The sequence below is a fragment of the Ranitomeya variabilis genome, chromosome 5 (genome assembly GCF_051348905.1).
Source record: "Ranitomeya variabilis isolate aRanVar5 chromosome 5, aRanVar5.hap1, whole genome shotgun sequence".
In the NCBI taxonomy this organism is placed as follows: Eukaryota; Metazoa; Chordata; class Amphibia; order Anura; family Dendrobatidae; genus Ranitomeya; species Ranitomeya variabilis.
The window spans coordinates 25,909,326-25,981,414 of record NC_135236.1 but is presented as its reverse complement, the minus strand read 5'-3'; the positions used below and the strand labels follow the sequence as shown (position 1 = coordinate 25,981,414).

Sequence of the window (72,089 nt, the reverse complement as noted above, 5' to 3'; positions counted from 1 at the left end):
GAGCCATCTTTTTTACCCACGAAAAAAAAACCTGCTCCTAAAGGGGATGAGGATGGACGGATATGTCCCTTTTCCAAGGACTCCTTAATATACTCCCGCATAGCAGCATGCTCAGGCACAGATAGATTGAACAAACGACCCTTGGGAAACTTGCTGCCCGGAATCAAGTCTATAGCACAATCGCAATCCCTGTGAGGGGGGAGAGAACTAAGTTTAGGCTCCTCAAACACATCACAATAATCAGACAAAAATGCCGGAATTTCAGAGGGAGTAGATGAAGCAATGGAAACCAAAGGTACTTCCCCATGAGCCCCCTGACATCCCCAACTTAACACAGACATTGTTTTCCAGTGAAGGACTGGATTATGAGTTTGCAACCATGGCAATCCAAGCACTAAGACATCATGCAAGTTATGCAACACAAGGAAGCGAATCACCTCCCGATGGTCAGGAGTCATACACATAGTCACTTGTGTCCAGTATTGTGGTTTATTCCTAGCCAATGGTGTGGAGTCGATACCCTTCAGAGGGATAGGAACTTCCAAAGGCTCTAGGCTAAACCCACAGCGTCTGGCAAAGGACAAATCCATAAGACTCAAGGAAGCGCCAGAATCCACATAGGCATCCACAGTAATAGTTGATAATGAACAGATCAAAGTTACAGACAAAATAAACTTAGACTGTAAGGTGCCAATTGCAAAAGAATTATCAACCTTTTTTGTGCGTTTAGAGCATGCTGATATAACATGAGCAGAATCACCACAGTAGAAGCACAACCCATTTTTACGCCTATAATTCTGCCGTTCACTTCTGGACAGAATTCTATCACATTGCATAATCTCCGGTGTCTGCTCAGAAGACACCGCCAAATGGTGCACAGGTTTGCGCTCCCGTAAACGCCGATCAATCTGAATAGCCATAGTCATGGATTCATTCAGACCTGTGGGCGTAGGAAACCCCACCATGACATCTTTAACGGCGTCAGAGAGACCTTCTCTGAAATTCGCCGCCAGGGCGCACTCATTCCACTGAGTAAGCACCGACCATTTTCGAAATTTTTGACAATATATTTCAGCTTCATCATGCCCTTGAGAGAGGGCTATCAAGGCCTTTGCAGCCTGAATCTCCAAATTAGGTTCCTCATAGAGCAACCCCAGTGCCAGAAAAAACGCATCCACATTGAGCAGCGCAGGATCCCCTGGTGCCAATGCAAATGCCCAATTCTGGGGGTCACCCCGCAACAAGGAAATAACAATTCTAACCTGCTGAGCGGGGTCTCCAGCGGAGCGAGATCTCAGAGAAAGATACAATTTACAATTGTGCTTAAAATTCAGAAAACGAGATCTATCTCCAGAAAAGAACTCAGGTATAGGGATCTTGGGTTCAGACATAGGAGCATGTATAACATAGTCTTGGATATTTTGAACCTTAGAGGCAAGAGTATTAAGATTTGAAGCTAAACTCTGGATATCCATTTTTCAACAGCAGAGATCTGAGCCATTCAGGGGTTAAGAGGAGAAAAAAAAAAAAAAACAGCAGATGGCAATTATGGCTAGACAGAACTTCTGAGTAAAAAAAAAAAAAAAAAAAAAAAAAAGTGTCAGAAACTTCTCTTTTTTTCTCTCCTTCTTTAGCCAATACCTTTAATACATTATGGCCGGCAATACTGTCATGATTCCCAATGGCAGGGACACGGGTAAAAACGGACTAGCTCTAGGAAGATGGTATCTCAGGTAACCGCGATGCTGAACCTAACACGCAAATAAAAATAGCCAGGGGGTGTGCCTATGATTTATCCCTAGACACCTCGCGCCAGCCGGAGATCTAGCTGCCCCTAGAAGAGGAATACACAGACCTGGCTTGCCTCCAGAGAAACCCCAAAAGTTAAAGTAGCCCCCCACATATAATAACGGTTAGGCAAGAGGAAAACACAAACGCAGTATGAATATAGATTCAGCAAAGTGAGGCCCTCTGACTAGATAGATGAAAATACAAAAGAGGACTTCGCGGTTACCTCAAAACCCTAAGGAGCCATCCTGAAACTACCTTGACTCCATTATCAACTCATGACACCGGAGTAGTAATTTCAGATCACTAGAGCTTCCAGCAGCACGAGAAATACAAATGCATGCTGGACAAAACAAACACAAAAAATGCCAAAAAATTCAACTTAGCTGAATTGCAGACTTGGAGCAGGTAGCAAGCAACAGAGGTGCTCTGGTAACATTGATTGCCGGCGCTAGAGTGACTGAGAAGCCAGACTAAATAGGAAACTCCCAATTTCCTGATGAAAACAGGTGCACTGGAAACACAAGACAAAAGTCAACCAGTACCACCAGTAGCCACCAGAGGGAGCCCAAAAACAGAACTCACAACAGGCTTCACCCCTCGTGGCTAAGATCTCTCTGATTGGCTGTTGAGCAATTCGTAATATTTCACCTATAAAAAGAGGTGAAATATTGCAATCCAGCCATGGCCGATGCTGCAATATCATCGGCCATGGCTGGAAATCCTGATGTGCCCCCCCACAGCCACCAATCGCCTCCCCAGTCCTCCGTTCTGTCCCGTAGTCCCCTCCATCCGCCTGTCCGCTCCCCCCATCCTCCTGCCCGCTCCCCCGTGCTCCGATCCACTCCTCCGTGCTCTGATCCACCCCCCGTGCTCCGAACCCCCCCCGTCATACTTACCGAGCCTCCCGGAGTCCGTCCGTCTTCTCCATGGGCTCCGCCATCTTCCAAAATGGCGGGCGCATGCGCATTGCGTCCGCCGAATCTGCCAGCTGGCAGATTCGTTCCAGGTACATTTTGATCACTGTGATAAAACTTATCACAGTGATCAAAATAAAAAATAGTAAATGAACCTCCCCTTCATCACCGCCATAGGTAGGGACAATAATAAAATAAAGAAAATATTTTTTTTTCTGCACTAGGGTTAGGGTTAGCATTAGGGTTAGGGTTAGGGCTAGGGTTAGGGTTAGTGCTAGGGTTAGGGCTAGGGTTAGGGTTAGAACTAGGGTTAGGGTTAGAATTAGGCTATGTGCACACGGTGCAGAGTTGGCTGCGGATCCACAGCGGATTATCCGCTGCGGATTCGTAGCAGTTTTCCATCAGGTTTACAGTACCATGTAAACCTATGGATAACCAAATCCGCTGTGCCCATGGTGCGGAAAATACCGCGCGGAAACGCTGTGTTGTATTTTCCGCAGCATATCAATTCTTTGTGCGGATTCCACAGCGTTTTACACCTGTTCTTCAATAGGAATCCGCAGCTGAAATCCGCACAAAAAACACTGGAAATCTGCGGTAAATCCGCAGGTAAAACGCAGTGCCTTTTACCTGCAGATTTTTCAAAAATGGTGCAGAAAAATCTCACACGAATCCGCAACATGGGCACATAGCCTTAGGGCTAGGGTTGGAATTAGAGTTTGGGTTGGAATTAGGGCTAGGATTGGAAATAGGGTTAAGATTAGGCCTGTGGTTAGGGTTATCGTTAGGGTTAGGGGTGTCTTGGGGTTAGGGTTGTGGTTAGGGTTGGGATTAGGTTTAGGGTTGGGATTAGGGTTATGGGTGTGTCGGAGTAAGGGTTGTGGTTAGGGGTGTGTTGGGGTTAGGGTTGTGATTAGGGTCATGGCTAGAGTTGGGATTAGGGTTAGGGGTGTGTTGGGGTGAGTGTTGGAGTTAGAATTGAGGGGATTCCACTTTTTAGGCACATCAGGGGTCTCCAAACGCAACATGGCGCCACTATTGATTCCAGCCAATCTTGCGTTCAAAAAGTCAAATGGTGCTCCCTCCCTTCCGAGCCTCGACTTGCGCCCAATCAGTGGGGTCCAATTTCTCCTGTTACCCTTGCAAAAATAAAAAATTGCTTGCTGAAACATAATTTTTGAGGAAAGAAAAATATTTTTTTATTTTCACGGCTCTGCGTTGTAAACTTTTGCGAAGCACTTGGGGGTTCAAAGTGCTCACCACATATCTAGATAAGTTCCTTGGAGGGTCTAGTTTCCAAAATGGGGTCACTTGTGGGGTGTTTCTACTGTTTAGGCACATCAGGGGCTCTGCAAACGCAATGTGACGCCCACGGACCATTCCATCAAAGTCTGCATTTCAAAAGTCACTACTTCCCTTCCGAGCCCCGACGTGTGCCCAAGCAGTGGTGAACCCCCACATATGGGGTATTATTGTACTCAGGACAAACCAGACAACAACTTTTGGGGTCCAATTTCTCCTGTTACTCTTGTGAAAATAAAAAATTGCGGGCTAAAATATAATTTTTGAGGAAAGAAATATGATTTTTTTATTTTCACAGCTCTGCGTTATAAACTTCTGTGAAGCACTTGGGGGTTTAAGGAGGTCACCACACATCTAGATTAGTTCCATGGGAGGTCTAGTTTCCACAATAGGGTCACATGTGGGGGAGCTACAATGTTTAGGCACACAGGGGCTCTCCAAACGTGACATGGTGTCCGCTAACGATTGGAGCTAATTTTTCATTCAAAAAGTCAAATGGCACTCCTTCCCTTCCGAGCCCTGCCGTGTGCCCAAACAGTGGTTTACCCCCACATGTGAGGTATCCTTGTACTCAGGAGAAATTGCCCAATAAATTTTCGGATCCATTTTATCCTGTTGCCCATGTGCAAATGAGCAAATTGAGGCTAAAAGAAATTTTTTGTGAAAAAAAAGTACTTTTTCATTTTGACGGATCAATTTGTGAAGCACCTGGGGGTTCAAAGTGCTCACTGTGCATCCAGATAAGTTCCTTGGGGGGTCTTGTTTCCAAAATGGGGTCACATGTGGAGGAACTCCAATGTTTAGGCACACAGGGGCTCTCCAAACGCGACATGGTGTCCGCTAGCGATTGGAGCTAATTTTTCAATTTTTCATTCAAAAGTAAAATGGCGCTCCTTCCCTTCCGAGCCCTGTTGTGCACCCAAACAGTGGTTCCCTCCCACACATGGGGTATCGGCATACTCAGGACAAATTTTACAATAACTTTTGGGGTCCAGTTTCTCTTTTTACCCTTGGGAAAATAAAAAAAATTGTTGCTAAAAATCATTTTTGTGACTAAAAAGTTAAATGTTCATTTTTTCCTTCCATGTTGCTTCTGCTGCTGTGAAGTACCGGAAGGGTTAATAAACTTCTTGAATGTGGTTTTGAGCACCTTGAGGGGTGCAGTTTTTAGAATGGTGTCACTTTTGGGTATTTTCAGCCATGTAGACCCCTCAAACTGACTTCAAATGTGAGGTGGTCCCTAAAAAAATGGTTTTGTAAATTTTGTTGTAAAAATGAGAAATTGCTGGTCAAATTTTAACCCTTAAAACTTCCTAACAAAAAAAATGTTGTTTCCAAAATTGTGCTGATGTAAAGTAGACATGTGGGTAATGTTATTTATTAACTATTTTGTGTCACATAGCTCTCTTGTTTAACAGAATAAAAATTCAAAATTTGAAAGTTGAAAAATTTTCAAAATGTTAGCCAAATTAGCATATTTTTTCAAAAATAAACGCAAAAATTATCGACCTAAATATACCACTAACATGAAGCACAATATGTCATGAAAAAACAGTCTCAGAATCGCTAGGATCCGTTGAAGCGTTCTTGAGTTATTACCTCATAAAGGGACACTGGTCAGAATTGCAAAAAACGGCCATGTCATTAAGGTCACAATAGGCTGGGTCATGAAGGGGTTAAAAAGAAAAACTGAAATATCACATGGTCATAAATATTCAGACCCTTTGCTCAGTATGGAGTAGAAGCACCCATTTGCTTCTACTCAATGCTCTTAATTTTGAAATTAAATTTGTTCCACCACTTGGCTGCAGAGGAACGCGCCGCTTTTCTTTGCAGAGTCTCTGGGTCATCGAGGCAACTCATCACCATGAAGTCATGAAGCGGCGCGGGACCTTGATATCAAATGCCGCACCGGAAGCTTCGAGACACTCACCGCAATGGAGGCAGCGTCATAATAATAATAATAATAATCTTTATTTATATAGCGCCAACATATTCCGCAGCGCTTTACAGTTTAACAGTTTCAAACACAACAGTCATAGGTAACAATGTTAACAATACAGCAATAAAGCAAAATAAGACGACCCTGCTCGTGAGAGCTTACAATCTACAATGAGGTGGGGAGATACAAAGTACAGGTGTGTATTTACAATGATGTATTTACAATGATGGTCCAGCCATCTTCAGGGGGTGGGGGGTAGGTGAGATAGTGAATGGGCTACACACACACACAAACATAAAATGACTTGACACCTGCTGCATTTGAGGTAATTATGGTTGATATGTAAAGACCCTCTGTCTAGGTCACATACACCTCTCAGTAAGAAGCCCATGCGAAAGGTGTGTCAGGGGTATCACATGTGTATTTGGCCTGAAAGCAGCAGTTCACTATATCAATTGTGTCTCCATTTTCCGATGTGCATCAGGTTAGTTGAGGGGATAAAAAAATAGCCAGTCAACAAGAACAAGAAACAAGTGTACTGCTATTACCACTGCTTTGGCTACTGGTTTTAAAGGAAATACTGTGGGGACAATTTTATCACAATATAATTTTACCCACCTGACAGTATGTAGAGTAAAGCATTAGTTACTCTCCTAGTGGGGTTTTGTGAGACACCACACTAGTAATGTTTCAAAAAGGAGGTTTTCCAACAGCTGCAGCACCTTGGACTGGCATATGCAACATGATAATCAGGCAATGGAAGACGTGGATAACCTGGATAACCTACACTCCTCATAGTGTGTCCACAGATCATTCCAGTATTTTCGCATTTCGAAGTTCTAAAACTGTTTCTTCTGCGTAACCACAAAAATACATTACTGTTAATTTCAATGGTTCTCCAGAAGAAGTTTCAGGAATTCAAAATGCGTGAAGAATAATCATCACTGTCACCTCTTACCGCATATTAGAATTATTTGTGGATACTGGATGTATCTACAGAGCTGTCATCATAACTGGTGGAGGTTTACATAGCGACCTTCAGATGTAGTTATAGATGTAATCTGCAAGCATCTATTCATTGAAAGCTGTGGCAAGCTGGGAAACTAAGCTCATCCTGTTAATATTACAATTTTAGCTCAGAATCGGGAAACATTTCTCTCATCTAAAAGTTTAGGTCAAGGGCGATGCAGTGAAATAGTGTTAGATTCTTCAAATAAAGTGCAGCCATAATATTCCAGCCATTTACCTTGACTACACTGCCCAGTTGTGTTACGTAGACACCCAATGGAAATTCGCTGATTGATTCAGATGCAGTTTAGCTTCTCTAGTCAATGGAAGAATGCACCTTGCCACATAATGACAATTTCAAAGAGCTGCCCACTTTCTCCACCATGTGCATTAAAAGGCATAGATTGCCTTCTATGAGAAATAATGGTGGTTAGGTTTCCTTAGTTGTGAATAAGCACATCAATCACCTAAAGTCAGTAGAATTCATTTAGTGCTATGGCATTGACTGCACTGTTATCAACTTGGACAGGTGAGAACTCAAATAACTCATAAGTTCATAACTGTATACTTCCACACATTTGTGTATGAATAAGTGACAATTCCGTTCAATTTTTCCATTCGAGCAGAAGATGCTACTTTATGTGCTGATGGGGAGCTTTAGTTCCAAATTTGTTTGGCAAACGTTACAGGTATACTTTTCCTGCAGAACTTACAAACTGCAATTTTTTTTATCATCCGCCAATGATTTTTTTTTCCATAAAGTAGATATCAATACACAGTCAGCACTTGAAAAATTTCTGCTGTTGCCAGAGCTTTCCCAAGGTCTGACAGCTTTTGAACCTACACAAGCAGCAGTTCTCATGATACGTTACACACAAATCTTCTCCTGGAAGGTTTTGATAGTTTGACTGTATGGCTCCACTCCTTTCGCAACCACCAACATCTTCTCTTTTGATGATATCATCACCACCTTGTCGCTAATCTGGCACATTTCTTATGCTTTGAAATGTAATTGCCTCCTTTTCTACCCCTTATGATTCTCACCTTTGTATTGGCCACTGTGACGACACAGCATTTAATCTTAATTATCCAGATCTCTATTTTCAGTAGGCCAAGAGACTTAAGGCCCCGTCTCACATAGCGAGGTCGCTAGTGAGATCGCTGCTGAGTCACAAGTTTTGTGACGCAACAGCGACCTCAGTAGCGATCTCGCTATGTGTGACACGTACCAGCGACCAGGCCCCTGCTGTGAGATCGCTGGTCGTGTCGGAATGGCCTGGACCTTTTTTTGGTCGTTGAGGTCCCGCTGACATCGCTGAATCGGTGTGTGTGACACCGATCCAGCGATGTCTTCACTGGTAACCAGGGTAAACATCGGGTTACTAAGCGCAGGGCCGCGCTTAGTAACCCGATGTTTACCCTGGTTACCAAAAAAACAAACAGTACATACTCACATTCCGGTGTCCGTCAGGTCCCTTGCCATCTGCTTCCTGCTCTGACTGACTGCCGGCCGTACAGTGAGAGCACAGCACAGCAGTGATGTCACCGCTGCGCTCTGCTCTCACTGTACGGCGGCACTCAGTCAGAGCGGGAAGCAGGCGGCAAGGGACCTGACGGACACTGAAAGGCGAGTATGTACTGTTTGTTTTTTTTGGTAACCAGGGTAAACATCGGGTTACTAAGCGCGGCCCTACGCTTAGTAACCCGATGTTTACCCTGGTTACCCGGGTGCTGCAGGGGGACTTCGGCATCGTTGAAGACAGTTTCAACGATGCCGAAGTCGTTCCCCTGATCATTGGTCGCTGGAGAGAGCTGTCTGTGTGACAGCTCCCCAGCGACCACACAACGACTTACTAACGATCACGGCCAGGTAGTATCGCTGGTCGTGATCGTTGGTAAATCGCTATGTGAGACGGGGCCTATAGACTATTATTCATGAGTATGAATGTTGACTCTAGAATTTATGTGTTTTTTTGGTAGGTCAAGAATCAAAGACTATTGTTTGAATGTTGACACTTGAGTTGTTGTTTGCTGCAGCTGATTGTCTTCTATCTTTGGGTGCTAGGGACAACAGATGTTTTCTAATAAACAAACTAGCTGAACTTCTACAACACTGGAGCCAGATTCAGTGGAGACAGCCACTATGAGAAGGGGCTGTTGTGTGAAGTCTTGGAGGCCAATAATGGTGCAAACCTGGTACCGCCATTCCTCTGACACTAAATACAACAACCACTGATGCATGTCAATTGCAAAACTCCTAACAGGAATATGTCCTACAATGGACATGAAGGATAACAGGGAAACTCCACTAATACATAGATCCTACAGAACAACTACGGAGTATAAATACCCATAAAGTCGTAAGTAAAATGTAACAACTTTTATTAAACATAATCAAATCACATAAATAGCAGACAAAGTACACATATAGTGCATGTACGGCAGACAATCAACACTGTAAGTAACACCAGGGGTATAGGGAGGCAAGGAATACTTGCTATTATGGGCCTATTAGTTAGTCAGTAGAACGTGATCATTACCATAAAGTGCATAGTGCTTCCTATGAACCGGCATATGCCTGGTCCATCTGAGTTACTACTCAACAGCCCAACATAGATATAAACAATAGTACTACAATATTGCCAATCTTACCCAGATATAATTGGTGTCAGTGTGAGTCCGGCGGCCCCGACGCGCGTTTCGCGTAGGCTTCCTCGGGGGGACGTAATTATGTGTCTGACCGGGGCTGTATTTAAGGTATCCCACCAGCTGCAGCAGCCATAGTGTAGTGTGATTGGTGCATGCGCATCGTCATATCCGGGACGCCGACATCATCCCCGGCGCTCCCGGCGCTGAAAGCAGGCAGAGGGAAAACCCTCAAGACTAGTGTTGAGCATTCCGATACTGCAAGTATCGGGTATCGGCCGATACTTGCTGTATCGGAATTCCGATACCAAGATCCGATATTTTTGTGATATCGAGTATCGGTATCGAAACAACATTAATGTAAAAATGTGTAAAAGAGAGAATTAAAATAAAAAATATTGCTATACTCACCTCTCCGACGCAGCCTGCACCTTACCGAGGGAAGCGGCAGCGTTCTTTGTTTAAAATTCGCGCTTTTCTTTCCTTTACGTGAGTCCCGGCTTGTGATAGGTTGCGTGCCGCCCATGTGACCGGGACACAACCAATCACAGCAAGCCGTGACGTAATTTCAGGTCCTTCAGGATTTTAAAATTACGTTCCGGCGTTGTGATTGGTTGCGTCGCAGTCACATGGGCGACGCAACCAATCACAGCAAGCCGTGACGTAATTTCAGGTCCTTAAGGATTTTAAAATTACGTCCCGGCTTTGTGATTGGTTGCGTCGCAGTCACATGGGAGACGCAACCAATCACAAGCCGTGACGTCACGGGAGGCTGGACACGCGCGCATTTTAAAATGGGCGCGTGTCCAGCCTCCCGTGACGTCCCGGCTTGTGATTGGTTGCGCCGCGATCAACCAATCACAAGCCGGGAGGCTGGACACGCGCGCATTTTAAAATTTTAAAATGCGCGCGTGTCCAGCCTCCCGGCTTGTGATTGGTTGACCGCGGCGCAACCAATCACAAGCCGGGACGTCACGGGAGGCTGGACACGCGCCCATTTTAAAATTTTAAATTGCGCGCGTGTCCAGCCTCCCGGCTTGTGATTGGTTGACTGCGGCGCACAAAATGAGTGAGGATGAACTAAACCAAACAAGGGGAAACTGCCAATGTTGTCAAAACATCAATTATTGCATAATAAGTTTGGTCGAATTTGCAGGATGTGTCTCACATTCCCATGTATCACCTCTCAGCTGATGTATTATACAAGCCTCCCGGCTTGTGATTGGTTGACCGCGGCGCAACCAATCACAAGCCGGGACGTCACGGGAGGCTGGACACGCGCCCATTTTAAAAAGTGCGCGTGTCCAGCCTCCCGTGACGTCACGGCTTGTGATTGGTTAATGGCGGCCATGTTGCCGGGACGCGGACCAATCACAGCAAGCCGTGACGTAATTTCGTCACGGCTTGCTGTGATTGGTCCGCGTCCCGGCAACATGGCCGCCCTGACCAATCACAAGCCGGGACTTCACGTAACCAAGTAAAAGCGCGAATTTTAAACAAACAACGCTGCCGGTTCCCTCGCTGAGGTCCAGGCTGCGTCGGACAGGTGAGTATAGCGATATTTTTTATTTTTATTCTTTATTTTACACATTAATATGGTTCCCAGGGTCTGAAGGAGAGTTTCCTCTCCTTCAGACCCTGGGAACCATCAGGGATACCGTCCGATACTTGAGTCCCATTGACTTGTATTGGTATCGGGTATCGGTATCGGATTGGATCCGATACTTTGCCGGTATCGGCCGATACTTTCAGATACCGATACTTTCAAGTATCGGATGGTATCGCTCAACACTACTCAAGACATCATTTCCTGCTGCGCCGATACTGAGCACCGGTGAATGATTGTCGGCCTACCCCATTGCGGCGCGCATGCGCACGTCCTCCTACGGCCATTTTATCTAAGGGCAACACTCAGGGCAGCTGAAATAAGTTAAGTATATCTTTGTGAAAGTGTCAGAACTAACTTAAACCAAAACCTGAACCATAATATAATAATGGGGGGAAGCAATAAATGGGAAGAAGAAGGATTATATCCCTCTTCAATCTCCCACCATATCAATATGATTACTATGTGAATAAAGTGCAAAGAGTGCATACCAATCCTCCAATAACCAAAAGTGCATTCCACTGGACTAAACCAGATATCATAATATATATATATATGTGAGACACTATGTCAATAAGAATGAAAATATAAAAATATTACAAAATTTTTTTTACTAAAATAATGCTAAAAGAGGACCATGACATCACCGACCCTATGCCATTTACACAAACTCTATCTCATTTAGCCATGATGTGTAACCAAGATATATATGTGGATCCACATCATTAGATATTTATATAGGCACAAAAGTATCGGTCATATCCTGGTCTACATATACAGCCTAAATAAAATAAACATTCACAAAGAAGTGTATCTATTAAAAAGATAGACATAACTACAGTACAGCTCTCAGCCCAATATTCTACTGTCATAAACACTCTCATTGTGTATATACTAGACATATGACAGGAATCGGTTGCTCATATAATTCTTTTCCGATGTTTCCATCCGTCAGGAGGCGCAGCTGTCCGGATCTCCAGATGTCCCACACAGGCCCAGACGAATATACAACGATGAAGATAAACACGTGCATTACAGGTACTATAAACAAATAAAAGACACACAAAAATTAAAATCCAGATACAGGAGATTTTAGGGACCCTGACCCATAGACCTATAAGAAAGGTATAAAACTTAGCTGCTCATTAAGCCCATATGGGGCCATGGTGCCTAGTACACTTATCCATCGGCATTCCAGTTGAGCAAGTTTTTTCTTCAAATCACCTCCTCTAATTCCTCCCCTCACATGATCTATCCCAAAGATTTTTAACTCTTTTGGATTATATCCGTGGTGCTGCTTAAAGTGTCTAGGTATAGACTTAAGGGGAACATCGTCATTTGTCTCCTTTGCCGCCATAATGTCCCTGATGTGCTCACGGGTCCTGACCCTCAATTCCCGTGAGGTCAGTCCGACATACGATAGGCCACAAGTGCATTTGGCCATGTAGATCACAAATGTGGTACTACATGAGATGTAATCTGTAATTTTGAATTCTTTGCCATCAACAGAGGCAAATGACAGTGTCCTCACATGGTTTCTACACGCCAAGCAGTCACCACATGGGAAAAAAACCCCATTTTCTCTTTCCCATACCAAAAATAGATGGAGTCTTTTGGACGTAATGACTTTTAACAAGGATATCTCTCAAGTTTTTCGCCCTCCTTGCCGTCATGAGTGGCTGCTCTGGGAGACATTTGGCCAACACGGGTTCTGTTCTTAAGATGGGCCAGTGTCTCCTCAGGATACTCCTCATTTTTCCCCACTGATGGTTATATGTGGATATATACCTGAGTGTTCCCCCATCCTTCTTCTTTATTTTGGGTACTTGTGATAGGAGGTCACACCTTTTCTGATTTTTGGCCCTCATATACCCTCTCTTTATGCTCCTGTTACTGTACCCACGTGATCTAAATCTCTCCCCAAGGTCCATGGACTGTTTAGCAAATGCTTCCTCAGTAGAGCATATCCTCCTCATCCTTAAAAACTGCCCTATAGGGATAGCTCCAATAGTGGAGCTATTATGGGAAGAGGAGGCGTGAAGCAATGCATTAACTGATGTTTCCTTTCTAAAAACGTCTGTTCCTATGGAGCCGTCATCCAAGATCTGTAACATGACATCGAGAAAGGACATATTAGCCCTACCAAAATTGTAGGTAAGCCTGATGTTGAGGCTGTTGCGGTTCAAATCCTGCATAAACTTGTGAAGATTTTCAACAGACCCTTGCCAAATAAACAGAATATCATCAATGTACCGATACCACCCCAGTACTTGGGGGGCGGAGTGTGCGTCTCCGAAAATCATTCTTTCCCAATAGCCCAAAAACAAATTAGCATACGAAGGCGCACACGCCGCCCCCATCGCGGTACCGCGACTCTGGAGGTAGTATCGGTCCTTAAAGGTAAAGCAATTATGTGTAAGGATGAACCGCAAGAGCCTCAGCACCAGGCCCACCACATCTAAATCGATGTTACTAGACTCCAAAAAGAAGGTCGCCGCCTCCATCCCATCATCATGATTGATTGAGGTGTAAAGTGTCTCGATGTCTGCTGTAACCAGTAACATGTCTGGCTCCAAGGAAAGACCATTCCTCTGACACTGTCTAAGCCTGGATGTGCTAATGCAGAAACCACTGTGTGCTCACTTCCACCATTCCACTTAAGTTGGTATAGAGATTTTCAGCTTCCAGTTAACTGGTTGATATGCAATGTGACAACAGCGTGGAATACAACTCTGCACATGTTGCAGCATCGAAACCTGGTGCAGTACGATATTTTGCATAGCCTGGCGCAACTGATTACGCATATGGTGCAATTCACATTTTCAGAAGGACCTCTGCACCCTTCTGCATGTTTTCAAAATGGCTACTAAGATGTTAGCTCTGATAATGCCATCATCAACATCACTATTACCATCATCTAAATGCTGGAACACACTTAAAGTAGTCTGCGGGAGGAGTTGGTGGTTGTCCCGGGGAAAGAGGAGGAAGCAGAGGAGGATGCGGAATGGTTAACAATATCTCTACATTTTGGTCTGTCGCCTCACAGGCGGTTACCATGGGAGGAGCAAATGGAGAAGGATGAGGAGAAGGAAAAATTGATGGAGCGAAACAGGAGATGAAGAGGACAATGATTCCTTCTCTGTTATCTGTGGTTGCAGGAGGCGATAGAGGAAGCAAGCTTTAGTGTTTTCACAAAAAAAAAAACAAAAGAGCATGAACCCCACCTCCAAAAATCATACATTGGTCTAATGCCGCTAGGCAAAAATATATACAGTATATAACTGAACATGAGGTTCTTAGTTTATCATTCTGATCAGACTGTATGAAGTCCACAGCCAATTCATGGTGAACCTCTTAGTGGGTCTCTATCACCCTAACGGTTCAGAGCCATGCTCCAACCACCACCACAGCGACAACACACCGGCAGTGCAGATGACTTGGTGCCTCACAGAGCCCATGTTGCAAGACTGAGTCCCCATGAATCCAGACCACACTGCCCCACCACCACAAAACTACAGCAACAATGTCCGCCACAGCGCCCACACCAAATAAAAGGAGCATCTAAACTTACCTTCCTCAAGCTCTCCAGTGAGAGCAAAAATAGGCTAGACCCTTTTCTGTGCAGTATCCTGCTAATTTAAAATCACCTGTGCCAAATGGGAGGACTGCTGGTCCAGGAAAGGGGAAAGAACATGCTATACACAAAAAAGAAAAGAGCAAGAACCGCACCTCCAAAAATTGATTGATCTAATACCTCTAGGTGAAAATATTTCTATAACTGAACATGAGGTTCTTAGTTTAACATTCTGATCAGACTGTATGAAGCCCGCTACCACTTAACGCCAGACTTCTTAGTGAGTCCCTATGACCCTTATGGAGCAAAGCTGTACGCCAACCACCGCCACAGCACAGCTTTAGTGATCTCCCGCCACCAACACACTATGGACTTGTACCTCATGAAAGAGACCGACCCATGAGCACCTTCTTGCAGCACTATATGCAACATGATTGTTGCCCTTTTTTTAGGATTCAAAATAGTGCTGACTACAGGGTTGCCAGTCTGCTCTATCCACGATTCAAAGTAATGTTGCCAGTTTCTTTATCCCTGGAAAGGGCCGCGCCCATGCTGCAGTATCAAAACATGCTTCAAAACAGTCTTGACAATGGTTTTCCCAAACACAGCAGTGATACACAGATTGTGCATCACAGTGGTAGGTTTCCAACCCCAGTAACGTTGAGTCGTCAACACAAAAACATTAGCAGCATCACAGCGCTGGAGTCTTGGGTTCCAACCCCACCAAGCACAGCATCTGCAAGGAGTTTGTATGTTCACAACATGTTTGTGAGGGTTTCCTCTGAGTACTCATTTTTCTTCCACGCTCCAAAGACATATAGAGAGGAAGTTTACATTGTGAGTTCCAATTGGGACAGTGACAGTAATGTCTTTCACTGTCTGTAAAGCCCTGTGGAATTATTGGCGTTATATTCGTGATTAAAAAAAATAATACATAGAAATTGATGCCACTTTTTTGTGGTATCTGCTCATAATTTTTGAAAATGTTTGGTCTCCAGGTTGAGTCTCATTCATTTGTGTTGCTTGAATTTGGCACAGCTCTTAGACAAACACACCTATATCTGTCACTCATCCACCAGTTATTGATCAAACTTTAAACAAGAAATACTGTTCCATGCCCTGCCCAATGCATACATGTGGAATGGTTTAAGTACCATTAAGTACCAGTAATATTGTGAAATGTGGACTGCTGGCTGGAGCACATTACCTGCCTAAAATAATTAAAAGATAAAATGTGGCCTGCTTCATGTAGCACACCAGTTACAGAAAGAATTTATTTTTTACTGTAGATAATCCTTGGATACAGCAGAATCTGAGCACAAAAGAATTTCAACATCAGATGTGAGCAAATTTTTGGAGCACGGTAGTAACAGAACAAATTTATATTTTATCATGTGTACCCCTATATGGAGAACAATATTAGCACCAAAGAATGAAAAGATTAAATGTAGTCTGCTTTAGGTAGCACGATAGTAAGAAAATCAATTTTTGTTTTTCTGATGTGTACCTCTGTATGGAGAACAATATCAGCACCCAAAAACTTCAAACTGACATCTAGCCTGCTTTATAACATTGCTAGCAGAAAAAAGTATTTTATTTGACTGTGGATGAGACCTGTATACAATAGAATATATACTCAAAACAATTTCAAACTCAGATTTAGCCTGCTGCATCACGTTTGGCACAGAAAAATAAATATTGTTTAATCTGCATGATTTCTGCACACAGCTGAATTTCACCGCCACTAAATGATAAGGTGAGATATGGTGTGCTGTATCATGCATTTGTAACTACAAAAAATGGCTTTTTTTTACTCTGCATGATATCTGTGCACAGCTGAATTTCACCGCCACTAAATGACAAGGTGGGATATGGTGTGCTGAATCATGTTAGTAACTTGCCCCAAAAATATTTTTAGCTCAAATCATAGAACAATGTCACGTTACTAAATGACAAGGTGAGATACAGCATGCTGTATCACATTTGAAAGACAAAAAAATGTCTTTGCAGACAGCTGAATTTCATTGCCACTAAATGACAAGGTGGGATATGGCATGCTGTACCACATTTAGCAAGTGAAAAACTAAGATTTAGAATGGTCTACTCGTGCATGGAGAACAATAGAAGCAGTGCACAACACTTGTATGACATGTGCCCGGCTGTCTTTGTGTGTGGACCTCAGTAATAGCACAAAAAAATCTACTGGAAGGTCAATTTCACAGCCACGCAGGACACTAACTATCTAAGCTATCTGACTTAAAAAAAACACTTAGCTATCTAGCTAAAATCAATCAGCACCAGGCCCAGCATCAGGAGCTGCCTCTCTGTGGTTTGCTAGTGACAAAATGGTGCTAAAACAAGATGTCCACTCTTTATATAGAGAGGGACATGTGATTTCAGCAGCCAATGGCACAAGCCATTGTGGCATGACATTGTGGATATTTCCTGTGCCCTGAATGGTGAGCCCCAATGTGCACACTTAAAGTTAGAAAAGAAGAAAAAATTACAAGCACGTTGCTCCTCTGAGCTCTCCTCACCCCCTTCCACTCATGAAACACGTGCCCCCCCGCTCACCATATATCGTATGAGTGGTTGGGTCTATTGTAATTGTCCCCTGGAAGGACAATTTGGAAGAAAACATTGCCGTGTCTAGTGTACCTCCTCCTATGACGCTGACGTTTTGTCCGATTGCTGGTGACATTTCCTGGCATAATGTCCCGACTGTTGGCAGACAGGACAAACCTTGAGTGCAAGAGCGGTCAGGAACTTAGACCCCGCTCATGACACCTCCATGGCCTCATATGTCTTGGACACCTGGACCTGAGATTCCCGAAGTTTAGTGAAGGTGGGAGCCAGCCGAAACCTCTGCCTACACTGGGCTCGCTCCAACCTTTGCTTGTTAAAACGAAGGTCGAAGCTGGTAGATATTGCTATTAGTGCCTCCAGTGTGGCGGGAATCTTAGCAGTATTCAAAGCGTCCTTCACATGGTCAGATAGTGGCTTCAAGAATACAGGGATGAGGACTTTATCCGGCCACCCCAGCTCAGATGCCAAAGTCCGGAAGTAGATGGCAAAATGGCTGACCATGGACAAACCCTATGTCAATGCCAATAGTTGGAGTGCCGTATCCTGGGTGACATGAAGTCCCAAAAAGACTTGTTTCAGAGTGCTCAAGAACCACAGAGCACTCTGCACCACATGATCATCGCGCTTCCACAGCAGTGTAGCCCACTCCAATGCCCTGTCCGACAGGAGGGATATAATAAATCCCACCTTAGCCCACTCCATGGGAAAACTTGCAGCCAGGAGCTCAAGATGTATAACACACTGGCTCACGAATCCATGACAGATTTTACTGTTACCAGCAAATTTGTATGACAATGAATGACGGGATAACGTCGGATCAGGGGTGGCAGTGGACAACTAGCTGCCGCCACACTAGCGGCCTGAACAGCAACTGCGGAAACTTCCATGGCCGAGGTTGTGCACACGAGAGCCCCCAACCTGCCCTCCAACTGCTGGATGTACAGCTGTAGTCGCTGTTCATCTGTTATTACTAGCCAGACCCTTGTGCTTGTATAATGTTAGGGTGGGTGGAACGCACCAAATAATAAGAAAGATATAAGGTGTGTTCGCAGCCCAGAGTCCACCATGCAGAGATGACACCTGCTGCTCGGTAATGATGGACAATATATGGTGGTATAATGTGAACACACACGGGTTAGCTTCACCCGGTATGAAAGGAGACAAACCCTGTTGTGTCAGAGGGCCACAATACCGCAGAGTGAACATGCGAGCCTTTTATAGATTCAGCGTTCTGGGACCTTCCTAAAGGTCTAATCAGAGCTGCTACAGGACCTGAGCATGAGACATCTGACCTCCAATGAGAGGTCATCCCAAGGGCATGCTTAGTAGACGAAAAGCAGGACTTATTACCTGGAATGTCTCCTCGCTGCTGATCAATGCTGGTTACAAGGCTGAACCTTGGTTGGCAGCTGTAACCAGATGCACAGTATCAGCTTGAGCCAGACTCTGGGACCGACATCTCTGCTGAGCAGACTGCACTGCAGCTGAGGAAGAATGGGAGACCACAGAGGACGTGATTTGAGATTCCCCCTGTGCAGCGGTGGGAACTTGACACCTAACACCATATTCATGCCAAAGTAATGTTTGACGATCATTTTCCGAACATATTCGCTCATCTCTAGTTTCCAAAATGGGGTCACTGGGGACTGTTTCCACTGTTTAGGCACATCAGGAACTCTCCAAACGGAACATGATGTCCTCTAATGACTCCAGGAAATTTTACATTCAAAAAGTTGATTGATGCTCCTTCCCTTCCGAGCCCTGCTGTGCTCCCAAACAGTATTTTTCTCCCCCATATGGGGTATTGGCGTACTCAGAAACAATTGCACTACAAACTGTATGGTGTAATTTTTCCTGTTATTCTTATAAAAAATGCAAAATTGAGGCTAAAATAACATATTTGTGGGGAAATTTTTTTTTATTTTCATGGCTTAATGCTATAAACTTCTGTGAAGCACCTAGGAGTTCAAGGTGCTCACCACATATCTGAACACATTCAAAGAGGGGTCTAGTTTCCAAAAGTGTCACTTTTGTGGGGGTTTCCACTGTTTAGGTACATTAAGGGGTCTCCAAACGTGACATGGCGTCCGCCAATTGTTCCAGCAAATTTTGCATTCAAAAAGTCAGTTGGAGCTCTTTCCCTGAGGACAGTATCATAGGTCTCTACCAGGGTAAACTCACTTCCAAATGGTATTGCTCAGACTTTAGGCGAAAGTCCACTGAAGTGAACTGGGATGACTCTGCGCTGAGATGCCAGTTCAAGAGGGGACAGTCGGATCATCTTAAGGAAGCTTTGACTCTCCATTCACCACCCAGCTCCTTTGAGGAGGCTATGACTCAGGCCATTCAGATGCATTGAAGGTTGCGGGAGAGAGGTGTAAAACAGTAAGAGATTCCGTTACATCATACTAACTCTGCTCATAAGCAATGATCTTTAGGACCTGCATTTCTGGTAGGAGATAAAGTGTGGTTGTCTACCAAGGGCATATAAATTAAGGTACCTTCTGCTAAGCTAGGTCTCAAGTTTATTGGTCCGTAAGAAATCATTGAAGTTGTCAATCCAGTTGCCTTTCGTTTACGCTTTCTTCCATCGCTTCGGATTCCCTATGTGTTTCATAAGTCACTCCTGAAGTCATTTGTACCTTCCGCTGTTGAATCTCCATCCCTCCCATCACCTGTCTCTGTGGATTGTTAGACTGAGTATGAAGTGGAACAGTTTGTGGATTCTCACATGGACTGCTGTTCACTTCAGTATTTGGATCATTGGAGGGGTTATGGCCCTGAGGATCGATCGTGGGTCCTGGCGCGAGCATTCCATGCTTATCATCTAGTTCGAGCATTTCATGCATGTTATCCAGGAAAACCTGGGGGTCTGGTGCCCCCCCCATAGAGAGGAGGGTACTCTCATGACCCAGTCTGGGTTTTGAGTCCTGTCTGACTTTTTCTCGGGCTGATCATGTCAAGGGTTAACTTTGACCTGCCTCATTCTGGCTTCAGGTTTGCTATTTAGCTCCGCTGTATCCTACAGGCGGTGTCAGCTATAGTTTCTGCCTACAGCATGTGAGGCTGACTCTGCATACCCTGATTTGTCCTGCTGATTTTGCTGACTGTACCCATGTCTGTTTATTTCCCTCTTCCCGTTCTGACTCCATGTTCCCCTTTCATGTTTGGATTCCCTAAGAACCTGACTTGGCTTAGACTCTGACCTGCTGTTTCATTTCTTTGGCATATCTGCTCCTCACCGGTATTGACCCATTTGGCTTGTTTCTGACTCTGTGTTTGGTTATTCCTTTTGTACTGCACTAAATACTAATATTGACCTGACTTGTTTTACTATTCCACTGCAACCTGGTGGTGGACTCATTGCTGTACTGCAGGTCTGCTCCTGCTGTGTGCAGTCCTCCCTCCACTCTATTGCCATCTAGTTGAGCTGCTTCTTCCTCCATAGCAGCAGCGTGACACACACATTGTTAAAGGTTGCCATGTTGAAAAAAATCCTAAAAATTCTGCACAATTTCAATATAGTCATCTTTAAATACAAACAAATATTTACCCATGAATGATGATCTTCAATCAGGAAGCCCATAAAACAAAGCCAGAATAAGGGACAATTGAAGGAAAGGGATGCTTCACAAACTACAATATGCAGTTGCAGAAGTGAATTGACTCTTCTTAAGCAAAGGAATCGGGATGGAAAATTTTATTATTGTTAATATATTTATTTTATCCAAATAAAAAATAAACTCAAAAGATTCAGCGAAAATTAATACCCCAAAGATAATTTGTATTTACGTGTATTTAAGCAACAGAGCTGTTAATAGTTCCAATTCCCAAAACAGTTACGTACACAAAGATCGCGAGAGGAAATATAAATCCTCCATAACCCAGATCCTGAGGTTCTAATCAGAGGCATCACCACGGGTTTCCTGATAGACAAGACATGTTATCCTGCTTGCAAAGCTAAGGTACATCATTTTTATGCTTTGCACCTTTAACCATAGCTCCTCCTGTGTCCGTAAGAGACTGTAATCAGAAGCTGTAATTCGATCCCTCACTGCAGATTTCTAGATAAATTTAAGCAGTTTATAAAAGTATTGAAAAAGCTAACTTCCCTAATAAGACATATCGCAAAGTTTGTTTTATCTATTCTCACACTATAGATTTTAAAATAAATATGTTGAGGCACAAGGGATAAATCATGTGTTCAATATTTCGCAGAGTCCTTCTCCTTCCTCTGTGCACCACTATTGGACTGATTTCTATTACTCTTAATACCTCATCACTATCTCATTTCTAGAACTTCCCAGGTTTCTTTTCTCATCCATGGAAGTCCTACCTCCATACCATATCTCACTTCCCTTGCCTTTAAATCCATAACCTAAATTTCTGGGTCCCCACTTAGCATGTTCCAATTATAACCCTAGTGTATTTTTACATGTAAGATGAACCTCCAGCATCAGGACCTGGTTGCACCTCTGGACTCTTCCTACTTCTTGAACATTGTAAGATCCCGTACATAGAACTCTCTACGTGTCATATGGTTCTTGCGCTATTACACTGTGAATTATAAGTTGATATATCCAGTTCTGAGTTTTCAGTCCACTGTATGTCTCTATGGTAGGATATTCTTCTTTATGTATCACCTAATACCACAATTTTTATATTTCATTTTATAGGAATATGTATCACATGACATTTCCAAAAAAAGTTAAATGCATTGATCTTTGTCCATTTTTAAGATAATGATGAATACAACTACAGTAAGTACACTTGTTCTTCTTGGATTTCAAGTCGATCACAACTTGAAAGTTTTGCTCTTCATCCTCTTCCTTTTTGTGTATATCATCACCATGATTGGGAATCTTCTCATCGTAGTACTGGTGTGGACCTATAGAAACCTCCAGTCCCCCATGTATATTTTTATGTCAAACCTCTCCTTTTCTGACATGATGTTCACTACGAATGTTGTCCCAAATATGCTATCCATCCTTCTAAATGAGAACCAAACAATTTCTATGGATGGATGCATTGCTCAGTTTTACTTCTTTGGAACGTTGGGAAGTACAGAATGTTTCCTTCTTACATTGATGTCCTACGACCGATACTTGGCCATTTGCAGCCCACTGATGTACACTCGCACTATGGATAGCAAACTCCAGCAATGGCTTCTTCTTACATGCTGGGCGGCCAGTTTTACAGTAACACTTCTTCCTATTGTTTTTATGCATCAATTAGACTTTTGTGGACCCTTTGTAATTGACCATTTTTACTGTGACCTTGCTCCCATTTTGGCACTTTCTTGTTCAGATACCTCAGCTGTTAAAATAGAAACCCTGGTATCTTTAATCTATGTGGTCTTCCTTCCATTCTACTTCATTATATACTCATATACTCGTATTATTGTCAACATACTTCGAATTTCTTCAATTCGAGGAAGGAAGAAGACTTTCTCTACTTGCAGTGCTCACCTGCTGGCCGTGTGCACCTACTTCTTGACCATTGTTAGTGTGTATAGTAATCCAACAAATCATTCATCAGATGTCAACAAAATAAGATCCTTGCTTTATATTGTGGTGACTCCATTGTCTAACCCAATGATTTACGCTCTTAGGAATAAAGAGATAAAATTTGCTTTTCACAAACTTCTGAAGAATCTGAGGAAAGAAAAATAGATATTTTTCTGGGCAAGTAAAATATATTCTACCACTAGATTCAAACAAAAATTTTTATGTTGATTTTCAAAGTTAAGTATAGGTGGGCTAACCCGAAAAGTAAAGTTTGGCGTCTGTACTGAACATCTACTGTTGGTATATAGTTAATTAATCAATTGCATATATCCTGCATGTCTCCTGTCATTTCACTTCCATGTCAGCAAGCATAGCTAATGGTATATAGTTCATTTGTCTTACTGTGCTTATCCCTTAAGGTCACAACACTTTCTCAGAGGTTTATTATCCATGTAGGCCTGCAAACTTGTTTATTTGTCAGTACATTGTCTCCTGCTGTCTTAATTTGAGTTGATTGACTCTGGCATAAGTTGGGACAAGCGGTGGATACCGCGTCTACACCCGGACACAGCACAGCCTCAATGCTGCTATCTTGGAGGCACTCTGGACATTAAGCTACACCAATAGGGCTCTATTGGCAAAGAGATTTTTTCTCCTCTCACCTCACAATTAGTAACTGATGAAGGTCCGCAGGACCGTAACGTTTTAGTGTTGATACTACACAATAAACCTTCAGCAGCCAAATCGAAGTTGAGTGCCGGGTTTTATATTTACTACCATCTTACCTATATCCTCTGTTCTGTTAATGCTAAAGTTAATAACTTCAATAATCAGAACCTCCCACTCCCGTCTCCAAGACTTCTCAAGTGCTGTGCCAATTTCTTGGAATGCACTACCCAGGATAATTTGATTAATTCCCAATACCCACAGTTTTAAGCATGCACTAAAAACACATTTCTTCAGACTGGCCTACCGCTTCAACACATTAATCTAACTATTCCTGTGCTGCCTGTTCATAATTTTTATCATAACCAGGTTCCTTTTATCATGTTCTCACAGGCTTTATGCATTTAATAGCCCTATTTGTCTGTACTGGTACATCTTCAGGCTGATAACCAGTTCATGCAGCATTACATGTACACTCAATTTCTTACATTATGGCTGATCCGAATAATGAAATCAATTGCTACCATCCACCTTTTGTGTATCCCCTATTTCCCCATAGATTGTAAGCTTGTGAACAGGGCCCTCATCCCTCTTGTTATCTGTTGATTTATGTGATTATTGTTATGCTGTAATGTCTTTTGTCTGTACAAGTCCCTTCTAAAATGTAAAGTGCTGCAGAATATGTTGGTGCCATAGAAATAAAATTATTATCATTATTATTATTACTGTTAAAGCACGGACATGGAACACAAACTTCACCAAGAAGTCCGTGTTACTGTTCAAGTTAGGCTCCCAAAGACCCGGTGCTTGTCGTGCTGTCATATGCATGACATTGCAGCAACAGTGCTTCTGATAGGAGATAAAATCATTACCCCCGGTCAAAGAGCCGCGGTTCTTACTCTGTCAAATGACAGCATGAGCCCTCAGCTGTGATTAGAGGTATAAAGTTTACTTCTGGTTACTGGCGATGGAATGAAAGGAAGAGCCTGCAGATGTGGTCGGAGGTAAAAAGCGACAGCAGGCGATGGCTAATGGGAGCATTCATCAGTCGGCACCTGCGCTCTAAATCAATATTTTTTGTTTAAATGGCATGGGTTCCACTGTATTTTGGGTATCCAGCAAGGTAAAACTGACAGCAGGGGGCTGCAACCCTCAGCTGTCAGTGTTAGCAAGGCTGATTATCAGTAATAGAGGGGTCCCTATACTGTTTTTTAATTATTTAAATAAATAATAAGAAAAACTGTGTGATTCCCCCTCATTTATGACAACAGCCCCTTGCTAAAGCAGACAGCTGGGGGATTGTACTCTCAGGCTGAATACGCCATGAATACTTGCCCTTCAGCCTAAAAATAATAGCCTGCAGCCACCCAGAAAAGGCACAGCTATTAAATGTGCCAATTCTGACACTTTGCCTGGCTCTTCCCACTTGCCCTGTAGCGGTGTCAAGTGGGGTCCATATTTGTGGGGGTGATGTCACCTTTGTATTGTCTGGTGACATCAAGCCCACGGCTTAGTAATGGAGAGGCATCTATAAGACACCTATACATTAGTAATCGTATAGTTGTATTGCAAATAAAGACACATGAAGAATTAAATCTTATTTGAAATAAAAACAAAACACACTTTTCCTTTTTTATTTAAAAGTAACAAACACAGCTATACTCACCTAAAGGTACCTTCACACTAAACGATATCGCTAGCGATCCGTGACGTTGCAGCGTCCTGGCTAGCGATATCGTTGAGTGTGACAGGCAGCAGCGATCAGGATCCTGCCGTGATATCGCTGGTCGTTTAGGAAAGTTCAGAACTTTATTTGGTCGTCAGATCGCCGTGTATCGTTGTGTTTGACAGCAAAAGCAACGATACCAGCGATGTTTTACAATGGTAACCAGGGTAAATATCGGGTTACTAAGCGCAGGGCCGCACTTAGTAACCCGATGTTTACCCTGGTTACCAGTGTAAAATGTAAAAAAAACAAACAGTACATATTCACATTTGCGTCCCCCGGCGTCCTCTTCCTGCACTGACAGAGTGCAGGCCGTAAAGTGAAAGCACAGCACAGCGGTGACGTCACCGCTCTGCTGTTAGGGCCGGCACTCACAGTCAGTGCAGGAAGCGGACGCCGGGGGACGCGAAGGTGAGTATGTACTGTTTGTTTTTTTACATTTTACACTGGTAACCAGGGTAAACATCGGGTTACTAAGCGCGGCCCTGCGCTTAGCAACCCGATGTTTACCCTGGTTACCCAGTGACTTCGGCATCGTTGGTCGCTGGAGAGCGGTCTGTGTGACAGCTCTCCAGTGACCAAACAGCGACCCTGCAGCGATCGGCATTGTTGTCTGTATTGCTGCAGTGTCGCTTAGTGTGAAGGTACCTTAACTCCTAATTCCACCAATGCTGTACTTCTCCTATAATAAAACAAAAATTAAAAACAACAATATCCATCATCTGTCCGACACTCTATCACATGCCATAATCAATGTCTGGGGATTACTTATTTTCAACCTGGATGGTGCCAAAATGCGACCGTCCAGGCTGAGAACCACTGTGGAATGAGCTGCTGGGAACTTGATTCTTGCTGTGTATTTATTTACAATGCAAATATAGAATTAGTAATGGATATGTGTCTTATAGACACCTCTCCATTACTAAGCCATGGGCTTCATGTCACCAGACAATACAAAGGTGACATCAACCCCACAAATATTAACCCCACTTGCCACTGCTACAGGGCAAGTGGGAAGAGCTGGACAAAGTGCCAGAATTGGTGCATCTAAAAATAGTACTGTGATAGAACACATGTATTGTTAGACGTTTATTGGACTATGTGAACTTGACCCACCACCACTTTCCGGTTGATGAGGCTTTGACACTCTTTAGAGTTCCTAAACTCAAAAATTTTCACTGAATTCAACAGACCTTTACTTAAATATTGTGTTGTAAATAAGGAAAGTTTCAAATTTCAAAGACACCTCCAATGAAAACTTCTGGAATTTTAAAAGATCACTTTATATTCATTAATTATTCATTTAAGAGCAGATTTGTAAACTTTATTATATTTATTAGTCGCCACCCAAATCCATGCCAGTTGCTTTGCAAACTCTGCAAACTGCACTATGCCCAGCTCACTAATGACTACCAGTCTTTCCAAAGTGCTCCTCTACTTGTCCTTGGTGTTCTTCACCTGTTTGGGCACAAATATTTTGTCTTTATCTATATTAAAGGGTCATCATGTGATCAGTTCTCATTCTCTCATTCTCTTGTCAAATATTCTCTAGTCCAGGCAATAGAATTGACCCTTCCTTTCCTGGGCATAAAGGTTCCTACAATTAATTGTGAATTGGAAAGCGACTGCTGTAAAGCTTGAATTCCCGTTATTGAGCTAATTCATTTTCTTTACATTGACTTTAACATGTCCCGATCTTATTCTTGTGTCTCACCATTTTGAATAAACTCTGCCTCTCTACTTCCTCTGGAATCAGACAGGAACCCAAAAGTCCTCTACTTCCAGATGGCTTTTGTTGCAATTAATCGAATGTCACTTCATAATCAGGCTCAAGTAATCAAAATCATTAAAAAATATGTAAATAATTGCCAGTGTAAAATAAAAGGGGCAAAAATCAATTTTTGAAAATTAGTGTAGAAAAAAAAATGTTGAAATAATAGTTTTTGGTAGATGTGTAAAATGTAGAATAAGTAGATAAATTGGTCTAAAGGTTCATGTACACTGCATTATTATTGTGACTAAATATTCCCAGGATGGCTTGTTTCCTAAAAATATTTCAGTATAACCTGATCAATGAGCAAAATGATCATTTGCTGGGTCAAATTTCTCTTTTGGGTTTCGCAAAAAAAATCATTGTTCTCTGCAGCACATCATCCAGTGTAAAGAGAATTCTTGCCGAGACCAAAGGCAGCCTGAACACCCTGAACAATCTATTCATTCATTGAGCATCTACAGTTTGGTCTGCCTATGAAAAAAGCTATTGAATGATTGTCATTTGATAAATATTGATTAATTGGCATTCGTTTATAGTGTAGAATTCAGCTGGTGAAAATGCACCTTAGGGTACTGTCACACAGTGCAATTTTCGTAGCTACGACGGCACGATCCGTGACGTCGCAGCGTCGTATGATTATCGCTCCAGCATCGTAGACTGCGGTCACACTTTGCAATCACGGCGCTGGAGCGATGCCGAAGTCCCCGGGTAACCAGGGTAAACATCGGGTAACTAAGCGCAGGGCCGCGCTTAGTAACCCGATGTTTACCCTGGTTACCAGCGTAAACGTTAAAAAAACAAACAGTACATACTTACATTCCGGTGTCTGTCCCCGGCGTCTCAGCTTCTCTGCACTGTGTAAGCACCATAGCCGGAAAGCAGAGCGGTGACGTCACCGCGTCACCGCTGTGCTCGCTTTCCGGCCGGCAGGCGCTCACACAGTGCAGAGAAGCTGAGACGCCGGAGGACAGACACCGGAATGTGAGTATGTACTGTTTGTTTTTTTAACGTTTACGCTTGTAACCAGGGTAAACATCGGGTTACTAAGCGCGGCCTTGCTCTTAGTTACCCAATGTTTACCCTGGTTACAAGCGAACACATCGCTGGATCGCTGTCACACACAACGATCCAGCGATGTCAGCGGGTGATCAAGCGACGAAAGAAAGTTCCAAACGATCTGCTACGACGTACGATTCTCAGCGTGATGTCTGATCGCAGTAGCGTGTCAGACACAGCGATATCGTAACGATATCGCTAGAACGTCACGAATCGTGCTGTCGTAGCGATCAAAATTGCACTGTGTGACGGTACCCTTAAGGTGGCCTCATCTCTTGGGTAAATAAATCTGACCAAGTGCAATTTTCACCCAACAAGAGAAACAATTGCCAAGTTGGTAATAATTTGATAGTTTACATATTTGCATTAAGAAAAGAATATTTTTATGGTTTATCTCAATTAATACAGATTTAATTTGAGTGACCTAGTCTTTGTTCACACTCATGGTTCAATTTATGACTTAAATGAAAACTCATGGGAGATCCAGTTGAGAATGGATACAACTGGTGGCCAATAATAAACCCCCTCGATAGTTTATCATTTTTGATGTAGCATCTTCCATTTTGAAGGGAAGAATATTGTTCCAATCACACAAGTGAGCAGAGACATCAATGTATGAATGTTAAAAACAATTAGTGATGGACAAGCATGCACGGCAGTGTGCTACACTGCTCAATACTCGTTCGAGAACTCGGGTACTTGGGAACCTTGCTCAGCCACTAAACATACAGGGATTGCCTGCCAATCATGGTAATACTGTAAACATGTTGGAAACATTCATTACTATAATGGACAGGATACATTGGCGTCATTGGGTCTATACAAGACCTGGTGATGCCATGTTCGGCACTTTGTACCTGGAAACAGTTTATGGAGAAGGGACTGGACTGTGTGTGTGGTGATACAGTACCTGCTGGTGCAGCATTAGACCAACAGTCCTTTTCAGGGCTAATTCAAGTAGATTCCATGCTATAATAATACAGCTCTTAGCCGCAATTAGTCTAGGGTTTGCTGCTGGAGTAGGGAGAGTGTATTAGAAGCAATTAGACAGGGGTCATTGCATTACAGTACTTTGTGCTGCTACGTTGAACCAACAGAACTTTTCAGGGCTAATTAAAATAGATTATATTTTATAATAATACCATTCTTAGATGCAATTAGTGTAGGGTTAGATGCTGGAAGAGGGCTAGCGTATTAGAGACATCTAGTCGGGGATTATATCCTTAACCTCTTAGTGACCACCAATAAGAGACTAGCATCCCCATATGGGTGACAATCCCGTAGCCATCAGCAGTACCCTATAGCTGACAACTTGCTGCATCAGCCACGATCAGTATTGCACTGACTATGGTCATTTAACCCCTGAGATGCTGCTGTAAGTAGTAACTACAGCATCTAGATGGTTAACAGAGTGTGGGAACATCCTCTTCAAACTCATTGGCTCCCTGAGATCTTGATTGTGTTGTCCTGATGTTTGCCAAGGCAGTTAAATGGCCAAATAACAGGCTTAAAGTCTGCCTGCTATAGCGGCATGTTCAAAAGTTATAAGAATTTAGGTGGTAAAAATAAACTTCTTCACTCCTGTTATGCCCCTTTGCATTAACTCCTGAAAAGAACCCGAGGGGTTAATGAACTAAAAGGAAAACAATTTAGGATACGTTGAGGGGTGCAGTTTTTTAAATGGTGTAATTTTGGGGGGGTTCCAATATATGGGACCCACAAAGTCACTTCAAAACTGAACAGGTCACTAAAGATATAAGTTTTGTAAATTTCCTTGGAAAAATGAAAAATGACTGCTACGTTTTTAAACCTTCTTAAATGAAAACAAAATAAAACTGCATTTTCAAATGGTGCTGATGTAAACCCGACATGGGAAAAATGTTATTTATTAATGTTTTTGTCTGGTATGACGATCTGGGTTAAAGGGATAATCATTCAAAGTTTAAAAATTGCAATTTTTAAAAAAATTTCACATTTTTGATATTTTTCTAAATAAACTCAAAACTAGTGTTGAGCGATACTGTCCGATACTTGAAAGTATCGGTATCGTAAAGTATCGGCCGATACCGGCAAAGTATCGGATCTGATCCGATACCGATACCCGATAAAAATACAAGTCAATGGGACTCAAGTATTGGAAGGTATCCCTGATGGTTCCCAGGGTCTGAAGGAGAGGAAACTCTCCTTCAGGCCCTGGGATCCATATTAATGTGTAAAATAAAGAATTAAAATAAAAAATATTGATATACTCACCTCTCCGACGCAGCCTGCACCTTACCAAGGGAACCGGCAGCCTTCTTTGCTTAAAATGCGCGCGTTTAGTGCCTTCCGTGACGTCACGGCTTCTGATTGGTCGCGTGCCGCCCATGTGACCGCGACGCGACCAATCACAAGCCGTGATGTAATTCTCAGGTCCTAAATGCCTAATTCTAGGCATTTAGGACCTGAGAATGACGTCACGGCTTGTGATTGGTCGCGTCGCGGTCACATGGGCGGCACGCGACCAATCGGAAGCCGTGATGTCACGGAAGGCACTAAACGCGCGCATTTTAAGCAAAGAAGACTGCTGGTTCCCTCGGTAAGGTGTAGGCTGCGTCGGAGAGGTGAGTATATCAATATTTTTTATTTTAATTCTTTATTTTACACATTATATCGATCCCGATACCGATTCCCGATACAACAAAAGTATCGGATCTCGGTATCGGAATTCCGATACCGCAAATATTGGCCGATACCCGATACTCGCGGTATCGGAATGCTCAACACTACTCAAAACATATCAACCTAAATTTACCATTATCATAGGAAGTGTATTGAAAAAATAATCTCAAAATAAATGGGCTATATTGAAGCATTCCAGATTTATCACTACCTAAAGTGAAACATGTCAGATTTTTTTTTAAAAAATGGCTCGGTCACTAAGGGGGTTAAGGTTCTTGCTGGTGCTACGTTAAAGCAAAAAACTTTTCAGGGTAAATTCCAATATGTTCTATTCTCTAGTAATGCTGCCCTTAGCTGCAATTATTTTAGCATTAGTTTCTGGAGCATGGATAGTGCAAAGAGGCATTTAGGCAGTGATTATTGCCTTACAGTTCTTGCTGCAGAAACCTAAAAACAAAACTTCTTTAGATTGCTGCATCTATTCCATTCTATTTATTATTAATAGTGCTGATAGCATTTCTGTTGAGTAGGTGAAGGTTGAGAGATAGTTTTGGATTTGAGGAAGAGTAAGACAAGAAAAGAAGAAACCAAGAACTGTATAACCTTTTTTTGGTGGTAAGGGGTGCATGTTAGGAATACACAAAAAACAACAACCCTTGGCTGGGAAAATGGCAGATGTGTGTGCTCTGGGGAACAGTTATCCACCTTCTCCCTCTGGCCACTCCATTGCCTCATTCTGCATGTTGTGATGCTTCTGTTCCCACCACCTCTGCACTGTTGTTCTCGCTCTGCATGGCACCTTGCCAGGTTGGGTCAATGACATCATTGTCCACCACCTCATTTTCCACTTCTGCACTCTGGTCCTCCTCTTGACTTGTTGATATAACAGCATCATTTGTTGGCAACTGTGTATCATCATCATCATCAACAACCTCTTGAGACACTAATTGAAGTGGCAAACCGTCATCTTCTTATGACTATGGATGCTCAAATATTTGGGCATCACTACACATGATCTCGTCATGTCACTTTTTGAAAAGTGCAGGACAAGAAGCCTGAATTAATAAATGGAAACGTTAAAGACTCGCTCCTTGGAGTGGCCAAGTATGGGATCACGTGTCTCCTGAAATCGTCATGGTTAGAGGAAAGAGGATCAGGTTGAGGATTATGTGGTCTAAATTCATGGCTAGTGAGACTGGACTGTGTGAAAGACAGGGTGGTGCTGGGAAGCATACTGGAAGAATTATCTAACATCAAACCGACCACCTGTTTATGGTGTTATTTTTAAAATAAAATATGTAGCCCTGAAAATAAATTTAAACAATTATTAGTGAATGCCGCCTGATGACCCTCTAGAAAGTATGAATTAGTGATGTCAGAAAGTCCTAAAAAATTTTTTTGCGCGAAGGCCGCATGATAACCCTGCTAATATGGTGTAAGAGAAAAAGGAGGAGGAGTACAAGTAAAATAATAAACCATGAGCTATATACCCATTTTTGGGAGGGAAGGAGTGCATGGGAATTCACGAGAAAAAAAGTAAACATTTGATTTGGCTTTTTTTACACTACTTTTATCCGCTGGGGTTGAGAAGTCTGGGCAAAACTAAGTTGATTTTGAGAACAGTCAGCCTGTCAGCATTTTCAGTTGACAGGCAGATGCGCCTATCAGTTATTATGCCCCCAGTGGCACTAAAAACCCACACAATCAACTTAAGCGTGGAGGTTGCAGTGAATGTGGCCTTTCTGTTTGGCTTTTCTGAAGCGATGGTAGCCCACCTGCATGTCTTTAGAATAGTGATGAGCGAGTATACTCATTGCTTGGGTTTTCCCGAGCATAGGGTGATCTCCGAGTATATTTTATTGCTCAGAGATATAGTTTTCATCTCCTCATTTGCATGATTTATGGCTGCCAGATACACTGAATACATATGAGGAATGCTTGTTTGTTAGGGAATTTACACATGTATTCAGCCTGTCCAGCAGTCGTAAATCATGCTGCTGAGGCGATGAAAATTAAATCTCCGAGCAATAACAAATACTCGGAGATCACCCGAGCAATGAGTATACTCACTCATCACTACTCCAGAAGCATGAGCTGGTCACTACAACGTACAAGTCTCTAAAACTTACTGGTCATTACAGCAGCAGTTTGCAATTTTCACTCAGCAATAGAGATGAGCGAACCATTCAAGGTTCTGTTCTGTTCAATGAACATCCAGATGTTCACTGAACAGTTCGCAGAACATATTCGAACCTGAGTGAATTCAATTGGAGGCAAAAACCAAACGCATAGAGACACCTTCATGGGGCCAAAAAAATGCTGCCAAAAAAAGCTTAAATTAGAGGCAAACACCATGAAAAGTGGCATAAATTGATGCGTATTACAAATAGTATAATTGCGCAGCATGGATGCATGGCATCGAACCTGAGAAAGGGCTTGGACCAGCAATTCTAGATTAAACATGAATTAGTAACAGGTGGATGAGTGACAAGTGTAGGTCTTGTGCTCTGAAATCTCTGACAAAATCAGGCAAGACATATGAAGAAAACTCAACTTGGAGTCCAAATATTAGGGCAGACACCAACAAAAGTGTCATTAATTGACCCACAGTAGAAATTTGATAATGGGCCTGGCATAGCAGCAGTCAGCCATGGGCCATGAATGAGGTATCAGGATCTGGGCCAGCATTTACAGCTTTGTATTTAAGGCTCCTTTCACACTTGCGTCATTTGGCCTCTGTCGCAATGCGTTGTTTTGGGAAAAAAATCCATCCTGCAATTGTGTCCGCAGGATGCATTTTTTTCCCATAGACTTGTATTGCCGACGGATCTCGACGTATAGCCATATGTTGCGTCCGTCATGTACTGGATGCGTCGTGTTTTGGCGGACCGTCGTCACGAAAAAACGTTCGATGGAACATTTTTTCGTACGTCGGATCCTGCATTTCCTACCGAGCATGCATAGCCGGAACTCCGCCCCTCCTCCTTGGGACCTTAGAAAGGGCAGCGGATGCGTTGAAAAACTACATCCGCTGCCCACGTTGTGCCAAATTTTCACAACGTCCGTCGGTACGTCGTGCCGACGCTTAGCGAATGCCGCGTACCGACGCAAGTGTGAAAGAAGCCTTAGTTTAAATTAAGATAAGGTGGATGAGGGAACAGTGTAGGCCTGCTGTACTGGGAGCCTTCATACCACATGCAACAGCTCAAACTGCTTTTCTGTTCAGCTAGACTCAAGTGGCACAAATATTAGCTTTATAGACTAGTATTGTTAGAATCATTTAAGGATAGTAGCACAGGTAGTTAGCTGAAAGTAATTGCATGCCTGCCAGCAGGGCCGGACTGGCCATTTGGCAATTCTGGCAAATGCCAGAAGGGCCGGTCTTGTTGTGGGCTGCCTTGTGTGCTACGTTGTTAACAGAATCAATGTTCTCAAGACACCCATACTGTTAACAGTTGTGCTGGAGCACAAAGCCGGTCACTCCGTCACTTACCTCAGCATGCCGTGGGTATAATTAGAAATATTGGTCTTGTAGTAAATCTTCCTTTCCTTCATCCAGGGTAATATTAGTAATATATCGCATCTGGTTCTTGGGGACGGGGACACCATGGGCCTGTGTGATTTCAAATGCCAGGACTGAATTTTATCCCCAGTCCGTACCTGCCTGCCAGACTGGGAGCCTTACTGTTACAGGCAACACACATGAAGGAGGCTTAACTTGGAGTCCAAACTTTTCAAAAAATAATTGCCAAGAACCACTAAAGTGGCATCAATTTCCCCAGAGTAGAAATAGTATAATGGGGCTCTGACAACCATTCCACTACAGTTAACCCACCAGATGGAGGCCCAGCAGCAGCAGCAACACCAGGCGCAAAAGCCACAACAAAGGTGTCATAGACTGCAATAACCCGAGATCAATGCAGCACTTTAAAAGTTACACCATCACCTAGTCTGCCAAGTATGCAATTTGGGGTGCAAAAGTCATTGGAGATCCATGACTTCTTTATCTTGGTTATTATTGTTACATAATATTATAGCACCATTTATTCCATGGAACTTTACATGTGAAAAGGGGTATACGTAATAAAAACAAGCACAATAATCTTAAAGTATACAAAGTCACGAAGGATACAAGAGGAGAGAGGACCCTGCCTGTGAGGGCTCACAGTCTACAAGGAATGGATGAGGATACAATGATGAGATCAGAGCTGGTCATGCAGCGGTATGGTGGAGCGATGATTATTACATGTTGTAGGCTTCTTTCCATGGTAGGCGGGAGTCTGATATGTTGTAGTAGAGAGCTCAAAAGTAAGGGGGATGCACTGAAGAAATTTTGCACATGATTGTAAGAAGAGGAGATAAGAGGGGAGTAAATCAGGAGATCTTGTGAGGATTGGAGGTTGCTTCCAGGTAAGTACCAGGAAATGAGGTGACAGATGAATGGAGTACACAGGTTGTGAATGGCTTTTTATGTCATGGTTAAGGATTTGACCTGGAGTTTCTGGGTAATGGGGAGACAGTGCAGGGATTAACAGTGAGGAGAATCCATGAATAGCAGGGAACAGGTGGATTACTAGGGCAGCAGAGTTTAGAATAGATTGGAGGGTATTAGAGGGGAGGCCACAGAGCAGGAGGTTGCAGTAGTCAAGGCGGGAGATGATAAGTGCATGGACTAGGGTTTTTGCAGATTCTTGGATGAGGAATGTACAGATCTGGGAAATATTTTTGAGTTGAAGTAGGCAGAAAGTGGAAAGGGCTTGGATATGTGGTTTAAAGGAAAGATCTGAGTCAAGGCTTACCCCAAGGCAGCAAGCTTGTGGGACTGGTGAGAATGAATGAGAAGCCATTTAGTTTAATGGATAGGTCCATTGGGGGATTGAGTGAGTTGGGTGAAAGATGATGACTTCTGGCAGAGAAGAAGGATGAAACAGCTGACAGACATTATGGGATTCTGGTTAGTATTGAGGTGATATCGAGTCCAGAGAGATAGATCTGAGTGTCATGAGCATAGAGGTGATACTGCAAGCTGTAAGATTCTATGAGCTGTCCCAGGCTGAAGGTGTAAATGGAGAAGAGCAAGGACCCTTGGACTGAACCTTGTGAGACTCCAACAGAGAGGAAGTGAGGTGAGGAGATAGTGTGCAAGTGGGAGACACTGAATGTCTGGTTTATTAGGTATGACAAGATCCAAGATAGGGCCAAGTCTGTGATATCAAGAGATGAGAGGGTCTATAGTAATAGTGAAAGGTCCACCATGTCAATGACAAAAGACAGGTCCAGGAGGAGGAGGATGGAGTAGTGTCGCTTGGCTTTGGTGGTTCTACTAACCATTGTTGACTTTAGTCAGGGAAGTTTCAGTGGAGTGATGAGGTCAGAAGTCAGACTGTAAGCAGTCAAAGAGGGAGCAGGAAGAGAGGTTGGAGGACATTTCAAAGTGGACATGTTGTTCCAGTAGTTTTGAGGCATCGGTGAGAAGTAATATAGGGCGACATCTAGACACAGAGGATGGGTCAAGAGACGGCTTTTTGAGGATGGTGTGATTGAGGCATGTTTGAAGCATGAGGGGAAAAGTGATAAAAGTTGTTAGTGATAGGTTGAAGAGATGGGATGAAGACTGTGGTGAGGTTTAGGATGAAATGGGATGGGATCGGGACAAGTGCACAGGTGGTGAGATGTGATCTTGAGAGTAGAGTGGAAAGTCGATCTTCTTTAAAGGGAACCTGTGTTAGGAGTCGAGTTCCCGCTGCTGCACAGGGGGAATCTCGAGCCGTGTCTGCTGCGGTCTCCCATTCTGCATCGGCCGCAGTGGAGCCTGCTCAGTGGAGACGTCGGTCCCAGCGTCTCAATGAGTCTGATACTGTGCAAAGGGTTACTGCTGTCTCTCCAGGATCTGCTATTGCACCCTGCACTGATCTGCGGTGAGCAGGCTTTTCTGGGACTAAGTCCTGCTTTGCACACACTGAGCATGCCCAGGGTAAGATCTCTCAGTGGAGATCAAGGGTCACATGCTCAGGTACTGCAGCAATTTCCATTGGTCCTCCAGGAAGGTCCTGTAGGTGCTGCAGCTATATAAGGTTCTCATGACCGCACGGCCATGCGCTAGTGTCAAATATGTACGAGCTCAGCGCCAGTGTGGTCATGTGTGTGGTCAGGGACCCAGCTGAAATAAGCCCCTAGAATGCTGGCACCTCCGGCAAGGAGTTTTGTGTATGCAGTCAGGGACCCGGCTGAAATAAGCCCCTAGAATGCTGGCACCTCCAGCGAGGAGTTTATGTGTGAATTCAGGGCTGGCTAATAGCCGATAGAATTCCGGCTCCACCAGAGAGGAGCTGCGTGTTGGTTGGACTGCATGACCACTGTCGGCTCTACACAATAGCTGTGTCCCCTGTGAGCTAAACAGGGCACAGCATTCTTTTTACTATGGGCTCTGTGAACAGAGTTCGTTTATTCTAATTTGCTTCGCCACCTTACTTAGCAGCAGGTTCTTTCCTGCACGGTGGATCCCGGGTTGCGAATGCACCTATCCCATCTAATAAATATATTCGGTGAGTTCTGCCAACCCTAACAACCTGTCACCCCTAAAATGGAAGATTAGCTAAGCCCACCAGCATCAGGGGCTTATCTACAGCATTCTGGAATGCTGTAGATAAGCACCCGATGTTACCTGTAAGGTAAGAAAAAGAGGTTAGATTGATCCAATGGGCGTCACGGTCCGGTTAAGGGCCTTCTATCTTCATAGTATGATGTCCTCTTCTTGTCTTCACGCTACTGCAGTGCGCAGGCACCGGGCCATTCTGACCTTTCCCAGCGCCTGCGCACTGCAGTATTTTGCTCTGCCCCCAACAGGGTAGACAAAGTACGCCTGTGCTGGAGCCGCAGCATAAAGACAAGAAGAGGACCTCATCGTAAGAAGAGAGGAGGCCCCGGACATGACTGCAACTCCCATTGGACCTGAACAGAATCGGGACCGCTCCTGGGTGAGTATTATCTAACCTCTTTTTCTTACCTTTCAGGTTACATCGGGGGCTTATCTGCAGCATTTCAGAATGCTGTAGATAAGCCCCTAATGCTGGTGGGCTTAGCTCATCTTCCATTTTGGGGGTGACCGGTTCCCTTTGATGGTGAAGTTTGTTTTGGAGGAGGGGGCTGAGTAGTTAGGAGGAGGGGCTATAGAGGTTGTAGGCCAAAGCTTTCTCTGATATTATCAATCTTCTGCTTGAAGAATGAGGAAAATTCTTCAGCTGAGATGAGTGGAGAGGGAAAGGGTGCTGAGGGACAGAGGAGAGAATTGAATTTGTTGAATAGCTTTTAAGGGTTGTGAGACATAGTGAATATGAGACATGAGAAGTAGGTTTGTTTTGCTGCAGCAAGTGTGGCCTTGAAAGCACTGAGGGACTGTTTGATTACAATGAAGTGCTTGTTGGATTGGGATATTTTCCATCTCTGCTCAGCAACAATAGAAGCCCACCTCAGCTCTTTGGTCAGGCTGGTGTGCCAAGGTTGTCTGTTGATTTTGCAAGCTTTGATATGTGTGAGAGGGGCGATCGATTCCAGAGCTACAACTATCATGGTGTTATATAAAACAGCAGCAGCTTCCGCATTGTGTAAGGAACTTATGTCTGTAAGAGGGAAGAGGGATTCAGAAAGTGAGTGTGGATCAAGGTGTTTAAGATTTCTGTGAAGGTGTGCAAGTTTGTGGAGAGGGGGTAGTGGACAAGGAAAGGAGAGGGAAGAGAATGTAAGTAGGTTGTGGTCGGAAAGAGGGAGTGGTGAGTTAGAGAGTATAGATAGGGAGCCGAGGACTGTGAAGATGAGGTTCAATGTGTGGCCATCTTTGTGAGTGGCTGCAGAAAACCATTTAGTGAGGCAGAGGGAGGAAATGAGATATAGAAATTTAGTGACAGCTGAGAGGGAAGTGTCAATATGGATTTGAAATCACCCGTTATAATAGTGGGGATATCAGCGGAGAGGAAATTAAGTAGCCTGGTGGTGAAGTGGTCGAAGTAGGAGTTGGCTGGTCCTGGAGTCAGTAAATGACAGCCAGTTGGAGGTTGGAGAGGGAGTAGATGTGCACAGAGTGCATTTCAAAGGAAGGGAGGGTATCAGAGGGGCGCAGTGGGATTGGGGTGAAAGAACAGTTATCTGACTGGAGAAATCCACCTCTTCTGCCATGCTTGTTGCTGGGGAGGGGGATGTGGGAAAGGTGGAATCCACCATACAAAAATTCCGCAGGAGGGGCTGTGTCAGAGGGGGTGAGCCAGGCTTCAGTGATGGCGAGAAATTAAAGTTTGTTAGTAATAAAAAATCATGAATGTAGGAAAGTTTGTTGCAGACAGTGCTACAGCTCCATAGAGCTTCTGTTAGTGTGACTGGGGAGGCGGGGGCTGGAAGAGTGGTTATAAGGTTAGAGATGTTACAGAAGTTCGTGATAGAACATGGATGGGAGGTAGAAATGGCTCTGCCAGCAGTGCTAAAGATACGATCTGAGAGATCGCTGGCTGCAAGACGTGACAAAAACCTTCAAGGCATGACTGAGGCCACTCTTCCTTTTTTGAAGACCAAAATGCAAAAGAGTCTGAACTCCCACTGATGACATTGATATTGAGCTTAAGATTAGAGATGAGTGAATATTTCAGTGTTCGGTTTGGATTAAGATTTCCAAATTTACAATATTTGCAGATTATTTCGCCGAATATTTGCTGAACATAACTGAATAGAATTCAAGTCAATGGGAGGCAAAAAAGAGAAGCATACACAACACCTTATAACTGCCCCAAATGCTGCCAAAACACATAAAACGAGGGACAGACACCTGGAAAGTGGCCTCAATTCACCCACAGTACAAATTATAGCATGGCACTGCAGCAATCAGACAGGCATTAGGTATCGGGGGTCCATGCGAATATCTACAGCTTTCAATTGCAGCACTCCTTTGCTGGGAGGCCTGATACCACATGCAACATCTCCTGCTTTCATGCTGAGCCACACTCAGGTGGCACAAATACAGATTTTAGCATAGCACTGCAGCAATCAGCCAGGCAAGAGGGTTTGGGATAGCATTTATTGCAGCTTTCAATTGAATGGCACAATAAGACAAGGTGGGTGAGGGATTAGTGTAGGACCCCTTTGCTGGGAGCCCTAATACCACATGCAACATCTCTACCTGCTTTCATGCTGAGTCACACTCAGGTAGCACAAATATCAGTTTCGTGAACTACCATCGACAGAAAAATTTAAGGATAATAACACGGGTAGCTGAGTCCAAAGAAGTAGGCCTGACGGTCTCGGAGGCCTACTGCTACAGGCAACACACATGAAGGAGACCCAACCAGGAATCTACACATTTTCAAAAATTAGTGGCAGACACTACGAAAGTGACATCAATTTCACCACAGTAGAAATAAAATAATAGGGACCGCCAGGTCTTCCACTAAGCCCAGTCCAGCAGATGGACACCCAACCAGGAATGTTCACATTTAAACAAATGAGGGCCTTACACCACAGAAGTGGCATTAATTTCACCACAGTAGAAATAGTATAATAGGGATTGACAGGTCATCCACTACATCCAATCCAGCAGATGGATACCCAACCAGGAGTGTTCACCTTTCCAAAAATTATTGAGAGACACCACCATAGTGGCATCTATTTCACCACAGTAGAAATGGTATAATAAGGACCGAAAGATCTTCCACTACACTCAATACAGCCAATGGACACCCAACAAGGAGTGTTCACATTTCTAAAAAAATTTGGCAGACAATACCAAAGTAGCATCAATTTCAGCACAGTAGAAATAGTACAATAGGGACCGACAAGTCTTCCACTACACCCAATCCAACAGATGGACAGCCAACCAGGAGTGTTAACATTTAAACAAATGAGAGCCTTACACCACAGAAGTGGCATAAATTTCACCATAGTCGAAATGTCATAGTAGGGACTGACAGGTCTTACATTACACCCAATCCAGCAGATGGACACCCAACCTGGAGTTTTCACATTTTAAAAAATGAGGACCTGACACCACGAAAGTGGAATAAATGTTATGAATAGAAATAGTAGAATTGGGACAGATACGTCTTCCACTACAGTCAACCCAGCATATGTAGACCTACCATGACTGTTGTTCTTATTTCCACAAATTTGTGTTAACATCAGCAACAGTATGCACAGAAGCCACACTAAAGAAATCACAGAGGGCATTTTGTGACATTATTGCAGCACACTAAAAAATGCAATATCACCTAGTCTGTGCAGTCTACGATTGGGGCGCAAAAGTCCTTGTAGATCCATGACTTGTTCATCTTGAAGAAAGTTAGGAGGTCTACACTTTCAGGGGACAGTTGACTACGCATATCAGAATACCACCAGCAGCACTGAAGACACATTCTGAGAGAATGCTAGCTGTCGGGCACAATAAAACCTCAGGCCACTCATCCATTTTGGAAGACCAAAATGTTAAAAGGTCCAAACCCACGCTGATATGATATTGATATTGATATTCAGTTCTAGATTCTCTTGCTCCAACCTCTCCATTCTTTCACCATGTGTAAAACTTGGACTCTGTTGTGCTGGTGCACGAGTTGGTCTAAAATAGTGTCAAAGGACTCTCAGAAATTGATTCTTTCACTTACACTACTGTTGCTGGTGCTGCTAATGTTTTGGCGCATGCTGCTGGCCACAGCTACATTTGTGGCTGCAGTTGAATTGCTCGTCGTGGCTTCATCACTATATGTCTGCAACATATGGCGCAACGTAACCTCCTTGTATTCCTCTTCAAATGACTTACTAAGCTGTGTGCCTCTATATTCATGCCAAGTAGGATCTAACACCTCATCATAATCATTATTATTTATTATTATTATCATTTATTTATATATCACCATTAATTCCATTGTGCTGTACATGACATGGAGTTACATCAAAATACAAATATCACTTTCAGTAAATAAACTAACAATGACAGACTGGTACAGAGGGAAGATGACCCTGGCCTTGCGGGCTTACATTGTAAAGGATTATGGGGGAGGAGACAGTAGATCAGGGTTGCAGTAGCTCCGATGGTGTTGAGGTGGTCGTGTGGTCATTAAAGGTTCTAAGCTTTTTTGAAGAGGTGCGTTTTCATTTTCTGTTTGAAGGATCCAAATGTGGTGGATAACTGGATGTGTTGGGGAACAGAATTCCAGAGGATGGGGGATATTCTGGAGAAATCTTGGAGGGGATTGGGTGAGGAGCAAATAAGCATTGAGGAGAGAAGGAGGACCGGAGATTTCGTGAGCGAAGATCTTGAGAGATTAGTTCGGAAATATATGGAGGAGAAAGGCTATGGATGGCTTTGTAGGACAGTGTTAGTAGTTTAAACTGGATACGCTGGGAAATTGAGAGCCAGTGAAGGGATTTTCAAAGAGGGGAAGCAGGAGTGTAGCGAGGAGAGAGATTAATTAGTCAGGCCACAGAGTTAAGGATGGACTGGAGGGGGGCAAAAGTGTTAGAAGGTAGGCCGTAGAGGAGAACGTTGCAGTAGTCGAGGTGGGAGATGATTAGGGTATGCACGAGCATTTTGGTAGAGTGAGGGTTGAGGAAAGGACGGATATTGGAAATATTTTTGAGTTAGAGGCAACAAGAGATGGAAAACCTTGGATGTGCAGTTTGAAGGACAGGGCAGAGTCGAGGGTTACTCTGAGGCAGCAGATTTCCGGGACAGGGGAAAGTGTGATTTAATTTATTTTGATAGATAGATCAGGTAGGGAAGATATGCGAGATGGAGGAAAGATAATTAGTTAAAATTTGTCCACATTGAGCTTGAGGAAGCGAGAGGAGAAGAAGGAGGATATGGCTAATAGACACTCTGGGATTCTGGAGAGCAGAGATGTGACATCTGGGCCAGAGAGGTAGATATGAGTGTCATCAGTACACTGTGTTCCAAATTATTATGCAAATAATATTTCCTCATATTTTCTCTAAATTACCTATCTGAAATGCAGTCATTGTTATTTTCCAGTCATCTACTATTCTAGTATAATTGCAATGTTTTGGAACAAACTGCCTATGAAAACAGTATCTTTAAAAAAAAAATAAACACTCAAAATGCATGTTCCAAATTATTATGCACAGCAGAGTTTTCAACCTTTTTTTTATTTTGAACAAAAAAAATGATCAATTGTGAAATTATAAGCATTATCAGCTTATTACAAAATGAAACCAAACAGTTTTCAAGTGAAAACTTTATCCTAGGTGATGTTACATTTGCACATAGGACCCCTTGTTCAAAAGAAGCTTCTGAACTCTCTCGTCCATTGAATTTGTCAGTTTTTGGATGGTTTCTGCTTCAATTGTTTTGCATGTGGACAGAATACCCTCCCAGAGCTGTTGCTTAGATGTGAACTGCCTCTCGCCATCATAGACACTCCTTTTGATGATGCTCCAGAGGTTCTCAATGGGGTTGAGGTCAGGTGAAGATGGTGGCCACACCATAAGTTTGTCCTCTTTTATGCCCATAGCAGCCAGAGATGCAGATGTGTTTTTTGCAGCATGAGACGGTGCATTATCATGCATGAAAATGATCTTGCTGCGGAAAGCACAGTTCTTCCTCTTGAACCATGGCAGGAAGTGTTGTTTTAGAAACTCCACATAGATTATGAAGTTCATTTTTACCCCTTCAGGGATCATAAAGGGGCCGACAATCTCTCTCCCCATGATTCCAGCCCAAAACATTACTCCACCTCCTCCTTGTTGGCGCCTTAGCCGTGTTTTCATGGGGTGTCCATCCTCCACTCCATCCATCTGGACCATCGAGCGATGCACGGCACTCATCGGTGAACAAAACAGTTTGGAAGTCAGTCTTCATGTATCGTTTGGCCCACTGGAGCCGTTTCTGCTTGTTGCAGTGGATAGAGGTGGTCGACAGGATGGCTTACGCACAGCTGCAAACCTCTGAAGGACTCTGCATCTTGTTGTTCTGGGGACGTTGGAGGCACCAGCAGCTTCAAATACTTGTCTGCTGCTATGACAAGGCATTTTTGCAGCTGCTCTTTTAACCTTACGCAATTGCCTGTTGGAAAGAGTCCTCAATTTTTCCTTATCAGCACGCACACGTGTGTGCTGGGAATCAGCTACATACTTCCTGATTGTGCGATGATCACGATGAAGTGTCTTGGCAATGTTGATTGTAGTCATGCCTTGACCTAAATACTCCACAATTTGTTGCTTCTCAGCAGCCGACACATCCTTTTTCTTTCCCATTTTGGCAAAAAATGTAGGCTGCTTAATAATGTGGAACAGCCTTCTTAAGTAGTCTTGCCTTTATTTGGACACACCGGCCAAACTAATGTGCACAGGTATACAAAGGGGTTGATGTGGTTTGACAACAAAGACTTGCCATGTTTGGTCTATCTTATTTATGAAGTGCGTGGCAAAGTTTTTGGCAGAGATTAGGGAGCTCATAGGGGCTGTGGAGGGTGGAGGAGGGAGTTAAAAGTGTTGAACAACTGTTTGGGGTTGTGGGATAAAGAAGATACGAGGGATGGGAAATAGGCCTGTTTAGCAGAGGTGAGAGCTGCTTTCTGCTTGCTGTTGCTTGTTTGACTGCCTCTATATTAGCACATTCCTCGCCCTTGCAATCGAACTCCTAATCTTCTTGCACTTACAGCACAGTACAGTCCACGTAAGCCTCAGATATCTGAGTCTCAAAAGGATCAGCTCCCCCAGGGGTTAACATTTGATGACAAGGGTTAGAATGCTGCTCTGACCCTACTTTGTCCTGCCCCGGATCCAAGTTAAACAAGTTTTGGGCACTGGGGCAGATTTCCTCCTCCTCTGTGAAGCTTTTGAATACTCTTGTAATGAACATGGCATAGAATGTGTGAACAGCTCTTCAGACTCACCCATCTGTGGTTCCATTCAGTCAGTTCTACGGTTGGAGAGTTGGAATGCGGAAGGAAGCAAGGGTAATTTAGGTACCACCTCTGTGGACTGCACAGGGTGTGATGTAGAGTTGGAGGTAGAAGAGGAGAGGCCACTTTAAGCTGCACTTGCCATCCACTCGATCACATGCTCTTCTAGGTCTCATCAACAAGATGTATTGCTGTGAGTCTGCCAAAGAAAGGTAATGGAGTAACCTGTCCAGTAACAGAAGTTGTCAGATGTCTTTGCACAGGATGTGTCATTGTTAGTGTTGAGCATTCCGATACCGCAAGTATCAGGTATCGGCCGATATTTGCGGTATCGGAATTCCGATACCGAGATCCGATACTTTTGTGGTATCGGGAATCGGTATCGGAACCATATTAATGTGTAAAATAAAGAATTAAAATAATAAATATGGATATACTCACCTCTCCGGAGGCCCCTGCACCTTACTGCTGTTAACCGGCAGCCTGCTTTGCTTAAAATGAGCGCGTTTAGGACCTTCCATGACGTCACGGCTTCGGATTGGTCACGTGCCGCTCATGTGACCGCCATGCGACCAATCACAAGCCGCGACGTCATTCTCAGGCCCTAAACTCCTCATTCTAGGAATTTAGGACCTGAGAATGACATCGCGGCTTGTGATTGGTCGCGTGGCGGTCACATGAGCGGCACGCGACCTATCAGAAGCCGTGACGTCATGGAAGCTCCTGAACGCGCTCATTTTAAGCAAAGCAGGCTGCCGGTTAACAGCGGTAAGGTGCAGGGGCCTCCGGACGGGTGAGTATATCAATATTTTTTATTTTAATTCTTTATTTTACACATTAATATGGATCCCATGGCCTGAAGGAGAGTTTCCTCTCCTTCAGACCCTGGGAACCATCAGGATACCTTCCGATACTTGGTGTCCCATTGACTTGTATTGGTATCGGGTATCGGTATCGGCGATATCCGATACTTTTCGGGTATCGGCCGATACTATCCGATACCGATACTTTCAAGTATCGGACGGTATCGCTCAACACTAGTCATTGTTGGTTCACTAGTGCTTTCACTAACCTTACCACCTACCCCACGTAAAACTTGAATACCAAGCCTCAATCCCCTTTCACCACGGCCTCTCTTTTTCCCAGGCATGTTTCTCAGATAGTGTGGTAGGAACACAAGTTTTAGTGGCATTAAATTCTAAGGTGAAATATGGAGTGTTTTATCATGTTGGTCAAAAGGAAATAAGTGTGGATAAGGCCTGCATGACAAAGAAGATATGCTACCAACAATTAGAAAGTGAGATGTCCCCTACTGTATGTCGTTAGGAGGAGCACAATATTTTTTGTGGCCTATGGATCAGGCCTCTATAACACACTAGATGCTACAAACTATTTAAAAGTCAGGTCCCCTACTGTATGACGTTAGGAACACAAGATTTTTTTATATGTGTATTTGTGTATGACACTAGGAACAGAAGATTTTTGTGTGGCCACTGTTTCAGGCCTCTATAACACACTAGACGCTACAAACTATTTTAAAGTCAGGTCCCCTACCATATCATGTTAGGAGCAAAATATTTTTTGTGGCCTCTTTATCAGGCCTCTATAACACACTAGATGCTACAAACTATTTCAAAGTCAGGTCCCTTACTGTATCATGTTAGGAACATTTTCATACACCATCTTCCCTGGTTCACACAGCCACAAGAGTCACACACTGCCCAGTCAGCAAGTTGTAACGTTTCTGCTCATGCTTGCTCATATAGGTGTCAGTGGTGATATGCACCCTGACAAACACAGATTTTTTTCAAGGAATGGGTGATGTTGTCTGCAACATGTTGGTGTAGCGCTGGCACAGCATTCTTAAGTAAAGCCGACTGGGCAACTGATACTGCGGCCATCATCTTTCAGAAACTGTCTGCATCCAACAGGTGGAAATGCAAGATTTCGGTTTCCAACAGATTGGAGATGCTGGACTTTAAGCTATTAGCTTTGGCAATTGTGTAGGATGAAGCATCCTTTCACATTAATACTAGTGATGAGCGAGTATATTCATTGCTCGGGTTTTCCCGGGCAGGCTGGGGTGATCTCCGAGTATTTGTGACTGTTTGGAGATTTCGTTTTCCTTGCCGCAGCTGCATGATTTGGGACTGTTAGATAGCTTGATTACATGTGGGGATTCCCTAGCAACCAGGCAACCCCCACATGTACTCAGGTTGGCTAGAAGCCATAAATCATGCAGCTGCGTTAACAAAAACTAAATCTCCGAGCACTAACAAATACTTGGAGACCACCCGAGCGTGCTTGGGAAAACCCGAGCAACAAGTATACTCTCTGTTCACTAGTTAACACAACTGCGGGACTAAGGGCTGGCTGCTGTGCTGAGAGAGGGTGGAGTAGGGTGAACCCAAAAAACTGCTGCATCTAGTGTGTTACAGAGGCCTGATCCAGAGGCAACAAAAAATTATTCTGTTCCTAGTGTCACACAGTAGGGGACCTGACTTCAAAATAGTTTGTAGCATCTAGTGTCTCACATGCCTTGGAGGTTTTATCATGCCCGGTAGCCAGCATTCTCTAAGAATGTGTCCTCAGCGTTGCTGATGGTGTCCTCATGGATAAACACAACTGGCTGTCCCCTTAAAATGTACATCACCTAACTTTCATCAAGATGAACAAGTCAAGGATCTACAAGGACTTTTGCACCTCAATCGCAGACTGTACAGACTAGGTGATATTGCATTTAGTGTGATGCATTAATGTCTAATGACTGCACTCTGTGATATCTTTAGTGTAGCTTCTGTGCCTGCTGTGGCTGCTAATGTTAACACAAATTAGTAAAAATGTGAACAGTCATGGTTGGTCTACATCTGCTGGGTTAGCTGCAGTGGAAGACGTGTCAGTCCCAATTACACCGTGTTCCAAATTATTATGCAAATTGGATTTAAGTGTAATAAAGATTTAATTGTTTTGCTTTTCAAATATACTTGTGGATGGTATTGTGTATCAGGGCTCAATGGATCACTGAAATCAATCTTAAACACAAGTGATAATTAGTTTTCCAGGTGAATCTAATTAAAGGAAAACTACTTAAAAATGATGTTCCACATTATTAAGCAGGCCACAGGTTTCAAGCAATATGGGAACTAAAAAAGATCTGTCTGCTGATGAAAAGCGTTAAATAGTGCAATGCCTTGGACAAGGTATGAAAACATTAGATATTTCACGAAAACCTAAGAGTGATCATCATACTGTGAAGAGATTTGTGACTGAAACAGAGCACAGACAGAGTTCATGCAGATAAAGGTATAATGAGGAAGGTTTCTGCCAAATTCATTGAATTAAGAGAGCAGCTGCCAAGATACCATTACAAAGAAGCAAACAGTTATTTGAAGCTGCTGGTGCCTCTAGAGTCCCTCAAATAACAAGGTGTAGGATCCTTCAAAGGCTTGCTGTGATACATAAACCTACTATTCGGCCACCCCTAAACAGTGTTCACAAGCAGACACGGTTAGAGTGGGCCCAGATATACATGAAGACTAATTTATAAACAGTCTTGTTTACTGATGAGTGTCGAGCAACCCTGGATGGTCCAGATGGACGGAGTAGTGGATCATTGGTGGATGGCCACCATGTCCCAATAAGGCTGAGATGTCAGCAAGGAGGTGGAGGAGTCATGTTTTGGATCAGAATTATGGGGAAACAGCTGGTAGGGCCATTTAAGGTTCCTGAAGGTGTGAAAATGACCTCTGCAAAGAATATAGAATTTCTGACTGACAACTTTCTTCCATGGTCTAAAAAGCAGAAACGTGCCTTCAGGAGCAAAATCATCTTCATGCTGACAATGCCCCATCTCATGCTGCAAATAATACCTCTGAGTCATTGGCTGCTATGGGCATAAAAGGAGATAAACTCATGGTGTGGCCACCATCTTCCCCTAACCTCAACCCTATAGAGAGCCTTTGGAGTATCATCAAGCAAAAGATCTATGAGGGTGGGAGGCAGTTCACATCAAAACAGCAGCTCTGGGAGGCTATTCTGACTTCATGCAAAGAAACACAAGAAGAAACTCTCCAAAAACTCACAAGTTCAATGGATGCAAGAATTGTGAAGGTGAATCAAAGAAGGGTTCCTATGTGAGCATGTGTTAGGGGTCAAGTTCCCGTCTCTGCACAGGGGGAATCTCGGGCCATCTCTGATGTGGTCTCCCATTCTTCTCCTGCCGCAGTGGAGCCTGCTCAGCGGAGACATCGGTCCCAGCGTCTTGCTCAGTCCCACTCTGTTCAAAGAGATACTGCTGCTTTTCCTGCTTCTGCCATTGAAGTCAGTGCTGGGCAGCGGTGAGCAGATGCTTCTGGGACTAAGTCCTGCTTTTCTCATTCTGAGAATGCCCTGACTAAGATCTCTCAGTGGAGATCAAGGGTCACATGGTCAGATACTGCAGCTAAGTCCATTGGTCCCTTCAGGAAGGTCCTGTAGGTGCTAGGACTAAGTCCTGCTTTGCACACACTGAGCATGCCCAGGGCAAGATCTCTCAGTGGAGATTTAGGGTCACATGCTCAGGTATGGCAGTCTCTCATTGGTCCTTCTAGGAAGTTCTTTTTCTTGCTGCAGCTATATAAGGCTCGCATGGCCACACGGCCATGCGCTAGTATCAATTCATATAAGTGCTTTGCGTCAGTGTGGTTATGCATGCGTGTGTTCAGGGACCCGGCTGAAATAAGCCCCTAGAATACCGGCTTCTCCGGTGAGGAGATTGCATGTTGCATAACCACTGACTGCTATCAGTTCGGCAGTAAGCTCCCACATGTACTTATCCTGGCTAACAGATGTAAATCATTCAGCTGAGGTGAGGAAAACTAAATCTCCGAGCACTAAAAATACTCGGAGGTCACCCGAGCGTGCTCGGGAAATCTCGAGTAACGAGTATATTCGCTCATCACTAGTGTCAAACCCTCATTTTTAAAAATGTGAACAATCCTTGTTGGGTGTATTCCTGGTATCTGTCCCTCATTTGAGGTGCTTTGGCAGCATTTGAGGCCCTTAAAAGGTACTAGGCATGTGTATTTTTTGCCTCCCGTTGAGCTGAATGTCATTCGGTTATGTTCAGCGAACATTCGACGAACTATTCAGTGAATATTGCAAATTCGGTGATAGTAATCAGAACCAAACATTGAAATACTCGCTCATTTCTATGACAAGTCATGTCCAGAATTCAAATTTGAAATGTTCAAGTGGCTCCTATAAAGAAAAACTCAAAACCGTAATTAAAGCAAGATGGGAGCTCCTATAATAATCTAGAGAAATAAAAAATATCTACAACCTGTGCACTTCAAATATATTCAATTCTGTCTTGATTGCTAGTTAATTGAGAGTTATTTTCCTGTGTTTCTCATGTGAGATTCCTGGAGCACAGCTGTTATTCTGGAGGGAATTCTCCTTTCCAAGTGCTATGTTATTATATAAAGGTGACAGGTCCACTTTCTCCATGTGAATCCAGCTGCTGCTCAGATGCGAGAAGCATCAACATGGATAATGGCAGGACAAGGACTTCACTAGAGGTAGAGGCTAAAGACTAGGTTCATATGTATTGTGTAAGGTTAGATTTTCACTTTTTCTCTCAACCTGTCTGATAGCCTGTTTTAGTGTAGTAAGTAGAGATTAGTGAATCTCTTTGAAGTGGACTGAATTTTCCTTGAATTTTTCAAATATTTAAATGTTCCCTAGTTGAATTATTTCTGTAATTAAATTCATGTTAATTTCTTTGAAATTGTTGTCAGGCAGATGACATTTTGCTGAACTGTAGTGAAAAAAATCCTAAGAAAAAATTATTCACCTCACTGCCTGTTGGTTCACAACTAGGGATAAGCGGACCCGTGGATGCTTAGGTTCATTGGGTTCGGCCAAACTGGAGCTGAAAGTTTGGTTCAGTATCCGAGTGTCACCTTAACCTTCACCTCAATCCTGAACCCAGTAGAAGTCAGTGGGGACCAGGTACGGACTGGGGATGAAATTCAGTCCTGGGATTTGAAATCACACAGGCCCATGGTGTCCCCGTCCCCAAGAACCAGATGCGATATATTACTAATATTACCCTGGATGAAGGAAAGGAAGATTTACTACAAGACCAATATTTCTAATTATACCCACGGCATGCTGAGGTAAGTGACGGAGTGACCGGCTTTGTGCTCCATCACAACTGTTAACAGTATGGGTGTCTTGAGAACATTGATTCTGTTAACAACGTAGCACACAAGGCAGCCCACAACAAGACCGGCCCTTCTGGCATTTGCCAGAATTGCCAAAAGGCCAGTCCGGCCCTGATGTGGACCCAAAGTTTGGTGGTTTAAAATGGCTATAAAATGGTCATTGTAAGGGCTAAGAGGCTTCAAAAGGAAGCTAAATGGGGATAAGAGCAGGACAAATGCCCTACAAACAAATTTGGATAGGTAAATTACTTAAAATAACTACACTAGGTCAGGTACAGGAGACAGGTCAGACACCGGTAAGGGAGGTCAGAGGCAAAAGGAACACTGGGGATTAACAGGTTAGCAGCCCCAGCAAGCCCAAAACTATCACTGACAAGAGCTGCCAGCAAAAGCAACAAGAAATAGCCACTCCCAAATCAAAGAGAGGCAGAAATAGTTAACCCCACCATGACAAGGCCAGAGTAGGAGTAACAGAAAGCAAACTCCGACCAGGATCATGACACCCACTTGGTAGCCAAAAGTTACCTGCTACCAATGTCATAATTTCTCTCCATATATGAGTTTTATAGAAAAGTATGCACATGGATGTCATTTACCAGGATACACACCCTGTGACAATACAACCACCGCTTCAGACAATAAAAGGCTGAATGACATCAGGCTGCATGAGAATTGGCGCAAAAGCAAAATACCACTTCATGGTATCGAATGCCTCCCTGGCCAAACCGACCACTTGCAAAAGTCTGTCCCTTTCTTGACCATATCAGTCAAAGGTTTGGCCACTACTGATAAGTTTTTGATGAACTTACAGAAGTAGTTGTTGAAACCCAAAAACCTTTGTAACACCATCAAATCTTCATGAAATCTCAATCTGGTACCACCCAGACTTTTGCCGGATCCATGCGAAAACTGGTGAACGATAAACATATCCTAGAAAATGGATCTTCTCAACTGAGAACATATAATTCTCTGGTTTGACAAATAATTTATTGTCCCTGAGTATCTGTAAGACATACCTTACCCATTCCTGATGTGACTCAATGTCATATGAATAAATAAATATGTATTTAAAATAGATTAAAACAAATCTACCTACGAGGTGACTGAAGATGTATTTTACAAAGTGTTGAAAGATGGTGGGAGCATTTGTCAACACAAATGGCATCACAAGCTTCTCATAGTGTCCCTTAGGTGCATCAAAAGCTGTTTTTTTACTCATCCCCCTCTTTAATAAAAAGATTATATGCCCCCTGAGGATCTAGTTTAGAAAGCCATTTTGTTCCTACAATCAGACTAAAGAGGTCTGGGATGAGTGGGAGCCGGTACATATCCCAGACCGTGATCTGATTGAGTTCATAGAAATCTAGGCAGGGGCATAACTACCCTTCTTTTTTCTTTACAAAGAAAAACCCTGCAGAAATGGGGGATGAGGATGGTCTGATATGACCCTTTGCCAAGCTTTCTGAAATACAATCCTTCATGCCATGTGTGAAGAAACCAGATTGTATCTTAATTTCCCAGACAACCATGTTTTTGCAAAAACCAGGGGAGCTGGCTTTTTTTCTGTATATTGGCTTGTGAATTTGGGTGTTTGCGCCTGAAGGGTCAAGAGGGCAGACTTGCCAACTGATATACTATCTAACATACTGTGTAAGGGTACCGTCACACAGTGAAATTTCCATCGCTGCGACGGCACGATTCGTGACGTCGCAGCGTCGTATGAATATCGCTCCAGCGTCGTAGACTGCGGTCACACTTTGCAATCACGGCACTGGAGCGATGCCGAAGTCCCCGGGTAACCAGGGTAAACATCGGGTTACTAAGTGCAGGGCCGCGCTTAGTAACCCGATGTTTACCCTGGTTACCAGCGTTAACATAAAAAAAACAAACAGTACATACTTACATTCCGGTGTCTGTCCCCGGCGTTCTGCTTCTCTCCGCTGTGTAAGCGCCATAGCCGGAAAGCAGAGCGGTGACGTCACTGCGTAACCGCTGTGGTCGCTTTCCGGCCGGCAGGCGCTCACACAGTGCAGAGAAGCTGAGACGCCGGAGGACAGACACCAGAATGTAAGTATGTACTGTTTGTTTTTTTTACGTTTACGCTTGTAACCAGGGTAAACATCGGGTTACTAAGCGCGGCCCTGCGCTTAGTTACCCGATGTTTACCCTGGTTACAAGCGAACACATCGCTGGATCGCTGTCACACACAACGATCCAGCGATGTCAGCGGGAGATCAAGCGACGAAAGAAAGTTCCAAACGATGTGCTACGACGTACGATTCTCAGCAGGGTCCCTGATCGCTGCTGCGTGTCAGACACTGCGATATCGAAACGATATCGCTAGAACGTCACGAATCGTACCGTCGTAGCGATGGAAATTTCACTGTGTGACGGTACCCTAAAGGCCCCGTCTCACATAGCGATTTACCAACGATCACGACCAGCGATACGACCTGGCCGTGATCGTTGGTAAGTCGTTGTGTGGTCGCTGGGGAGCTGTCACACAGACAGCTCTCCCCAGCGACCAACGATCAGGGGAACGACTTCGGCATCGTTGAAACTGTCTTCAACGATGCCGAAGTCCCCCTGCAGCACCCGGGTAACCAGGGTAAACATCGGGTTACTAAGCGCAGGGCCGCGCTTAGTAACCCGATGTTTACCCTGGTTACCTAAAAAAAAAAACAGTACATACTCGCCTTTCGGTGTCCAGGTCCCTCGCCGTCTGCTTCCTGCTCTGACAGTGCCGCCGTACAGTGAGAGCAGAGCGCAGCGGTGACGTCAGCGGTGCTGCGCTCTGCTCTCACTGTACGGCCGCACTCAGTCAGAGCAGGAAGCAGACGGCGAGGGACCTGGACACCGAAAGGCGAGTATGTACTGTTTGTTTTTTTTGGTAACCAGGGTAAACATCGGGTTACTAAGCGCGGCCCTGTGCTTAGTAACCCGATGTTTACCCTGGTTACCAGTGAAGACATCGCTGGATCGGTGTCACACACACCGATTCAGCGATGTCAGCGGGGCCTCAACGACCAAAAAAAGGTCCAGGCCATTCTGACACGACCAGCGATCTCACAGCAGGGGCCTGATCGCTGGTACGTGTCACACATAGCGAGATCGCTACTGAGGTCGCTGTTGCGTCACAAAACTAGTGACTCAGCAGCGATCTCGCTAGCGATCTCGCTATGTGAGACGGGGCCTTAAGTCTGTAACAGTGACTGTACATTGAGTGTGTGAAGCTTTGTTTATTGATGTGTGCTTATATGCTAATAGTGCTACTTAATCCCATCACCATTGTTTACCTTATCTTGATGTTGGACTGAAAGACCCTGGGTAATTCTAAAAATAGCTTACATGCCTTGGGTATAAAAAGACTCAGAGATCACATCCTGGGAGACTGAAGTAATACAGAGCTATCAGCCAGACATTCTGCAAACCACCCAACAGACAAGAGAAAGGACTGCAGCCAATTCATCATGGCACCATCACGAGGGACACTGATCTAGGATTCTATAGGAAACAACCCAGGGGTTTTCGGCTCTGGTTGGAAGGACACAGATCTGATCCAGTGACCTTCTCTGAACCATGGATATGTTTGGAGAAAGCCAGGTATGGGACCCACTGGTCGCCTGGTTCCATGGAGATGGTCAGATAAGCCAGGTGGTGGCTCTCGTGTCAACTGGCTTTGGACCTTGTCTGGACTCTATGGACAGTTCTTGGTCATCTCCCTATGCTTGTCGTTACCTCTTCTCTGTGCATTCATCCACAGATGGAGTAGCGACCCTGGGAGCTCTGACATCATGTCATACTGGAAATACGTGGAGACGCATTGATCTTTTATATGCGCCCATGTGACCCTGGGAGCTCTGACAGCATGTCATACTGGAAATACATGGAGACGCAGTGACCTTTTATATGCGCCCATGTAACCAAACAATTCCAGCCATGGTGGGATTGTTCTGTTTGCTATTGTGTGTTGTGGTTCAATAATGTATTGCCACACTGTTTTACATTAACCCTGTGTTGTCTGTGTAGTGTATCGCCCACGGGGAGATAGAGCGGGTGTTCAGTGGTATGAGCCGTGGTCCATGCAGTCTTGCTAAAGACAGCCGGGCCAGCGTACGAGAGCACCCACTGAACCCGTTTCTCCACAGCATGCCTCTTTAGACCAGAGATATTACATAGTCTGCACCTTATTTAGTATTACAGTCATGAAGCACCAATATACTTTGTATAGGTGAGCGGTAAATACCGACTCTTTCTAGGCACTCCTCAGGTGCCCTTCTGGGACTACTCCAAACCAATAAATTAACAAGAACACGGAGGAAAAACGTCCACTTAAACATATCTAGAAAACAGTATTCAAAAGATTTATTAAATTATAACAGTCATATACAAATATGGGTATATAAAATACAAAACATGGGTGTATTGTCAATACAGCCATATGGCAGAAGACACAGAAAGGAGAAAATGTGGCGATGACCAAGTCAGAGGGGGGAGTACACAAATAAACCTTTCGGGTGGCAGCATCAATTCAAAGTATAGGAAAAACGTATGACCGAATACAATCATTATATCCAACTCACGTGGCTATATTACCCGAAATACATGATCACATATTCATATATACATACAATCGCTGCTTACCCATTGTCAATCAGGTATGGCCTCCCCACCTCACTCGGTCCCCCCGGACGCGCGTTTCGCGTAGCTTTTTCAACAGGGTGTATCCATGGTGTGTCTCATTGTGTTTAAATATCATTAAACCCGGAAATAGAACCGGTGAAAACAGCGCATGCGCAGTGGCGTCCAGAGCGCATCATCCAGTAGGGCCATCACAGTGGGGCGTGTGTAAGAGGCGGAGCTCCACCTTATAAACACTAAGAGTGTAACACTCCCCGCTTGTAAGTGATAGGTCCACGAGAAGATGGCAGCGATGGACGACGCCGGGCATGCGCACCACCAGCTCCCATCTAAAAGACCATGGCTGCAGCCATTTTCTTGGTGATAGAAACAAAACCAGAACGGGAACAGAAAAACAGATCGCCGCAGCGTCCCAAATTGCACGTAAAACCGGAATGCTAGATGGATTCAAAAAGTCCTCAATAGAGTGGAAAAACGGGACGCTAGAAGGATACAAAATATTACACAACTCATATGTTCGCAGTAAGTGGATATAAATATAGACAAGAAAGAAAGAAAGAAAGAAAAAAAAAAAGAAATAGCAATAAAAAGTGACAACATCTAAAATGTCGGTGACATTCATATTAAAAGTGTGATATCAATTAACATATCATGAGTGTGAAGAATTTATGTGACTCTGTGTGTATATATAAGAAACAAGCCCGACTTCTCAATAGGGAATGTAATATACTATGTGATAATAGACCCTTAGGGCCCCAGCGTCCATTTTTTCAAAGGGTCCTCTAGATGACCTTAGTATAAGCCAAAAAGGTCAAAACTAATAAGTGATCCTGCACATTCTTATAAATCGCAGGGTGCAAATAAGTGATACATAGTGAATAAGCAATGAACCCCAACCCCATAACTGGACCCAATCATATAAATATATAAAACAGTCACATACAAACATTCATTAAAAGGATAGTGTATTAATATAAAGACCACATAAAGAATGCAAACACGTAAAATATACGTAAAAAAAACTTCTTCTTTTCATGCTCCGTAACGTTGAACGGATTCTGCTGCGGCGCCATCACAGGTATATGGCCATGGACGATTAATATATAAACTGAAAGGAAGAACACACAACAAGACAGTCAATACATAAAATATTTAAAAACGAATGGTGAGAAAGTCACCCAAGGGAGGACAGCCAGGTCAAAGGTCATAAACTAATATCCATATCCTATTGCTGCACATTTGAACAAAGCCGAATATCTACGTTAGGGGCAAGGTAAAGGCGTCAAATGTAACAGAGAACCTACGAGACTCTCACAAAAATGGAGCGAAACAGAGCTGTTCATTAAGTCCCTTGGGGGCAAGGGTATCAAGGGTGACAATCCACTTACACTCGCACTGTGCGAGTAACTTGGTCATATTGCCACCCCTGATACCTCCATGTATTCTATCTATCCCTCTCACTTTTAAGCCCCTAGGGTCTGATCCGTGGAACAGCCGAAAGTGCCTTGGTATTGTTTTTAAGACTGATGGATCTTCTTCTTCTTTACCAGCCAAAATATCCCTTACGTGTTCGCGTGTCCGAACCTTCAATTCCCTAGATGTGAGGCCAACATAAATCAGGGGTACATGTAGAATACATGGAGGTATCAGGGGTGGCAATATGACCAAGTTTCTCGCACAGTGCGAGTGTAAGTGGATTGTCACCCTTGATACCCTTGCCCCCAAGGGACTTAATGAACAGCTCAGTTTCGCTCCATTTTTGTGAGAGTCTCGTAGGTTCTCTGTTACATTTGACGCCTTTACCTTGCCCCTAACGTAGATATTCGGCTTTGTTCAAATGTGCAGCAATAGGATATGGATATTAGTTTATGACCTTTGACCTGGCTGTCCTCCCTTGGGTGACTTTCTCACCATTCGTTTTTAAATATTTTATGTATTGACTGTCTTGTTGTGTGTTCTTCCTTTCAGTTTATATATTAATCGTCCATGGCCATATACCTGTGATGGCGCCGCAGCAGAATCCGTTCAACGTTACGGAGCATGAAAAGAAGAAGTTTTTTTTACGTATATTTTACGTGTTTGCATTCTTTATGTGGTCTTTATATTAATACACTATCCTTTTAATGAATGTTTGTATGTGACTGTTTTATATATTTATATGATTGGGTCCAGTTATGGGGTTGGGGTTCATTGCTTATTCACTATGTATCACTTATTTGCACCCTGCGATTTATAAGAATGTGCAGGATCACTTATTAGTTTTGACCTTTTTGGCTTATACTAAGGTCATCTAGAGGACCCTTTGAAAAAATGGACGCTGGGGCCCTAAGCGTCTATTATCACATAGTATATTACATTCCCTATTGAGAAGTCGGGCTTGTTTCTTATATATACACACAGAGTCACATAAATTCTTCAAACTCATGATATGTTAATTGATATCACACTTTTAATATGAATGTCACCGACATTTTAGATGTTGTCACTTTTTATTGCTATTTCTTTTTTTTTTTCTTTCTTTCTTTCTTGTCTATATTTATATCCACTTACTGCGAACATATGAGTTGTGTAATATTTTGTATCCTTCTAGCGTCCCGTTTTTCCACTCTATTGAGGACTTTTTGAATCCATCTAGCATTCCGGTTTTACGTGCAATTTGGGACGCTGCGGCGATCTGTTTTTCTGTTCCCGTTCTGGTTTTGTTTCTATCACCAAGAAAATGGCTGCAGCCATGGTCTTTTAGATGGGAGCTGGTGGTGCGCATGCCCGGCGTCGTCCATCGCTGCCATCTTCTCGTGGACCTATCACTTACAAGCGGGGAGTGTTACACTCTTAGTGTTTATAAGGTGGAGCTCCGCCTCTTACACACGCCCCACTGTGATGGCCCTACTGGATGATGCGCTCTGGACGCCACTGCGCATGCGCTGTTTTCACCGGTTCTATTTCCGGGTTTAATGATATTTAAACACAATGAGACACACCATGGATACACCCTGTTGAAAAAGCTACGCGAAACGCGCGTCCGGGGGGACCGAGTGAGGTGGGGAGGCCATACCTGATTGACAATGGGTAAGCAGCGATTGTATGTATATATGAATATGTGATCATGTATTTCGGGTAATATAGCCACGTGAGTTGGATATAGTGATTGTATTCGGTCATACGTTTTTCCTATACTTTGAATTGATGCTGCCACCCGAAAGGTTTATTTGTGTACTCCCCCTCTGACTTGGTCATCGCCACATTTTCTCCTTTCTGTGTCTTCTGCCATATGGCTGTATTGACAATACACCCATGTTTTGTATTTTATATACCTATATTTGTATATGACTGTTATAATTTAATAAATCTTTTGAATACTGTTTTCTAAATATGTTTAAGTGGACGTTTTTCCTCCGTGTTCTTGTTAATTTATAGTCTGCACCTTAGCAGCTTGGCCCCAGGAACAATATATATGGTGCAGTCATAAGAATGATGGGGAGGAAGTTCTTGCACTTATACTCTGAAAACACATCCCCAAAGTTAGACAGGTGTTTAGTTACAGATGGGTATCCATCCTTGCAAGCTGCGTGCCTAAGCAGTGTCCTTGACAATACTCACTCCACTTTACTAACTCCCGAGTCTGCCAATCTACCACAGAGTTGTGCAGAGTGAGCCAAGGAAGAACCAAAGGAGAGGGCAGACCCTTTAGCACATAACAGTCAATAGCTTCTGAGTGCATGGCTCCTACCTGGATGGCTTGATTAAAATACCCCTGTCTCAAGGGTGTGGAGTTGATGGAGATTATGGGTATAGGTCTGGACAGTGTATGTGGTTTGAGGCCCTGACCTGGACGAACCTAGCATTGATCAAGTTAAACCCTGCCCCATTGCACAGAAAGGCAAAAGCAACCACCTTATTTTTGCCCAGATTTAATTCAGTAGGCAGAAAAAATTGTGTTGTACCCACAGAGGAGATATGTACACCCGGATTGCTAACCTCCCTGTAACCCAGGCTCCTTAGTTTTCCAGCGGCTGTTTACAGTGATATAGGGAAAGACATGCTTACACAAAATGGCCCTTTCTTTTACAGTAGACACATACTTTCCCTTTGATGCCAAACAACAGACTGCTTTACAGAAATAGTTGCCCCACCCAACTGCATAGGATCCTCAGATGACTCAGACCAGGTTTCCCTTGGCCCTGGACCTCCCACACATTGGAGTATCTCTTTATATCTCTGGCGAAGACGGCAATGCACCTGGATATCCAGAAACATGGCCATCTCAAGGAAAACGGGAGTTTCAGAAAGGGCTAAGGCATCCTTCCCCCTTTACTGATAGCCCTTGACATAACTGACTATGAAGCATGGGGTCATTCCACTTAGTGTCAGTGGACCACCTCTGAAACTCGGAGCAATACTCCTCTGCCATCAGTCTCCCTGGTGAAGGTGATGTAGTGTGGACTCATCCAGAAATAAACAGGCAGGGCAGTTGTATATATGACCCAGTCCTGAAAAAACATCCTCCACCATCTGGAGTGACTGGGAGTGAGACGGGAGAGAGAATAACCATGCCTGGGGGTCACCCTGAAAGAGAGAGATTACTATCCCCATCCGTTGCTCCACTGTTCCTTAGTAACAAGGACGTAACCTATAGTATAGCTTACTGGTCTCCCTGAAAACAACAAACTTGTCACGCCCCCAAGAGAAACTGTCAGGCAAAGCGATCTTAGGTTCCACTAAGGGTAGCCTGCGAGTCATGGTCCCCAAAAATTGTGTTTGGGTGCTGCAAAATGACAGTGCATAGATCTGCTACCTCCAGGCTGAGCTGCTGAAGATGTCCGGTCATAGCTGTGATATGATCCAATGGATAAAAAAATGGTTTTGGTCTGAGCTAATGTCACAACTGTGTTGTCGGGTGTCCCAGGACGAGGCACTACGTCCCTGTCCCAACCGCTAGGGGCGCACTAGCTCATCATGTTCCCTGGATTACTTATGATGGTGAAGACGCCGAGTCAGAATACCTTGCATTAGCTCCTGAATCTGCCCTCAGTCTGTACAATTCCACCACCCAGGGAAAAGGGGAGTAGTAATGTCTTGTAATACACCAACCAGACTAACAAGGCTACACGAACAGGTGTAACCAAAAACACCAAACATACAAATATAAACAAACAACAAAGAAATGCACCATGGAGTATGGGGTTGAAACAAACTAGGAGAAGAAAGGGAAATATCATTCACTCATAACCAAACAGTCACAGATAAATCCACCAAACGCTTTCTCCAATAATAACAACCAACAACAGCCTCCAGCCATGTAGCATAAGCTACTCTGACAATGAGTGCTAGCTAGGGCCCAGATTATATAGGAGATGGGAGGGGCTAACACTGAACAGCTGAGCCTTAATGCAGGAAAGCTTCTAGAATCTCTCAGCTGAGCAGATTAATCCCTGCACTGCTAAAAGAAACTTGCACCTCTTAATATGAAGGTGAAATGCTTCTAATTAGTTATGATCGAGTATACTCGCTCGGGTGATCTCCAAGTATTTGTGACTGCTCGGAGATTTAGTTTTCCTTGCCGCAGCTGCATGATTTGTGACTTTTGGACAGCTTGATTACATGTGGGGATTCCCTACCAACCAGGCAACCCCCACATGTACTTATGCTGTCTAGCAGCCGTAAATCATGCAGCTGCGTCAACAAAAGCTAAATCTCCGAGCAGTCACAAATACTCAGAGATCATCCGAGCATGCTCTGGAAAAACCGAGCAACGAGTATGCTCGCTCATCACTACTTCTAATCAGTGCAAAACTAGGATAAATCAGACACTGCTATTTTCTGACTAACCTACAACAGTGGGGTTGTAGAGAGTGCTTAAAGGCACAGTACTCCCACGTATATGGATGCAGAGCATGCACAGCTTTTTGGCACAGAACTTTCACTTAGACATGTGCAGAGTAGACAAAACAGCTTTTTTGCTGTCAAATTCTGTCCCTCACTTAAACACCCTGTTATCACCCTGGACACCCTAAAAAAGTGAGTCTCAAAAATGGTAACAAACCAAATATTGACACCATTTTTACCCAACTTGAATTTTGTATCTATTTTTCAGAATATTATGTGATAAAGTGAATGTTTTTCTTCAAAACTACAAATGATGCAGCATAAAACAAGCCCTCATATGGCTTGGCTGATGGAAAAATGAAAAAGTTATTGCTCTTGGAATTAGGGGAAGAAGTTTGAAATCAGAAACGTAAAATTTGAAAGATGTGAAAAGAATGTAAGGCATAATTAAGAAAGATGAAAATGTCACTGCTTCCTTCCACGATTTGCATCTTTGAGCTATAGATTATGGTTGAGCTTCTGTATTTAGTTATGTTGCTTGCGTCATGCTGTTTTGCAAAGTTATATGCACAATATAAGTGTATGTAGTATTATAGATGTAGCAGTCATACAGATAACGTGTAGGGCCAATAAATCCACATAAGAACAAGCTCATTACAGGAATTGGAATCACTTTACTAATCAATCTCAAGGACCTCAGTTAGACTTGTATTTTTCTCAGAAAACATCAGTTGGCTTTAAAAGGAACCTATAACTCGAATTAGGCTGTCCAAACCATGATCAACATTAATTAGAGCCTGGTTTCACAGTGGCAGCCAGGTATGTTTTCCTCTAAAAATGTTAACATTTAAGAGAAAACATACTCTGAAAAAGTGGCCTGGAACCCTAGGGAGAACTCTGACCACTCCAGGGAAGGTATCTGGCCTCCTTCCCCCACACCGATCTACTTAGTTGACACATCTGTCCCATTTACGTACATAAGAAAAGACTTGCCAATCAACTAAAGTGGTACAGGGAGCAGCCGGCCAGGAGTGGCAGTGGACTAGTCACATCTCTCCATATAGTTCATGCCGGTTTTGTAATCCATTCTCTCTAAAACGGTGGAGAGTTTCTGAGAAAAATGTATCTGGCTGTAATTGCACAGATTGGGCAGCATGAGCGGAGTTAATATCAGCTGATTGGATGTCCCCATGAACCACCATCGGCCACTTTAACAATTCTCCTTTGATCTGTATTGTATATTAGTTATTGCAGGACAAAATGCAGACTATAAACAGAGAAAACAGCTAAAAGATTGTATCTCTTTCTTGCTTCTGGTTCAGGCTTTATAAAAGCTGACACAAATTACTGACCAAAATGTCTCCTTGTAAGAGGGTCCTTAAAACGGGAGTCCTATTGCACAAAATAAAATGAAACATCAAAAAAGTTGTCCACAACCTCGATGGAGAAAGTTGTTATCACTTGTCCTGAGATTTTATGATGACTTTAGATACTGAAATGGCAAAATGATAAAATCTAATTTACAAAAGCAAATTATTATTATTATTATTATTATTATTATCATCATCAGATGATGTGAACCGTCCAGGCCTATAAAATGAATGACAGTGACCAGACGAGGATTTCAGAGATCCTACTTCTCGGATTTCACAGCATTCAAAATCTGAAAACTTTCCTTTTTTCATTATTTCTCTTAATTTACATTGGAATCTTAATTGGAAACCTCTTGATCATTTCGTTAGTGACCACTGATCATCATCTTCGCACTCCCATGTATTTCTTCCTCACCATTCTCTCTTCTTTTGAAATATTTTCAACCACCAACATTGTGCCAAAAATGCTTTCCGTCATCATCAAAGATGGTGACACAATTTCATTTGCTGGCTGTCTGATACAATTTTATATTTTCTCTGCATCCACCAATTCTGAATGCTTTCTGCTCACAGTGATGTCCTATGATCGCTACCTGGCCATCTGCAACCCCTTGAGATACATCTCCATTATGGACCTCCGACTTCAGCTTCATTTGGTCTTTTGGCCCTGGCTCATAGGATATCTAATAACCTTAATTATTACAATTCTAGTTTATAAACTGGATTTCTGTGGGCCCAATGTCATTAACCATTTCTTCTGTGATCTTTCTCCCATCCTGGAACTTTCCTGTTCTGATACATCCATGGTGGAGTTCCAGGCTGTCCTGTTTTCTGTTCCAGTAATCCTTTTCCCTTTCATCTTCATTGTTGTCACCTACATTCTAATATCTTTTTCCATTATTAGGATAACATCATCGATGGGGAGGAAGAAGGCCTTTTCTACCTGTAGCGCTCATCTGGTCTTGGTCTGCACGTATTATGGGACGTTGATAAGTGTTTATTTATTCCCAATAAACAACGGTTCAACAGATATTAGCAAAGTGGTTTCTCTTCTATACATCATTGTAACCCCACTGCTTAATCCAATCATATATACTCTGCGGAACCATGATATCCTAGATACTCTACGCAGATATTTTAGTTTGTACATGAAAAGAATGGTTAACAACTATGAATAATTAGATATTTAAATGTCAGAGCACCAGGTGTTAATGAACTAATCATACATCTCAGATTATAAACAGAATGCTGTCATGGGGCTTTTGCCTTCCTCTGGATCAACATGTTAGGCTATAGGTTTAACTTGATGGATTTTAGTCTACCTTCAGCCTTAGAAACTATGAAACTATGGATTTCAACTCTAATGTTCCATAGATGACTAAAATTAATCTTTTTTTAATCAATTTATAATATTCCCCTATAACACATTTTAGCTTTCCAATGGACACATACCATAAAGGACCAAATATGCATTTTTGCAATGTCACTTGCAACCATGAGTCTCATAGAGAGTTAGTGTGATCACATTGTGACTTAAGGACCAAGTCTTAGAGCAAGATATCATATCAACTTTTCTGGTGTACTTCTTTTAGCCATGATCATGGCCGCCAGAAGATAAAGTGAACCCCCTAATCCTTAAAAACTCAAAGAACAACCATCAGCAGCAGAATTTGTCTTACTAAAGAGCAGCATAACTTTCAAAGTATTAATGTCATAGGTGAAAACCTTTCCACAATTAAGTCTCATTGAACTCTGTCCTGAAAGTTTTCCTCTGCTCTTCTAATTGCTACTATTGTGAGATAGATATCTAGGACCTCCATCAACAAACTTCTTCTTATGTGTTGTACATTACAAAACATTAGTTCGGTGAAGGAACGTTCTAATTTTAATATGATAATGCCCAAAAGTAACGCTGAGACAGAAAAGGTAGACTTGGAGAAAACTCTGTAAAAAAAAAGTCAGTTCCGGGCCTTTCGAATACTTAGGATGCTAGATGTACATGGAACCCCATATCCAAACAATGGAAATCAATCCAGAACATTGGATCAAAGAAGAACCTGCTGATCCTAAATGCTCATTATAGTGGTTTTGGAACAAGATAAGAAATGATCTTGCAAATATGTGACATCAATTCGGCCTTTTTTTATTGTCTCTCATTGAACACTGATCCAGATTGTACTCAAACATAGGCCTCAATTCATCAAGACCAATATTGTTTGTGCCAGTCATGATGAATGGACATGCTGGAGTCAGACTCTCCTGATTAGTGATGAGCGAGTATACTCATTGCTCGGGTTTACCAAGCATGCTCGGGTGGACTCCGAGTATTTGTGAGTGTTCAGAGATTTAGTTTTTGTATGATTTATGGCTGCTAGTGTATATGTGGGGGTGACCTGGTTGCTAGAGAATCCCCACATGTATTCAAGCTGTCTAGCAGCCGCAAATCATGCAGCTGCATCAACAAAAACTAAATCTCTGAGCATGCCAAAATACTCACCCGAGAAGACCCAAGCAACGAGTATACTCGCTCATCACTACTCCTGATTCATTAAGAGGAGTGCACCTCCATATGCCTGCCCACACAGTTTAGGACTGGAGTAACATTTCTGGCATAAGTTGCTCCTCAGTCCATCATGAATTAGACTAGCTGTGGCATCACATCCCCGTTCCACCCCAACTCTGCTCATTTTGGTGGAGTTGAGCAAAACTGTCATGAAAATACCAAAAACTGCAAAATTATTGAGCTACTTCATGTTGCGAAAAATTTTGAGACTTTTCAAAGAGGTTCACTCCAGAATTGTGCCTAAAATTGCTTTGATGAATCAGTGCCATCAATTCTTTTTATAAGGCTACTTGTAATCTAACCCGAAGTTTTTCTTTAGCTTGATAATTGTCCCTATAAGAGACGTTATACACAAATCAAACAAGTAATTACTTTAATGTTGTTATTTTCCTCAGTTTATAACATTTAGTTTTTTAATTATTAATAATAACTGAAAACTGCTATTCAAGAAAAATTATTAACACAATATCATGTTTTACTAAATTGAGATCATTAAGTTGATTTACAAAGAGAGACAAACATCCAGTACAGAGACAGAGAGACAGCACTAACTATACCTACATCATTTACAGGAAGGAGGGAGAAAGTACTTTCCATACACACAATATTTACAGGGAGAAAACAGCAGGCAGTTCTATATCCACCTGCACCATTTACTTGGGGGAAGGGGAAGACAGCTGTGTTTATACCTACATTATTTTCATGGAGAGACAGGAAGGCAGTGCTATCTGTGTTAATATTATTTACAGGGAGAGAGAGAGGAAGGCAGCACTATCTGTGCCTACATTAGTTACAGGGAGAGACAGGAAGGCAGCACTATCTGTGCCTACATTATTTACAGGGAGAGACAGGAAGGCAGTGCTATCTGTGCCTATATTATTTACAGGGAGAGACAGGAAGGCAGCACTGTCTGTGCCTACATTATTTACAGGTAGAGACAGGAAGGCAGTGCTATCTGTGCCTATATTATTTACAGGGAGAGACAGGAAGGCAGCACTATCTGTGCCTACATTATTTACAGGGAGAGACAGGAAGGCAATGCTATCTGTGTTAATATTATTTACAGGGAGAGAGAGAGGAAGGCAGCACTATCTGTGCCTACATTAGTTACAGGGAGAGACAGGAAGGCAGCACTATCTGTGCCTACATTATTTACAGGGAGAGACAGGAAGGCAGTGCTATCTGTGCCTATATTATTTACAGGGAGAGACAGGAAGGCAGCACTGTCTGTGCCTACATTATTTACAGGTAGAGACAGGAAGGCAGTGCTATCTGTGCCTATATTATTTACAGGGAGAGACAGGAAGGCAGCACTATCTGTGCCTGCATTATTTACAGGGAGAGACAGGAAGGCAATGCTATCTGTGTTAATATTATTTACAGGGAGAGAGAGAGGAAGGCAGCATTATCTGTGCCTACATTAGTTACAGGGAGAGACAGGAAGGCAGCACTATCTGTGCCTACATTATTTATAGGGAGAGACAGGAAGGCAGCACTATCTGTGCCTATATTATTTACAGGGAGAGACAGGAAGGCAGCACTATCTGTGCCTACATTATTTACAGGGAGAGACAGGAAGGCAGTGCTATCTGTGCCTATATTATTTACAGGGAGAGACATGAAGGCAGCACTGTCTGTGCCTACATTATTTACAGGTAGAGACAGGAAGGCAGTGCTATGTGCCTATATTATTTACAGGGAGAGACAGGAAGGCAGCACTATCTGTGCCTACATTATTTACAGGGAGAGAAGGGAAGGCAATGCTATCTGTGTTAATATTATTTACAGGGAGAGAGAGAGGAAGGCAGCACTATCTGTGCCTACATTAGTTACAGGGAGAGACAGGAAGGCAGTGCTATATGTGCCTATATTATTTACAGGGAGAGACATGAAGGCAGCACTGTCTGTGCCTACATTATTTACAGGTAGAGACAGGAAGGCAGTGCTATATGTGCCTATATTATTTACAGGTAGAGACAGGAAGGCAGTGCTGTCTGTGCCTACATTATTTACAGGGAGAGACAGGAAGGCAGCACTATCTGTGCCTACATTATTTACAGGGAGAGAGAGAGGAAGGCACTACTATCTGTGCCTACATTAGTTACAGGGAGAGACAGGAAGGCAATGCTATCTGTGTTTATATTATTTACAGGGAGAGAGAGAGGACGACACTACTATCTGTGCCTACATTAGTTACAGGGAAAGACAGGCAGTATTATTGTTGCATACTTTAATGAGAGTTATTGGAAGCTTTATAATTACATATTCTTGTTTGTTGGTAGATCACATGGTTAATTTCACCCTGTAAGAAAGCTGGCACATTAGTAAAGAAAAAAACATTAGTAAAGCAGGATGGACATAGTCTATTTCTGTCAGTCCTAGAGAAACAGACAATTTGAGTATCTGAGGTTGTGGGTTGTATGTTCAATTTCTTTTTATTAATCAATATTGAAAATACAAAAAATTCGCCCAAACATGTTATGATCAAATAAGTCACGCAGGACTTAACAAAATTTGTAATGATAACAATATCCATACGGAAATATAACCAGGTCACTCAACATTGCAGCTGTAAAAAAAAAGCCACCTACATTTTCATATCAGCAAATGAAAAATTATTCTGAAAAGTCCAACATAGAGGTTAGAAAAAGAAGGAGGGAAAAAGAGAAAAAAATTAGGGAAGGTGGAAGGATTAGAAGGGAGAAGAGGGATGAAAGAATGGGGGATGTAACAAGGATAAGGTCTTTAAAGGGGTTTGTAGAATAATGAATGTTTGTGATGCCACCAGTGGTATTCAATCAGAGGTGACCGACGCTGATAAAAGGGTTCTCTGGGGAGTGATGGCACTACAGCAAAGATGGTATGGCTTCCCACATGTGATGCTTGGGTCCCCAGGGCTTTCGGTGTGTTTGGCAAAGATGGAGTGGTGCCAGAAATAAATAGAGGACTTGAAATTGCAGTCTCTTTACCTGGTTTACTGATAGTAGACAGCCACAGCTCAGGGTAACAGCAGCCGGTGGCGGTGGAGTCCAGGCAGCCTGGGAACAAGTTGAATTCCCTTTGCCAGGTCAGATTGGGAGCCTTCCACTATGCGCTGAATAATGGTCCCTTGCTGCCTATGGCTTCCTTCAAGGTTCTCTCTCACTCTATTTCTGTTGTGATTTTGCTTTTTGCTCCCTCTAGTGGTCATTAGTGATTTGACTCTGGAGCGTCTGTCTTTTCCTATATCCTCACCTGGGCCGTTAGTTCAGGGGCGTTGCTATATAAGCTCCCTGGACCTTCAGTTCAATGCCTGGCATCGTTGAAATCAGAGCTAATCTGTTGTGCTCTTGTCCTCTGATCCTGATTCCTGTTTTTCAAGCTAAGTCTGCTTCTTTGCTTTTTGCTTTTGTTTTGTTTGGTATTTTTGTCCAGCTTGTTCCTATCTGTATCCTGACCTTTGCTGGAAGCTCTAGGGGGCTGGTGTTCTCCCCCCGGACCGTTAGACGGTTCGGGGGTTCTTGAATCTCCAGCGTGGATTTTTATAGGGTTTTTGTTGACCAGATAAGTTATCTTGCTATATTCTGCTATTAGTAAGCTGGCCTCTCTTTGCTGAACCTGGTTCATTTCTGTGTTTGTCATTTCCTCTTACCTCACCGTTATTATTTGTGGGGGGCTTGTATCTTGCTTTGGGGTCCCTTTCTCTGGAGGCAAGAGAGGTCTTTGTTTTCTTCTCCAAGGGGTAGTTAGATTCTCCGGCTGGCGCGAGTCATCTAGCGATCACCGTAGGCATGATCCCCGGCTACTTCTAGTGATGGCGTTAGGAGTAGCTATTTGGTCAACCCAGTTACCACAGCCCTATGAGCTGGATTTTTGTATCTTGCAGACTTACACGTTCCTCTGAGACCCTGTCCACTGGGGTCATAACAGTATGCCAGGCCGGTATTAAATGTTTAATGCATTGCAGAAGTGGGATTATAAGAAAGAAAATTTTGAGTTTTTTTTTTCCCTCTCTCATTTTTTTTTTTTCTTTTCCCCTTTACCTCAGAGTGGCTTAAGCTTGCTGCAGACATGAATGTCCAGACCTTGATTACAAGTGTGGACCAGCTTGCCGCTCGTGTGCAGGGTATACAAGATTATGTTACCAGAAATCCTAGGTCTGAACCCAAGATTCCGATTCCTGAACTGTTTTCAGGAGACCGATTTAAGTTTAGGAATTTCAGGAATAATTGTAAATTATTTTTGTCCCTGAAACCTTGTTCGTCTGGAGACTCTGCTCAACAAGTAAAAATTGTTATTTCATTTTTACGGGGTGACCCTCAGGATTGGGCTTTTTCGTTGGCGCCAGGAGATCCGGCATTGGCTGATATTGATGCGTTTTTTCTGGCGCTCGGTTTACTTTATGAGGAACCCAATCTTGAGATTCAGGCAGAGAAAGCCTTGCTGGCTATGTCTCAGGGCCAGGACGAGGCTGAGGTGTATTCCCAAAAATTTCGGAAATGGTCCGTGCTGACACATTGGAACGAGTGTGCACTGGCCGCTAATTTTAGAAATGGCCTTTCTGAGGCCATTAAGAATGTTATGGTGGGTTTTCCCATTCCCACAGGTCTGAATGATACCATGTCCCTGGCTATTCAAATTGACCGGCGGTTGCGGGAGCGCAAAACCGCAAATTCCCTCATGTTGTTGTCTGAACAGACACCTGATGTGATGCAATGTGATAGAAAAACCGCAAATTCCCTCATGGTGTTGTCTGAACGGACACCTGATTTGATGCAATGTGATAGAATCCTGACTAGAAATGAGAGGAAAATTCATAGACGCCGGAATGGCTTGTGCTACTACTGTGGTGATTCTACACATGTTATCTCAGCATGCTCTAAACGTATATCTAAGGTTGTTAGTCCTGTCACCGTTGGTAATTTGCATCCTAAGTTTATTCTGTCTGTAACTTTGATTTGCTCACTGTCATCTTATCCTGTCATGGCGTTTGTAGATTCAGGTGCTGCCCTGAGTCTTATGGATCTCTCATTTGCTAAGCGCTGTGGTTTTATTCTTGAACCATTAGAAAATCCTATCCCTCTTAGGGGTATTGATGCTACGCCATTGGCAGAAAATAAGCCGCAGTATTGGACACAGGTTACCATGTGCATGACTCCTGAACACCGCGAGGTGATACGTTTTCTCGTTCTACATAAAATGCATGATTTGGTTGTTTTGGGGCTGCCATGGTTACAGACCCATAATCCAGTCCTTGACTGGAAGGCTATGTCAGTGTCTAGTTGGGGCTGTCGTGGTATTCATGAGGATTCCCTGCCTGTGTCTATTGCTTCTTCTACGCCTTCGGAAGTTCCGGAGTACTTGTCTGATTATCAGGATGTCTTTAGCGAGTCCAGGTCCAGTGCATTGCCTCCTCATAGGGAATGTGACTGTGCAATAGATTTGATTCCAGGCAGTAAATTTCCTAAGGGAAGACTGTTTAATCTGTCGATACCTGAACATACCGCTATGCGTTCATATATCAAGGAGTCTCTGGAGAAAGGACACATCCGTCCGTCTTCTTCCCCTCTTGGTGCGGGATTCTTTTTTGTGGCTAAAAAGGACGGATCTTTGAGGCCTTGTATTGACTATCGGCTTTTAAATAAGATCACTGTCAAATTTCAGTATCCTTTGCCGCTGTTGTCTGACTTGTTTGCCCGGATTAAAGGTGCCAAGTGGTTTACCAAGATAGACCTTCGTGGTGCGTACAACCTTGTGCGCATTAAGCAAGGGGATGAATGGAAAACCGCATTCAATACGCCCGAAGGTCATTTTGAGTACTTGGTGATGCCTTTTGGGCTCTCTAATGCCCCTTCAGTTTTTCAGTCCTTTATGCATGACATTTTCCGGAACTATCTGGATAAATTTCTGATCGTTTATCTGGATGATATTCTGTTTTTTTCTGATAATTGGGACTCGCATGTGGAGCAGGTCAGGATGATCTTTAAAATTTTGCGTGAAAATTCTTTGTTTGTCAAGGGCTCAAAGTGTCTTTTTGGTGTACAGAAGGTTCCCTTTTTGGGGTTCATTTTTTCCCCTTCTGCTGTGGAGATGGACCCAGTCAAGGTCCGAGCTATTCTTGATTGGACTCAGCCCTCGTCAGTTAAGAGTCTTCAGAAGTTCTTGGGTTTCTCTAACTTCTACCGTCGTTTTATCGCTAACTTTTCTAGCATTGTGAAACCTTTGACGGATATGACCAAGAAGGGCTCCGATGTGGTTAATTGGGCTCCTGCTGCCGTGGAGGCTTTCCAGGAGTTGAAACGTCGGTTTACTTCGGCGCCTGTTTTGTGCCAGCCTGATGTCTCGCTTCCCTTTCAAGTTGAGGTGGATGCTTCAGAGATTGGAGCAGGGGCTGTTTTGTCACAGAGAGGCCCTGGTTGCTCTGTTATGAGACCTTGCGCCTTTTTCTCTAGGAAGTTTTCGCCTGCGGAGCGAAATTATGATGTGGGCAATCGGGAGTTGTTGGCCATGAAATGGGCATTTGAGGAGTGGCGTCATTGGCTCGAGGGTGCTAAGCATCGTGTGGTGGTCTTGACTGATCACAAAAATCTGATGTATCTCGAGTCTGCTAAACGCCTGAATCCTAGACAGGCCCGCTGGTCATTGTTTTTCTCCCGTTTTGACTTTGTTGTCTCGTATTTACCAGGTTCAAAGAATGTGAAGGCCGATGCTCTTTCCAGGAGCTTTGTGCCTGATGCTCCTGGAGTCGCTGAACCTGTTGGTATTCTTAAGGATGGTATTATCTTGTCAGCTATTTCTCCTGATCTGCGACATGTGTTGCAGAGATTTCAGGCTGATAGGCCTGATT

General features: G+C 43.3%; 2 protein-coding genes across 2 annotated transcripts; both read left to right on the top strand.

Annotated features, from left to right (window-relative positions):
- Nucleotides 1-22,111: 22,111 nt before the first annotated feature.
- On the top strand, nt 22,112-23,041 carry LOC143774745 (olfactory receptor 11L1-like). Its single transcript, XM_077262509.1, has one exon. The coding sequence runs from the start codon at nt 22,112-22,114 to the stop codon at nt 23,039-23,041; it is 930 nt and encodes a 309-aa protein (XP_077118624.1).
- Nucleotides 23,042-62,924: 39,883 nt separating this feature from the next.
- On the top strand, nt 62,925-63,878 carry LOC143774742 (putative olfactory receptor 1F12P). Its single transcript, XM_077262506.1, has one exon. The coding sequence runs from the start codon at nt 62,925-62,927 to the stop codon at nt 63,876-63,878; it is 954 nt and encodes a 317-aa protein (XP_077118621.1).
- Nucleotides 63,879-72,089: the final 8,211 nt, after the last annotated feature.

Excerpts from the sequence above, each read along its gene's own strand:
- LOC143774745 (XM_077262509.1), top strand. The coding sequence starts at position 22,112 with ATGATGAATACAACTACAGTAAGTACACTTGTTCTTCTTGGATTTCAA.
- LOC143774742 (XM_077262506.1), top strand. The coding sequence starts at position 62,925 with ATGAATGACAGTGACCAGACGAGGATTTCAGAGATCCTACTTCTCGGA.